Source organism: Telmatherina bonti (genome assembly GCF_933228915.1).
Source record: "Telmatherina bonti genome assembly, chromosome: 2".
Taxonomy (NCBI): Eukaryota; Metazoa; Chordata; class Actinopteri; order Atheriniformes; family Telmatherinidae; genus Telmatherina; species Telmatherina bonti.
Window position 1 is genome coordinate 22,401,253 of NC_136620.1, and position 72,089 is coordinate 22,473,341.

Here is a 72,089-nt window from a genome sequence, read left to right on the forward strand (position 1 = left end):
ACATTTTTCTCATCAGTATCCTGACTTCTCTAAGTGATCACCAGAGCAGCTATCTCCATGCATCCCCCATTGTGCCCACCATTATTGTTCATTGTACACTTGGTAGACTTTTTAATATCTACCTTTGCCAGTGTGGGAGAAGCTCGTAGTTAGTTATCTCAGGTTTCTCTACCTGACAAATTCTTACATTATATGCTTTGGACTTTTGTTTGCCAACTGATGTCTTCTGGGGAATGTAACCTAGATGTTGGATTTTCCTTATTTAAGTGCAATCTGTCTGACTGTGGAATCAACACTCCTAACTTTTCCAGCTTTAAAGGTAGAGTATGTAAGATTTGAAGGCAATTCTTTCCACCACCAGGTGTCAAACACCAGTTCGTGAGCAAAACCACAAAACTGCTACCTCCACAAACGACCACAGGTTGGCAGTAATGAGCAAAACTCACCCATCACCCCTCCTCCTTGCCAGCTCCAGTGAGGGCAGGAATCGTTTGTGAGCTGTAGCTCAGAGCCGCTCTGCAATAAACGGGCTTATACTCACCCTACTGGTGGAAAAAAGTACTTTTTTTTTACTGGTCAGAAAACATTCAACAAGGGTCTTTGTCATTAATTAAACTTGTAATTTAATAATGCATCAAATATGGACAGACTGGAACCTACATGTTTAAAAAATTATCTAATTATGATTGTAGTTATTTTTTTAGTTAATTTATTTTGAAAATATTGAAAATCTTACATACTCTACCTTTAAGTGTTTCTCTGAGATCATAAATAATTTTTCTCTGCACTCTTTGAGTTAGCCTTTGAATAACAACATCAGACTCTAGTTTCCCCTGCAGGTTAACAACTATCTGTGTAGTTTTATATATCTGATATACATCTAATAACCTTCCTCAGATAATGACAGGAATAATCTTTTTTTCTTCTCTTTAATAAGGTTCTCATATACAACTTTTACGCTTGTCTGTGTGAATTTATTTTTCATATTAATCAAATATACTTAAGTATAATAATACAAATACACTAAAAGATTTCTTCCTCGCTCCATAGATAAAGAAGCATTTCTCCTAAATTTTGATAATACTCTATATATAATTGTAACTCACAAAATGCCTTCGTTATAACATAATATACAGAAAATACAGTGAAGACCTAAAGTTCATATCTGTTCATTTACAGGCGGTGTGGAGCTGAGGAGAAAATGAGATTAGGCCTTTTGTAGCGTGCAATCACTCAAAGGATCGACATGGATTTGGCTGGCAACAATTTGCTAAAGCCATAGTGGTAGCTATCAAGTGATTGAAATCTCTCTCTCCTTTGGAATAGTATGGTGCTCATGAAGAATGGGTGGGGGGGGGCGACACCCCAAAATGGCTTGAAAAAGTGATTACTTTACCCATGTACACTACTCCCAATAGCATCCCTCCCACCCTCGTTCCCGTCTGAAAAACAAAGGGATGGGATTTGATTCAGGTTCAGATTAGATTTTTGTGTGTGTATGTGTGTGTGTGTGTGTGTGTGTGTCTATTTGTGTGTTCATATGTTAACATGTTTGTTCGGACTTTCATGTGTGTTTCTGTGCCATACAGAGTCCGAGGGGTGGCAACATCTTTTACAAGGAGCTCTCGTGTCAGGAAGCAATTGTCTGTTGGCCAAGATGACAGGCGGGAAGCCGAGGCAATAGATGATGCCCCGTAGTTGAAGAAAATAAATAAAAATGGACCCATTGTTCCACAGGCCATGAGCAGAATATCTGTAGGAGTCTGAGGCCAAAGTGTGGCTTGTAATAACCTGTCTATAGGGAAACACATTTATCACATTTGTCTCATTGGCAAAATGAAAACCCAAATGACTCTTTCTGCAGAATGAAAAACATCTGCAGCGGTCAACCAGTAAGTATATCAATGCTTTATAGAGCAGCTAACATCATGCTGATACCACAAATTAATTTGCCCCCCCCTTTGAATCAAAAATTGAAGTAAGTGGTTGTAGACAATAGATAGATAGATGGACTGTTGATTTAACTGTTTCATTAAAACAATAAGTATCAGGTAACAATGGGAGACACAATGCTATACATATAAATATATATAAATATAAATATAAATATATATATATATATATATATATATATATATATATATATATATATATATATATATACAGAGAGAGAGAGAGAGAGAGAGGGAGAGAGAGAGAGAGAGAAATTAATTGTGCATGAACAAAAAAAACAAAATACATTTAAATTGAAGTAATGATGGTAAACAATCACCTTTCAAACTAAAAAAATTGATATACACATGCAATGTACGTCTGACAAGTCTTATTTTTTCGATTCCGCTGACGAAACACTTTTAAAAAAAGGTGGAATAAGGTATAATCTATAAAAAAAAACAAATTCAATTAGGCAAATAAAGGCTTTGATAAATAAAAATGGAGAAGATTTTCTCCCAAATGACTCTTTCTGCAGAATGAAAAACATCTGCAGCGGTCAACCAGTAAGTATATCAATGCTTTATAGAGCAGCTAACATCATGCTGATACCACAAATTAATTTGCCCCCCCTTTGAATCAAAAATGGAAGTAAGTGGTTGTAGACAATAGATAGATAGATGGACTGTTGATTTAACTGTTTCATTAAAACAATAAGTATCAGGTAACAATGGGAGACACAATGCTATACATATAAATATATATATATACAGGGAGAGAGAGAGAGAGAGAGAAAGAGAGAGAGAAATGAATTGTGCATGAAAAAAAAACAAAACAATACATTTAAATTGAAGTAATGATGGTAACAATCACCTTTCAAACTAAAAAAATTGATATACACATGCAATGTACGTCTGACAAGTCTTATTTTTTCGATTCCGCTGACGAAACACTTTTAAAAAAAGGTGGAATAAAGTATAATCTATAAAAAAAAATTCAATTAGGCAAATAAAGGCTTTGATAAATAAAAATGGAGAAGATTTTCTCTGGAAGACAGTTAGACAAATGAATAAAGCTTCTTCTTATTCGCTTTAGAGAAAAATGGGAATTTCATAAAGTTGATGCATAGAGTATAAAAGTTTTAGGGAACAGAAATCTCTACATGAAACAACCCTCAAGGCCCAACTTAATGTTGGGATCTTAGGCATCAAAAACTGAAATAATTTTGTTACGAACTCACTGAATCCTTTCTAACAGAACTTCTTGTTTATTTCAGAAACCCAATGCTAAACCACCTTCTCTTCACAGCTCCATGCACGCATGTTGCTGATAAACTGGTGTGTCTGCGGTGGAATCATTTAGTGGGAAATGGTTCTGCACTGTTCAGCAGCTGAAATATTGATATTGATAAAGTATCTAGAAACGATTATTCATCTTTTATTAAAGAGTTAAATCAAGCCCTCCTTCAGCTTTATGTAAACATAAAACCATTTGATATTTCAAGTGCCTCAAATTGGCTAAATCACACTTTAAATACACACTTACTTTACACATCCAATGTAAAATACAAACATATACTTGTGACAGTGAAGACAAGATGAAAGCAAACAATCAAAAAATACGTCTCTATTGCTGTTTTTACCAAGTCGTTTTTGTTTATGTAGAATAAACAAATACTAATCCTGCCTGTTTATGAAACTGAAAAACGGCATCATTGTCCCCAAAAGAGAAAACTTATGATTAGAACTGTGCAAGAAATCAGGGATAATGTAGACTGCAGAAAGGCAACTTCTAGAGGATTATTCAGTCTCATTTGGGTCGTGGTGATAGATTAAGCCCTTCCATTGAGAGACATTGTGTTTTCTTCAAGGGTGGAAGTGACTTTGCCAAGACATTGTGAGATAAGAAGCTAACTGTTATTAGTTAAATGGGAATGATGGTCTGCCTAAAGCAGTGTGTGTGAGTGGCATGGGAGCATCATTTTTCTTTGCAGTCTTACTTGCACAGCGTTGAGGTTGAGAAGAAGTGAGGGAGCAGCTGACCAAAGTGTTTTGTGAGAACTATTAGCTTCTGAAAACAAAATATTGCTGTTATAATCACAAGGCTCTGCCAAATTTGTTGCATTTGGTATAAATAAGTCCTTCTTATCTTTTTGAAACTGAGGTTAGAGTTTTAGTGATGTTGCTTGGGCAGCAAGTCCACTAAAGTGTTTATTCTTCATAATAAATGCCATAAACCATGATGGATATCATTTTGAGGATGTAATGATCCCACTGCAGTACTACGTTCAGTTAGTAACCAATAACCCGCAGTGGTTAGCAGTCTTTTGTACCGTTTGCTTTTCCCAGTAGGACACCACTGTTTGAACTGCATTAAAGATCATTTCAACAAAAGAAATAAATGGAATTGACTTGAAAAAGTTTGAGGATTGTTGATAAGAATTACAATGAATAACTGTAAAGGCATTAAAGACAAGACATTCCTTTCAGCATTTAAGTAAGGCTGATGTATTATTTAGTAAATGTGTTTGACCAACTTAGAGCACACTCACATCAGGCTTTTTGATTTAAAACCGTTTCCGTTTGCTCGGAAACGTCCGCTTTGTTTGGGGAAATGTTAATGCGCCAAACGAATTCTGATTCGGACCAAAGAAGCGGACTCGGCCCGCCTACCAATGCAGGTCTCGACCCGCTTCAAACAGACCAAATACAGAAAGTGGACTACAAAAAAAAAAGTCACTTCCTGCATTTGCCGTAATGTTGCATTGTGGGTAAACATGTAGCGATCGCATTAAGAGTCCTCTGCCTTGTCTGTTGTTCATACTGCGCCCATTGTTGCAGTGTATTTCTGCGGTATACAAAATAAAAAAATCCAAAACAGTAATAGTTTTGTCTCCATGTTTAGTTTGCAGGAGGAGGAAACAGAGTTTTCTTCTTCACGTGGGTCTTGTCCTCTCTTTTGTTAAATACTCATACCACCTTTGGTGAGAATGGGAATATATTATTGTACTGGATTGGCTCTTTTGACTAAAGCGCACGGTAAACATGAACTTGGTCTGCATGGATACACCGCCCTAACACTGAGCCTAGTCCCCGATCAGACCGAGTCTACCGGACTATCCTGATGTGAATGCACCTTTAGACAACAAAGCTTAGCCTGTCTGAGTCCTTTCAGTTAAAGTATGTTTCAGTCATGCTTTAGGCTTGTATTTTGCTATCAGGAGAAACTGTAGTTAATAAAATGCCTGTAAATTCTGGTAAATTCGAATTACTTCAAGCAAGTAGCTATTTTTTTATTTTCCATACCACTTAATCCAATTAAGCGTTATGGGGGGGAAATTAACAGACAAATGGTAGGGTTGCAATTTTAACCTAATCAAACATCTGCTAGGCTCCAAAGAGAATGGTGTGCATGGCAACAAACAGTAGAAACATTAGATCCAAAAGCCTTTTGAAGGAAAAATTATTTAAACAATTGTCAACTGGCTGTTAAAAGCATATTGAACCTGGAATAGTTTCTAAAGCTGAAGTCAAATTTTGGTAACTTTTGGTTAATTGATCTCAAAGCGATGTTACATCGTGAGATGAGGTTATCATTGTACATGTCTGTTGGATGTTGAGCCTCTGTTGGTGTAGATGGTTTATTACTGTGTAAAGTGTAAACACCAGATGTCAGTTATGCCAAATCCAATTTCTTGCACATTTAGTTGCAGCCTGCAAACGTGTATTACAATACTTATTCAAGACCTTGGCAATTCAAAGCCAATTGAGGGCATTTCCTCCAACAACCTTGCCAAATCCACAGCTTTCCATTTTCACAGCACCAGCCATTTCACATAGAAGCACAATAATACCAGCCAGGGCAAATGAGTGCCTGTGAGGGTGACAGTGAGTGACAATAAGTGAGTCAGTGTATGTGTGTAATTTCATGTGTGCAACAGTGACAGACTTGAAGTGTGGGTCTATTTGTGAGGAACAGGGCACATAGCTCCTCACAGCTTGTTCACTGCCTTCATACTATGTATGTGTATATATATAGATAGATAGATAGATAGATATAGATATATATAGATATATATGTAAATATATATCTATATTTTTTTTTTTTAATAGTGTGTGTATACTGTATATGTTCACTCTCAATAATATTCAAACTCCCTGTCCATATAGAAAAATTCACGAAAATAAATATGATGGCTAAAGTTGCACACTTTTATCATAATGGCAGACGAAGCAAAGTGGATATGCCCCCTGTGGAATTGTTGCCGATATTGTTTCTAAAGTGAAACTATTTATCCTGATTGACTTCCTTGAAGCATTTGCTTTCCAGAAGTTGTTTAGCAGATGTGATTCAGACAAAAGGGAAAATTAACACATACAGTGAAATGTTTATGCATTTGTGTGCCTACTTATGCTCATACTGATGTAGCCAGAAGAAAGTTCAATACATGAAATAACCTGCTGTAACACTGAAAAACATTCCATTTAAAGGTCAGAAAGATAGGCGTGTGGCAGGATTACTGGCTTTTAGCATTTCAGTGTTTGGAAGGTCACAGGCTGCAGACTGGATGCTCTTTCTGCAGCAATGCAGGGGAGTCTTTTGAAAATTTTATTGAACCAATCTTACCATCAAATATGCCTAACATGTTAATGTTTTGGTCAACTTGTTAGTAATTCTAATGATTGTCTGTCATGAAAATACGTTAAAAGAGAACAATGATCATCACCAACGGTTTAGGTAAGTCCACTTATTGTGTTGTATGAGTATGTATTTTACTTTTTGCCTTTATTGTTATGCTTGACATTTTCATTTTGTTTCATGTCTACTGAAAGCACACGCATACAGCATGCTTTGCGGTCATGAAACGTGGGCACACAGCCTAGTGTCATTTGATAACCCGTAATAGCTTAATTTGTCAACATGTCAGAAATCTATTAATGAAACAATAAATGTGCTGAAGTTGTTTGCAGCTGATGTTTAAAACTGCATTTTGTTTTGCATGCTGTAATGTTGAGCGGACATGATGGCATTTTCTTACTTAAGCTTATATATATGAAAATCACTAAACATATGGGAGGTTTTTTAAGCTTTAACTTTACAAACCACAGCAGAGAAAGTCATAAAAATTTGGGTTTAATTGGGCCAAATGGTGCTTAAACTTTGTGGCATGGCAACATTCTAACACAACTTTTACTCTCTCCTGTTTCTTTATATGCTAATTTAAACATGTTACCTCTGTGCAATATGACTTTAGTTTATTTTGTGCAATGTAAATAAGTTACTGGTGCAAAATCCTCTTGACTATATCATTACTAAGCAGTTTTTGTAACACCACTACATTTTACAAAGTGGTCCAACATATCTGTTTCCCTATTTGGACTGAGATTTAATCCATATTCAACAATCAGACAACCAAACAAATCTGCAAGCTGCGTTTCAGGAATGCATCATATGCACACAACCAACAATCAATAAAGATTTGATTTTTTAAAATTAATCAGTTATTTGTATACATTTAGAGCCAAAAATTCAAACAAATTTAACACATAAAATCTGAGTTTTCAAAGTTTGAAAATAGTAGAGAATGAAGTTCAGGACTTAACTGGTCCTTAGCATTTCATCCACAACAACTTCCATGTTGAAACTTTAATTTCATTAGCACATCATAAGCAATAGTGCACAATTTATAATAGTACACAATGTATTTATTTATTTATTTGTTTTGTTTTGGTTTTTTTTTTATTATATTTTTCCATATGCATAAATTCAGTTTTGGTACAGTTTGCAATAACTGCAGGGTTAGCAGCTTTCTTCTGTTGGTGCATTGCAGGCATCTTTAAGTATACCATAAAGGATGTAACATCCCACTATACATTTGAGCAGCACTGCACAATCATGAACACATCACACTGTGTTCTCCTTACTGAGCGGTGAGTGATTTCAGAAAGCCTTTGTTGCACACCCATCTGCCTCAGTCTGCAGGTCCATGATGCTGAAAATAATAGAAAGAGGGTCTAATATTGTGTTTCTTTGCTTGGAGTCGAAGGGTCTACCTCTATAACTAACTTTTTCCATGCTCAAGATAGGGAAATAAATATATGATATCTGTGTTAAAACCCGTTGGTAGCTGGTTTCCTTTTGTGTAATCTATGTTTTTGTTTAGTACACTAGGCTTCTCCCAAGTGCTTTTGCTTCCTCCCACAACCTGAAGACATGTGTCTTATCTTAAATGCTGACTCTAAATTGGCTGTAACTGTGAGTAGTTGTTTTGTGCTGGACAAGTAAACCCATGCTGAGAGTACTTCCCCCTCTTACCTAATGTCAGCTAACACAGCAGGCTGTAGAAAGTCTGCGCAAAGTCTCCTCTGATTAAAGACCACACATTCAGCTCCATATACGGACTTGCATGAGAAATAATTCTGTCTCCGTCCCAAAAGCTATGCCTTTAATGCTTCTAATTAATACAGGTAACATTTTCATTACAATTATTACTCCTAAGTTTGTCTACCTTTATGCATATATCTAACCTGACAGCAATCCAACATGACAAATGCTGCTAAAGAGCAGGGACAATAATTCAGTCATAACAAGCTGCTATTTTGTTGTCTAATCACAGAGCTATTTATCTCTCACAGCCATGAGTGTCCATGTGACAAAAACCCATCACGCCCGATATCACAAAAGATTAAGGACAAGCATGCGTGCCACTGTTGAGAAGCACAACAGAAAATATTAATTATTGATGGGATGCTCTCAAAGCCCATGGCGTCATAGGTATCCATTGTTACCTCTGATGTTGTTTGCAGCTCTTAGTGGGGCAGAGAGCATAGATAAGGACCCTGAACTTATCCTCTCCCCTGTCTCCCATGAAGAGCTTCCTGCCAAAGCTCATTTTCTCCCTTTTTTTGGTCTCATTTGAACAGGGTGCTGATGTCGCTAACAATCCAGGCAAACATATAGATGATGGTTGGTTTGTTTATCCATAAAGGATTATGGAACAGCTGCCTGGGGACATTGATGCTCAGCTGTAACATGTTGTCAAACATCATAAATAAAAAACTTATTTCCACTGTTTATTCTTCAAAGTTGTACACAGAGGGAGAACATAATGTCAGCCGTCTTTAAGCCTAAGGAAGCTGTCCAAGTGGGGGGTTTTTTTGTTTTTTTTTTTCAGCTGAGTTTAGATATGGTCAGTTCTAGTGTGCTGGTCTGGAAAGAAAATGCCTCCCTCCTTCCCTCCCTCAAGGAATGGTTTCACAGCCAGGGGTGCAAGGGTGCAAGGGTGCCCTGGCCATGCGTGAACTGATGCTGATGACATTCACATGTAGCTGGGATGCCTGAATAGCTTAGGTTGCCCCCAAGGGTCTGTACAGAGAGGCTTTAGGATGCAAGAAGGACACAAACTCTGTTTAAACCTGTCGGACAAATATTTTAATAGCATTTTCTGTGTTCTGGGCTCTGAGTGGAAATTTAACTAAAAATCTGTGAGTGATAATCTCCCAACAACATACCAGTTTCAATGCCATCTTGATTTAAAAGCAAGGAATTTTGTTTTCAATTTACCAAGGAAGCCAAAAAAAAAGAAAAAGAGAAAGGCAATATAATGTCTCCTGCAGGTATGTACAAAAATAAACACATTAAAACCTGCACAATGACAGCAGTGGCTCAAAAAAACATTGAAAAACACATTAAATATTTATGGTCCTTGGGTTTCTTTTGTTGTTGTTTTTATTATGTTACACTGTCTTTATTTAGTTGTATAACTGGAGATTAAATAACTTGGATTATTTGATCTGTTTCATAAAATGTTCATACCATGTCAAATCTCTGATGACACTATATGCAGTTTTTTTAACTGTAATGTTTGTACTAGTGGTTAAAAGTTAAACACAGGTTTTTTTAGAAGTTAATTTAGCTGCAAACAAAACTTTGTTAGTGCAGAATGACATTCCAGTGTTGTTTCAAGAGAGCTGGAGATGCTTACAGATGTATATAGTGTTGAGTAATTTGTAGTTTTTTTCTGAAGCTATGTTGCTCTTTTTACTTTTCATGTGCATTTAAAACTGTGTTTGTGAATGTTGTAACGTAGCTGCACCAGCAAGACAATTCTCCATGGAACAATAAAGTTTGTATTGTCTTGTCTTAAAATCCCAGCGAGCTGAAGTCACTTTGGGCAATTCTAAGTATGGCGAACATGCTTACGTTTTGTGTACATGCACACAATTGAATCACATTCTTTACATTGCAATGCCTCAACCTGCAGCAGAGTCGATGCAAAACAAAATGGCTGAAGGTAAAAAGAAGAAATGCTTTTGAGGCAAGAGAGAAACCAAAGGCAATATCAGCATTTAAAGGGATATGAAAACAGCAAGTAGGTCATGACTGCACAAGTCGATTGGATGTGAATGCAATATTCCATTTGTTTATGTTCACTGGAAAAAAGGTCAAAATATTAAATGTAAATGAAAACATGTTGTGGGAGTCAGTCTGGCGATATGGGCATAGATCCGAGTTCCAGACATAAGGTCCACATTAAGCAAACTGCCAGGTTTTTGTGAGCCTAAAAAGCAAGCAACAAAGAGAAGGATGAGTTTTAAGTAAACTGTCTTATGTTTTCTCTCTCTCTCTCTCTCTCTCTCTCTCTCTCTCTCTCTCTCTCTCTCTCTCTATATATATATATATATATATATATATATATATATATATATATATATATATATGCGTGTGTGTGTGTACAAAATACTCAGAAGGCACTTCTGAAAGAATAAAATTGTTCAGTGATTTTGTGCAAATAAGTCAATTATAAGTAAAGAGAAAGAAGTTGAGAGATGTAGTCAGAGTGATCCTCTCCCTGCTGAGGATTGTGTGAACAGATATCTACAAGGAATCTACTGAATGTCTTTCTTCCCACTACACTGCAAAACATTTCAGCTAATGATGGTTCTGCCACACATTTCATATAGCATTTCATTCAGCATCATCTGCTGATAAATAACATGTCACAGCCGTCAGATGATGCTTCTGGGGAAGACTACTTGTCACTTAAAAGACGGGAAAGTAACAAAAACAAACATCTTCTTCCATAACCTTTGTCTGAAAGAAGAAAACCATTGTTGTATAAAGAAAGAAGACGAAAAGAATATTTTTCAGCTATGAAAGATGGAAAATGCTGTTTGTTAACATAGATACAGCAATGTTGGTTTTTTTGTACTGTTATTTGTTATTGTTTTTTTTTTTGTTTGTTTGTTTTTTTTGCACAGTAGGAAATGTGATTCTGAATTACAACTTCCCCCTGCTGAGGCTTTGTGTTTACTGTTATCTACAAGGAATTCCATAAAATGTCTTTCTTCCCTCTATGAGCATTACGATTTTTTTCTGTAGATATCAAACATTTAGTTTATGTTTCTTTATTATTACCAATAGATACTAGATAGATAATTCAATTCAACTTTATTTGTACAGCGCCATTTCACAACAATGTTGTCACAGGGCACTTTACATACACGAATCATCATACACATCATTTCGAACCAATTCATACATGTCCTATAATAGAAACCAACTGATTGCATCGAGTCATGACTTCGATCCAATCCTCCATCCTGAGCATGCACGCGGCGACAGTGGGAAGGAAAAAATCTCCCCTTTAACGGGAAGAAAACCTCCGGCAGAACCCGGCTCAGGGAGGGCAGCCATCTGCCTCGACTGGTTGGGGTGGAGAGGACAGGAAAGACGGATCAACATGTACAATTGCACTTATTCAGGAAGACCTGCGGAAAAAAGGAGAAATAAGTTAGAGATGGCAATACTGGCATATATTTATATATTAATATATTAGAGAAATAGAGCGAGGTACATCTCAGATACAGTTTTCCCCCTCATAGGAATATATGATTTAAATACAGATTAATATAAAATCATGCATATTTATTTAATGATAAAAACATATAATGTGAAACAGTAGTATGTTGAAAATATTTTAAAGAAGACATGATGTACAGTTACCTGCATTAAACCAGTAAAACATTAAAACAAACAAATCACTTCTTTATTTTATCACTTTATTTTATCACACTTATACTTTATCACTTCTTTTTTCTTTACCTTCAAATCACAATTATGGCATCATTACATCTGACAGGCTACCATAACCATGTGACATAGAAAGAAAACACTGTGGTGCTGGTTTTTTTTTTTCTCTCCAGAGTATTGATAAGCCTATCTCCTCTTCCATCCATCTTAATCAAGGTGCCTCGTGAGTACTTATGCCGCTCCCACCACAAGGAGGCAAAACCTTGTTTAAAAAGCTTTCAAAACTTAGCAAATCTATTTCTTACACATCTCAAAAGGACCAGTGACATTGAACGTCCCCTATTATGACATATTAAAGAGCAATAATCTGATCTTGTGGGAGCACGCTGGAGACAGTTGGACAAGAAGAGAAGAATAATTAAGCGTTTACCACTGTGAAATATTTACTTTCTGTGCTTTAAAAACCCTTCTAGACGTACTGATAGCGCCTGACACCCCTTTTTAAAATCGCAGGGGACAGATGAAGGATCAGATATGAGTTAGACAACATTCTGCGGGCCGCCTCTTGGAAGAAGCTGTCTGAATGTCTGTCTCTATATGTATGTGTGCGCGCGCCTTATCTGAGGCCCACAGTGCCATCAGGCCCTCAAAAGAGGAACTGCTCCTTTCTCACCGAACCCCCGCCCTCTCACCCCCTTCCTTCAATTCAATCTCACAGACTTCCATCTGATTCTATCCTTCATTTAAATCTGCGTTTCAGCGTCTCGTGTCTGACAGATTTGCACGTTGCAAAAGTAACGGAAGCAACTGCAGCGCGCGGTTCTGCGCACCCACCCACACACACACACGCACACCGGTACGCACACACGCACTTCAGCAGGGCTCTGGGAAGAGTGCGTTCCGGTGATCATCTCCGTCCCTCCTTCCAGCAGGCGGATTGCTTCTGCCTCTGACGACAAGCAGTCCCACAGAGCTGCTGAGCGCGCGAGGCTGAGGAGACCAAGCTGCACCAAGGAGCTGCGCACTGGCAGCGCGAGGCGCGCGTGGGAGTTGTTCACCGTCTCTACCTGCCATCTGCATTCCTCCTCTTTTCTCCACACTCATCGGACGCAGTTTGGGCGCGCGGGGAGAGTCCCGTTACCGAGAGAGGATCGCGCGCGCTCACGCGTGTGCGGGTTTGGTTGTTGTCGTCTCAGGACCGCGGTGTTGTCGCTGTGGAGAAATTCGTTGGAAATCAGCGATAAACTGGCTTTTTTTTTTTTTTTTTTTGGTGTGTGGCTCTCCCAGCCGTTCCTCGCTGTTTTTTCCTGTTTATTTGATGAAAGCTGTCTTTCAAGGCGGTGGACTTGAGGCAGCGCGTGTCCATCTGAGTGTTGGTGTCTGGGAGTTGCCGTCGCGGAGAAATGCGAAAGCATGCTTGGAAGCAGTGAAGGCTACAGCAGGTGAGTGTCAGGATCCAGAAAATTAAGAAAAGATGCTCTTTCTCATGTCAGCGTTTGTTTCAGTGTGGTTTAACGTGGCATGGTGGTGGTGGGGGGGTACAGGCTATACTCGTAGGGGGTACAAACAGACATAGTGCTCGCTTTCTCTCATGTAATGCCTATGGGGAATTAAATGCAGATGTACATATGAAAAAGGAAAGGCAGGGAAGCAAAAAGGGGGGGGGAGAAAGTCTTCTAAACTCAATGCAGTGACAGATGGGTAAAAAAAAAAAAAGAAACAGGCTACCTTTAAGTCTGGACAGGGAAAGGGAGATGTGATGAAGGCTGGTGGTGAAGCTTAGGCGCGTCCTCTGCAGGTATGAACACATTAAATCGCTGCTACTTCAAATGATTTGATAGATTTGTCATCATTGCGCATTTTGCCAGTCCTGTTTTCTCCCCTCTAATCATTTCGATGTGTAGCCTACTTGTTTTTTTTTTTTCTTCTTTCTGAAGGATTAAGGCATTAACAAAATTTAATTGTCCCGCGAATGTGAGTGTATGTGCGCGTGAGAGACAGGCAGAATCTGGAGTGTAGGTCTGTTTTTTTTATTTTTTTTTTATTTATCTATATGTGTGTGTGAGAGAGAGAGAAAGAGAAAAAGAGAAAGAAAATGAGTGGGGGTGAATACAGAAAATGTTATCATTATTTAGCCTTTATTTGAGCACATATTTGCTCTGCTGAGATAACATTTCTCATTGTGTGCGAAGCAGTCGTGATCCTCTCCCCGCATGCCATTTTATTCATCTGCAAAAAAGATGGCTATCTGTTAAATGGGCAGCAAAGAGAAGAAAAAAAAAAGCAGACAGGATTCTGCAGCAGCAGTCATGCAGCTTTATAGAAGAAATAACAACCTCCCAAAGCGACTTGAGACTCTTTGTTTTCAACAAGACGACAGTCATGGGCTCTATATATAGCCTCAACTGCGACAATATGGGACACAGGATGAAACTTGTGTATTTGTGCTGCCACTCTCCCTCTGCTGTCTGTTATTCAAGGCAACGTTGGCAGGAAATATATATGAGTGGCCCCTGAATTCTCCTTCCTTAATGTGAGACGCTGCCTTTTAAATATAATATTGTACATAATGTCTAGAAAACAAAAGATAAAACAAAATAAAAAACTACTGTGATGAGTATTGGTGTGTGTGTGTGTGTGTGAGGCTGTGCCTGCGGACATTCATAAAGTGCTGTAGCTCTATTGGTCATAAATAACTGGAGGGAGCTGACAGGCAGATAGAGCAGCAGCTTCCTGTCGCTTTGAGCAGCAGCAGAAGCACAACAGCCTCTCCGGCTTTATCTGGACTCACTATGATAGATAGATGATACACTTAGAGATATCACACTCAGGCAGGGGCAAGGGTGTGGCACGCTGGGCTTCATGGCTGCCTATGATGTTTTTCTTTTGTTTGTTTGTTTTGTTTACCATCTATAGGGTCTCTTTTTTATTAAAAGCCATCATTTTACGCTTCTCTGACTTTCCTGGACTCTTAACTGTGACTTTCAAGCGACCCCATCACACTAAGTGTTTTGCTGTTGCTGCTATAATGTCCATCTCGCCTTTTAAATCCCATTTTCAGGTTTTCGTGTCAATTTTCTTTAGTGATTGGGACTCTGCCGACTCAATCATAGCTGCTTTGCAACAGCTGAGAGGCTGCTCAAGTGGTTGATCCGCTTTGTCCCTTCACCCCTGGCTACCTTCATTAAATAAATGTGCCGCAGCTGACCTTGGCTATCTACAGTCATCAATAGGATTCACCTTTCTGCCCTGCAGTAGGCTACAGCATATTGCAAGTGCCCCTCTCAGTCCACGGCACTACGCTGCTCTTGACGTGCTGTATTGAATTACTGTCCGTTGATCAATGCTCGCAATAACCCAAACCTCTACATAGTGGCCAATTTAATGCAGAGCATCAGATATCACAGGGAAATTGTACTCCTCATAACTGCATTACATTTCAGGGAGGTATGCTTATATCTTAGTGTTTTTGTAATGGAATTACATGGAGACGGAATGGAGAGGAAGGACAGTAAGAACAGCCTCAGAGTGTGTGCTGCATTAATGATTCATGAAGAAATCGGCTTCACCGTAGCTCTGACAGCAGTCGAGACAGAGTGGGCGGCCATGGTGCGGACGACGATGATGCACGCCGACTGATCACAAGCTTGCCTTCTCACAGTGCACTAAATGGCCAGCACCGGCATTAAAGAGTGGGCTAATGCTGGCTTATGACGTGTTCTCATGTCTCCTGGAGACGCTCTCATCCTGGGTGTAAAGCTGACACCTACTGCATCGACAAGGTGTTTATTAGCTCCCAGTTGTGAGGCCACGGTGCCTACATAATGTTAGGGTGACATAGTGCTGGGAGTTTTCACACGGGACACCAATTATGTTGTTTTCACAAGACCCTGCTGCCATTCTACTTAATGCCACTGTCTTGATTCAGTGATGCCTGAGGCTGGGTGACATGCACGTTAAATGAAAGGCCTGTTTTGTGGTCGCACTGGCTGTTTGATGAGAGTTAGCGGAAGGATTTTGTTCGCTATAGGGTGGGAATTTGTCTGTAAGAAATGAGGAAGATGAACGGTTACGTATATGAACAAAATGCATCTGTATGTTTGACAAGACGACAGTGGGAGAGACCACTTGGAGAGGTGCAAAGAACAGCTAAAAAATATTTGTTTGTCCTATTAACCCAATTCTACCTAGAATAAAGCAAATTATTATGGTTTCATATAGAGCTAACTGCTCTGTGGTGGGTCTCTACAAATACAGTTACAGTATATAAAGACAAAAAAAAAAAAACAGTTTGTACAATCCTAATAAATTGAATGTCAGGACTTGGTATGGTAACATTTATACTTCAACCTGGCCTTTTTTTTTAAAGAATAGTTCTCGAGGCTTCTTGAGGACTTTCCAAGGCTTTTCTTTGGATGTTGGCTGCCTTTCTTCCTGTTCTCTTTCAAGATGATCCCGCACGGCAGCAGTTATGTTGAGACCGGGCTCTGGAGGATTCATCAGCTCATGTGAGCTGTTGTTACTGATTCTTCACTGCAGTTCTCATGTCACTTGGCCAACCTCAGTTTTTCTGCAGTTTCCCTTCTTTAAGAATGAAATCTGCAATGGCACTGCTTTAAGGAGACCGTTTCTGATGAGGTTTTAGTGAACAGTAGCAGGAGCCTCCGAAAGGTCAGATGCATGTGTGAGGTTTTGTAATCATGTTAAATGTTGCACTGCAGATGTAGATCTGTGAAGTTTTCAGCTAAAAACTTTATTGAGAATCATCTTGTTGATGCAAAAATGCTATTTTATGCCTGTCAAACTGTGTAATCTTTGACATTTTTCAGAGATCCAACTAAATTAATGGGAATGAAATCTGCATATTTGCCACAGGCGGTTAAAGTGTATAAAAATACTATTTAAGATTGCTTCTTTGCTAAATCATCTGTTGTGCTCTAAAGTAAAACTGTTTAATCCTAATTTAGGTGCTTTTTTCATACTTGATGAATCATAGGTTAATGTTAAAGAGCTTGACAGACACATACACACACTCACATTATTTGCAGTAAGAAAATGAGTGAGAAGCAGTGTCCAAAGGAAACTTTGAGAAGCCTTCAGGAATCCTGGAGAATCATAACTCAAGATTACTTTTTAAAAGATTACACGAAAGTGGAAGCCAATGACGAAGATGAGGGGTGGCAAAAGACTTATGCAAAAATCCATGATCTTGCTGTATGTTTATCAAAGTATGGTTTTGTCTGTTGCAAAGTGGTGCACATGCTTGGGATCACATTCGTTTACTGGCCTTCCTTTTAATGATAAATACATTTCAGTGGCCAAGAATGGAGACGTTCATGCTCTAGGCTCCAACAAAGCTCTTTAAATATATATTCGTGTTGACACGTCCTTCTACAAATACTGACTTGTAATGGTGCAAGTTTATGCAGCCCGTGTTCTGCCCTTCACTTGGCCTTTGTCATTATGGTGTTTGCCTTCACTGTGTCATCTACAAAAAAGAAGAAAGAAAATCAAACATGTAATTAGAATTGCAGTGCCCTTAATCCTATAATGTCGGACACATCAACATAATTATTGGGCGCACTAATCCAGGCTACAGCTGCAACGTTTATGCAGAACAGTATAAGAGTGGTCTCTGGTTAAGCCTTGCTAAATGAAGCAGAGCTAAAGAAAATTTCCACATTTCATACGTGTCTTTATTGTTGTATGGCAGTCCCTTCTGGCTAATTCTAATTACAAGCAGCAATGCATACAGAAAACCTGTGAAGATAAACAAAAAAAACAGTCAATTATTGTAAGTATATGAGTGTTTGAGTACATGCACGGCAGTGTGGAGTCTCGTTGGAGGCAGGTCAGAAAATACCAGGGATTCAGATTAGCCTGCTCTGCTAACATGTACAGGATTCACATGAGAAACTCCCTCCTACAAGTGCAGCTAATCCTGATCTACTCCAGTTTGTGTCAACATGTGTGAGGAATCAGAGTGATCACTAGGGGTGCTACAGCACGTCTGTTAACAGAGATTGAGGGAAATTGTCTTTTTTTTTTTTTTTTTTTTTTTTCCCTCTCCCTTCTCAAGCGTCTGGAGTGGAAACTCCATTTTAAGTGTCACGCACAATATTTTGCCAGTGCCAGTGAGTAAGCATATGGCATGATTAGGTGAACTACATTAGCTAACCTCATATACCATAACTGCAGATGGAAATGAAAAAAGCTGGAAGACCTTCAACTGACATCTAGAGCCATCGTTTCCCTGCTTGTTGCTGCAAAAAGGGATCGAGAAGTGGGTCAGACTAAAAAAACCATGTGAAAACAGTCACAACATTCTAAGTCACTAACTACAGTGTCACACAAATGTGTTGAATAGTGTGGGATAGAAACAGACTGAAAAACACTGGTGCTGTACCATCCTCTTTGTGACACATTTTGACCAAAGCAAAACCCAATGCCAATGTCGAAGACATGCTTATCGCTAAGGCCTGAAGTATCCTCTGAACACAATGTTGGCTCAAATCTTAAAGGTTTAAGCAAACAATGCCAAAGGAAGCCCCCCCCACCACAATGCGCCTGTATGAATGCGTTTTAGCCAGTCTTATGCCTGTGCAAAGAAAAGCTAGCAGAGCATCTTCCTACAACTGATGGATGAACTTCCAGGCCCAGAGAACAAAAATGACACCATGCCAGTATTTAGTATCAGGGCACTGATGCTTCCTTACACTTGTCCAACTCCATCTTTTAACCAAATCATACTCTAAACTGTTCACATTAAATCACTCCAGCGTTCCAGTTCATGCTTGGCGTAAAGTAGCATCCTGTCTTGGATCATTGGGAGGCTCCTTAAGGGAGGCATCATTAAATAGGAGAATGATGGCGGACAGGGTGATGGGTCGGGTTGGTGAGATGTTATTGTGCTTACAGAGGCTTTTCACTTACCCTCTGGAGAGAACATTTGTATTCACTGCACAGGGACTGATGAGTGCCTATGCTGACACTTCTGTTGCCAGGAAGACTTGCTCATCCAAGTTTTGGATGACTGAGTTAATGTCACTCTGCAGTTGCTGGAAGGCTGTAAATCATACTGACTGAGGCTGTTGATGGCCTCTGACTGGCAGCTTTGGATGGAAAGCTTCAGCAATGCAGTTAAGTGGAAGTTACTCAAGTCAGACCATTGAGAAGCATTTTCTGTCATTTTAAAGTCTGACATCTGGTAGCCTTACCCTGTATATATGGTAGAGCATGTGGCTATACTGAAAACTACCAAGTTTAAGGGCAAAACTAGTGCTGATTTTTATACCATTTGTATATACGTGACAGTCAGCATAAGCTCATTCATGCCATGGCGAATGTTACTTGCAGTACTTTCTTTATTTGCCTACTTTAATCAAAGTATTTTTTGTTCTGTTTGCATTTTGCTGATACGTTTCAGGATGTCTTTAGCCATTCAACTTTTTTTTTTTTTTTTTATATCTTACCCCAAACAGTCCAATATTTTCGCAGCCTACTTTTTCGGTGCTGAGCAATAGCTCTTCATGATTTCTTCACAATTCTTTTTTCTGTCAAGAAAACCGAACAAATGGCAGCCAACATCCAAAGAATAGATTTTCAAAGTCCTTCAACAAGCCTGTTGAGCTGTTCCTGAAGACTACTTCAAGAAATTGTGAGAAATGTTGTCTAAGATGGTTCAGGTTGTGCTGAGGAATTAAACGTGCCATACCAAATATTAGCTTTCCGATTCTGTGTTTCCCTTATATTCTGTATTTCCTTATAATTTGCTGCACATTTTCCCCACTTTCCAGGCAATGCATAAAGAAAAGATGCGATGCACCAAGACTCTTGCACAGCACTGTGTAACCACAGTCTAAATTAACTGTTTTACTGTGAGTTACGATTGTGTGGCAAAATTATAGTATACTGCATCTTTTCTACTGAAAGCATCTTGTCAAGCACGTCTATTCAGTGGTGTTTGAGAACACAGTTGTGGGACAACATCAGCTCCACTTACACAGCCGCACTTGAATTAATCGTATGATATTTTTCATAAGTGGGAAGAAGATTTATGTTTGTGCACCACCCCCCTGATGTAATGGGTGTTAAAATACCCTATTGAGATTCAGAGTTTACAGAGTTCAGCGTTTGGGTGCAGCACGAGTGCTCTCAACTCTTTCCTCTGTCTAGCAGGCTGCATGAGGACCTACGTAGAAGTGGATTTTCACTTACACCATACGCGCAGCAATTCACTTTAATTTGAGTAGGTGAGAACATGAATTTGTTCTGTTTAAGTTTATTAATTATGTGTGTTATGATAAAATGTGCCAATTTAAGGTTGTTATAAATAATGCACAAATTGTGCGAATTAGTGTTGGAGTAAGGTCCAAGCATGTCTCTGAACTTCTTGTTGCTGTTGCTTTTCATGGTCCTTTAAAAGTTCCATTAAAAGCCACTAATCCCATTACAATTCATTAAGAAAGTGGACAACCCTGTTCAAACACTTCCAAAATATAGAGAGGCTATCCACTACGATACTCGGATTAAAGTGTTCTCTGATAATTCACATGTTTTAATGTGCTATTATCCCTTCTTTTTGTAAGATCAGTGCAGTCACTTTTTATCCATTGACAGTTAGTTTCCATTCATCATGTGATTCGAGACAACAGGGGCCTTGCTTTGAGGTGGCAAAGGCTTTTAGTTCCCTAAAAGCTCTCTTTCCCCACCTCTCTCTCTCTTTTCCTTTCTGGGTTTAGCTTCCATAAAAGCCCTTGCTGTCTGGTCTGTCTGCCTTTCTCCCATCCTCACCCCAGCTTTCTTTCTTTCACCCACTCGCTGTCAACTCAGAGTAAGAGCGAGAGGAAAAGGAATGACAGAACGCTGTAACAAAGAACTGCTAATACTGTTGATGGAGGAGAGCGAAAGTGCCGGGAGGAAACAAGAGGTCGGATTTCAGGTTATCGACCGGACCGGGTGGCATGAAGAGACGTTAGTTTGCTAGACACGAAGAAGCAGCAGTCATCGTAGCAAACATCAGACAGGAAGCAGAGCTTTCGCACAACTTGTTGAATGTTGACATTTAGCTGCGGTAACTTTTTTCTGAAGACATTTTTAACATATACTTGCATGTACAAACGTATAGTTATATTTCTTAGTTGATCACTTTTAATCTGTAAAATAGGGTTTTCATTTTTACAGTCTTAACAAAGGTGAGTCGAAGGCTAATTTCTCAATTTGTTTTTCTCACACTGAGCCAAAAATCTCTATTTCCTTTGCACATACATCAAACTTCCCCTCTTGGTTTGTGTATAATTCACATCCTGATTTATAGCGTACGGACCGTATTTCAAAAGCTATGCCAATTTTTTTTGTTTTTGGTCTTTTTTTTTTTTCTTTAATTTTGTTTTCTGGTTGTCAGTGTTTTCTGATTTTTTTAGAGTGGTAAATAGAGATTGAAATCCCTGCTGTAAAAATCTTTGACTTTAAAATGTTAACAAGATGAAACAAGATGTTTACACATTTTTTTCCAATCTCCAGTTTTTTTGTTATATAGTTTATGGAAATCATGACATAATTATTGAGATAATAGGAAAATGTATCATTATGTATATGACACATTCTCTTTAACATTAATTGCTTTGATTTGTTGCTATCATATATTTTAAACAGGAAACAGTTGACTTTTACAAACCTAATTAATGCAGAATGTGATATTTAAACCTCTTGTATGGTTTAATTTCTGTTTCAGCTTCAATTTAACATTTTTCACCAGTTTGTCACATTCTTTCATATTTAGAGAAAGCCAAGGCTGCAATAAATAATTCATTTTTTCCTTAATTACATAATTCATTCTGCAAGATTTTCAAAAATAGTTACAAATCTCTAACAAGCCAACAACAGCCAAAGTGAAAGTATCAACATGACTTATTTAGTCTGAATTGCAGCCAACATCCTGAAGTGTTTTATAGGGACATGAAAAGAAAACAAGACAAGCTTGGGATGACTTGTGAATTGATTCCCAGCTTGCAAAATACTAAAGATGAAGGACTAAATTTAAATAAGATTGTTATTAGAACTTAAATGTGCAAACGATGTGCTAAAAAACTGAAAATTAACCGACAAATTTCAAAGTAGATATTTATTACCTAAATGGTTCATGTATTTTAGGACAGTAAAGTCCATATTTCACGTCAATATGATTACATTATTAAAGTAAACAAAGACATTTGTAATGACATTTTGACTGAAAATAGGAAAAGCACAGTTGCTTTAATTTAATTAATAAGTTTTGCTTTAGCGTTTTCCAACTGGTGGAATACTGCTATCTTTAACATCTAATATGATCAGTGTATGTGCAGATATTTACTGTATTGTCGTCTCTTGCTCACACTGTTCAACACTCTCACACAAAATGAAAAGGCTCATTCAGTCATAGTTTCATGTTCCATTCAGGAAGAAAACAAGAGAAATGATTCATAGAAAGGCGAGGGGAAGCAGATTACCGCTGTGAGAATCTGATATTTAGCTGCGCCACACCCAAGCAGACGCTGTAGTCTATGTTCTTTTATTTATGTTCGAAAAGCAAAGCATACGGTAGTCGTCACATCAGGGTTTGTGCAATAATTCTTCACTCTGTTCTAAAACTGGCGCGCTCAGGCTGGATTAAAGTAGCTGAAGGAGGGGGTGAGGTGGGGTCGATGAAAGAGCCAGGCACCCATCAAAGATGAGAAAATGAAATGGCATTTGACCTTGTAGGATGCCAGCATATGTCGTGCTTCCACAGAAGTGCAAAGTAGTTTGCGAACCTGTGGGAATCGGGAGGGAAGAGAGATCAGGTGTGATGTGGGGTGAGATTAAAGTTCATGCAATTTAACCCCTTGAAACTGATTTAGCACGGGACGGAGAGGTGTATAGGTGGGCAACAGTTACTATGATCGCACATTGAGTCGGCGCAAGACAAGAAAAAAAAAGTTTTTGCAAATGGTATAACTCTCGCTGTACATTAAGTCTTGCTTATGACATTAAAAAATGGGCTCGATAACTTGGCAGGGCTGGTTTTATGGCCTAAAATGAAACCTCAGGAGTAATCTCCCCTCATAATACTATCCCTGCTCACACTGCTCCTGAACCTGTGGTAGATATGCAAATGTCAAATAAATAATTCAGCCCATATCCTTGTGCTCGCTTTTGCCATGTTGGCAATAATGAGTAAAACAGGGATGAGAAAAAAAATGTCTTTTTTTTTTTTTCCATTTGCTGCGGCTGGTCCATCAGCCTGAAACCAAGCTTATAGGGCAAATAATAAGCTGAGCCTTCTCAGTCTGCAGCTGTTACTGCTTTTTGATTGGCAGTAGAGAAGTAATGCAACTATAGCAAAACCTAGCAGTTTTTCTATTTGATAAAAATGATAAATAAAAAAGCAAGTCGCGCAGCCATCAGTGGCCTGATGTCACCGGTTCTGTTCAGTTCGAAACTTTCTCAATCAGTTATTTAAAAGCAATAAAAGCCAAATTACAGTATTATCCGCACGATGTTTGATATGTTTGCCCAATAAATACCTGCATGAAATGAACTCATTAGGCAACTAATGAAAGCTACCAATGTGCATTTGAAACTAATCGCTTCAGTTTCAAATGCAACATGAAATTACTGATTAATTAGCAATGCAAATTCAATGCCATAGCTCGCAGGTAGGAGGGAGCTTGTTTGTTAATCCACCACTCTGTTACCTCATCCTTAGGCCAACTTTGTAAATAGCAGTGTTAAATAATCCAGACTGAACAAGTGTATGTTTTAAACTGGTGAAACAACTTTTTTTTCCCAGCAGTTCTTTGCATTTCCCCTCTCCCCCTCTAAATCTCATCGGTATATGTCATATGAGCTTCAACATGACGTGTCAGAAGATCAGCGCCTGGATTTTAAAAAGTGTGTCCATACGGCTAATACCAGCAAAAGCAGCTATCTTATCATGGAGACAGGAGACAAAAACAGTTATTGTGTTTAATTTAAGGTGTGAATGATGACATGGATCTTAGTTGAGCTATTTAGCTTGAGGCCTGATGTGCTTTAAAATAAGCAGCATAATTGGGTGATTGATTTTCTTTTCTATTCTTTTAGGTGTTAAGATATTCACACTCGGTCTTGGCAGCATTTTAGTATTTTTATGGTTTATATTGGTATTTCTTTTAAACAAAATGCAGCATAAAATGTGGCGTTACAGTTTATACCAGTGATATAATGTAATATCAGTTTTGTTACTCGTGGCTCAGCTCCCTCTCTCCTTGTCCTTTGTATAAATTTGTCCAGCGACAAGGTGAGCTAAAGCATTGCTGGAAATTTTTCCTCCCTGTTGGCGGCATTCTAAATGTATCTATAAAAAGCAAATGTGAGCACTCACTTTTCCTCCACCATCTCTCTCTCTCTCTCTCTCTCTCTCTCTCTCTCCCTCCCTCTGACCAGCAGAACTGCAGTCCGACTGTCATTTTCTATGAACTGCAGGGTTTAAAAGATGTAAATCACAAGCTTGATCATGGTACAAAATCATAGCAATGCATTGAATTGTGATTTGATGCATGTATCACAAACTCGCAGGTGTGTCTTGTCTGATTTCTGTTTTTATTTTGGGTCAGTTGTGTTGACTGATCACTGAATTGATGCATTGATTAAGATTAAATATATCATTACACCCCTAATCACGTCGGTTAATTCAGAGACTGTGGTTTAACATGTTTCATTGTAAATAGTGCAATGCTTCAGTTCCATTTCTAACTGATAAAAAAATAATAAAAATGGCTGAAGGGGCTCACATCTATTTATAAACGGTAAAAAAAAAAAAAAAAAACAGTTGGAAACAGATGTTAACTGGTTGGCTGATATGAACACTGGAAGTATGTTCTATGGTACTGTTAACATCATTGTTCGCTTTTAATTATTTGTCCATGATACACTGCATTGCAGTTTTCAGCATTTCGAGCCAATTCCAGCCATTTCCTTTCAGGACACATACGCAGTAAAGGTTGTGCCCATATTCCTGGAACTTTTTCCGAGAGGTGTACAAGTGTTGACAAGGGATTTGTGGTATTTCTGCCAGCCCTAAAGCCATCTGCCATTACTCTACAGGGTCACCTTGTCATTGATCCGCATGCAGCCTGTGAAATACCTCGACCGTCTTTCGAAACATGCATGATTCTGCTCCTTCTCAGTGCTGCTCAGAACCATAGAGTTGTGATTTTGCTCTTTTTACCATCTTTGTGACCTCCTTTCCTACTACACACAACCAAAGAAGGGAAATGGGAGGATGCAAGGACAGCTTAGACAAGTAATTTTGTCTTTAATTGCTTGAACCTCCCATGAGTGCTTTTGCTGAAGTACTTAAAAACTGTTGTTGTTTTCCTGCTTATAATCTTTGATTATATGAAGGTCAGCATTTTTCTCTAAGCTTCTTATGAGAGAATTTGGAGCAGGTGGATTGTTCAGATAGATGAGCTAATGCTCCCCTGCTGGAGTTTCAAGTGAGAGTGAACTGCCCCTTTCTCCATCCACCGCACTTCTCTTCGAATGTCTTCAGCCATCTTGCTCCTCTTTTAAACGATAGTCTTCGAGTTTTTTTTCCTCTCTTTTGTTTCTGCTTAGACCTCATTTCACTGTCTATATCAATACCGTCATTATGTGGGGTTTTATCTGGCTAATTAAGGCTTCATCTTTCTGGGCAATCTCTCAGAGGACATGGATTAAGCTTCCCTATCTCTACACTGGAGCCACAGTGGGGTCAGCCAGGCCTGATAGACTCCCTGTGGATTTTGGATTCCAAAACGAAAAAAAAAAAGTTAAAAAAAAACACAAAACAAACAAACAAAAAAAAACAAAAAAAACTGATATGTCATAGTTTAGTCTGCTGAACAAAATCTAAAAGATGGCTGGAGGTTCTGAAAACATTGATAGCTCTGAGGATTTGGCAAATATATTCCACACCCTTAAGATGGATTGTTTCATTTTTGATGGTTTCTTGCTTTCTCTGCGACTTCAGCAAAAATGTGCACAAGCTGCTGTTTATAACAAGTCCTGCTAAACTATAAATACCAGAAATTATTTTCAATGATAAGGTTCGGGGCTATTTGATCAGGAAGGCGCCATCTGAATTGAGCAGGCACAGCAGGCCCTAGCCTTCGGGCAATCAATTTACAATCTGTTAGCTTGAATCTGCTTTTGTTGTTGTTTTTGTTTTTCTTTTGTGTGTGTGTGTGTGTGTGTGTGTGTTTCCATGTTTTGTTTGTGTTTTTTGTGCATTTTTTTTATCAACACTTTATTTATTTTTTATGTGCATTTTTTTTTTTCGTTCTATCTTGATCAGAACTCCCTGGAAGAAAAGATCTTGAAATTTTGACCATCGTGATAGAATAAAATAATTTGACATTTACTTTCTTTTTCACATTAACCAAACATCAGGTAAAAGAAAATGTATTTGATGATGTCAAAGGCGGTTTGATAGTCTTGATTAGAACACAATGGAGGTGTGGATAGAATGTGACATGACGGCATCATTAGAACAAAGTCAGCAGCTGAGGTCTGAGCTAGCCTCTCAGAGATGGAGACTCCTAGACTGTCAGTCTGTTATGAGCGTTGCACATTATGGAGCCCTTTCAGATCCAAGAACACACAAAGACAGAATTCATGGAGTTGTGCTGAATAATGTTCATGTCAGTGTGACATGAACAGTGTCAGTTTGTCTGCTCTAAGAGAAAAGTCAGAAGTGGAATAGTCAGAGTCCGTGGGTAACCCGGACACTTATGATGACAGAATGGGGACAGGGGCTCATTAAAATGATGACAAAATCATTCAGTTAAGTGTCTCATTCAAGATTTGTCTTTGAAAAATTGTGTTTATTTTCTTTGAACATTAAAATAGAATATCCATCCAAGTCCTGCAGAACAACCGATAATCTTCATTATATTTCCTTTTTTATATTGAGAAATGGGAATGATTCATATGGTGTGAGGTTGAGGTTAATTAATAGAACAGATTCAAAACAATAAAATATTTTGATCTGTTGCTAACATGTGTAGATGATACACAGCTTTTGGTCTGTTTTAAAGTACTTGTAAAAGTGTGTTTTTGTGTGAACCTTGGTGATCAACGACCTTAACTTGGAAGTGAATTTGAACAAGGTTTGTTTGCTTTTATGTTTGAGAATAACAAATGATAATACCACGTGGGCGAAGTGTAATGTATGTAAAAAATGTATTTAGTTTTTCCAGAAGGAGATTTTTTTCTTGAAACTTTTCTCATCTTGCTGGAGATATGCTCAAATTACCGTCTCATAATAGAGCCCTGAAATACCATCCTGTCTCTCTCAAGGTTCAACTTAATGGGTGTAATAAAAAAAAAAAAAAAAAAGCATTTGAAAGAAGTATGCCATTTCAGAAATGGAAAAAAATGTTGAAGCTTGACCAAGGCTGAGGCCAGGAAGTTTGCTTTTACTTTTATGCTTTCTTTGGCTCATGTTTACAGTGTAATAATGACAGGATGTGAGCTGGTGTAAGTAGACGTGGGAGAAGAGCCTTGAGAGACTAAAGCTGTGACTGTTGGTTTAAAATGTTCAAAACGGTACGATTCTTTCTCGAATAGAAAAGGTGGGTTCAGTTCCAATTGGGGTTTTAAGCTGCACTTCCACTTAATGTTCAAGCTCTTTCAGTCATAAAGTAAATTGGTAGCTAAAGCCCATATTGAGTTGAAAATAAATTAATAAGAGAATAATGTGCTTCTTTCAAATAGTGGTGAATCAAAATTTATACTAAACTAAATACTGCGGCAGAAGTGATAGAGCATACTTTTAGTGGTACACTGATCAGGATGGAAAAGATCACCAGCATAATATTGTGTGAGTTCTTTTTTGTGCTGCTAAACGAGTTGTAACTAATCAAGTTTCGCTTGAGGTGTTTCAAAGCTTCAGCGGGACATCGGCAATAGGAAGAGATTCACCGGAGCGAAGCTGGGGTCCAAGTCAGATGTCTGGGATGCGACTGCACCAGTTGCTTTAGCGGACATTGGCTTCAGGTGTTGACTAAATGTGAAATGTATCTTTCGTAGCACGTCTCAGTAAAAAACAGTTTAATTTGTCTGCACCAGTGTTTGCAAGGCATTTTCATCAGTGCTATCTTTTGGCATTTGGTTATTTATTAAAGCGGGAACAAGGTGGCGCAGCTGCAGTTAGTAAACAGCAAACATGGAAGAGGCGAGACAACAGAAGAAGAGGAGATATTTTTGTTAAACTTATTTTGTTACATAAATCTCAATGATTTCTGCTCTCGCGTCTCAGTTAGCAGGGGGATGGGCATTGCACTATAATGAAGTTATCGGCCTAATTCATTTTTGATGCTGCGAAATGCTTCATAGTTAATTTTTAAAAAGCGTATTGAAAACCTTGTAAAATTACAGTAAATGTCCGGAGAAAAGAACTCTGAGTGGTCCATGTCAGTAGAAAATGAGATGGAAAACAGATATAATGAAAAAATTTTTTTTGTTTTTGTTTTACATATTTGGTGTTTAATAGGAATAAATCAAACATCTGTATGGATCATTCTGAATCTTTTTAAGGTGGACTTATTGGTTTGTTAACAGAAAACAGTCAAAGGTCACATACATCCTTCTAAGGTAAAGACCAAGGACAACATAGCTGTGATGTTATTTAGAAACCAGGTGTGGGGCATCACAAATTGTATCAAAACAAATCACACTGAATGAAGTCAAATGAATCACATCATGAACAGAGTTGAGTTGTGTCACATCTTATCAACAGGGGGCGTCACCATATCGTTAATGTGTCGTAGCACTAGTTTGTTAAGATGCTCATCTAATTGGTGGGGATTCAGATTCCCTAAATGACAGTGGACCTTTGAAACTACAGGGGGTTGAGGAGTTGGGCGTTCATTTGATCAGGCTTGTTCAGGTTTATCGGACAATCTTAAAGGTTGAGTTCTGGGTTTGCTGGAAGCCAGACCATCTTCTGCTCTCGGTTGTGCCGCTTGGGACCACTCTGAGCAGCGCCTGTTGTTTTTGTCATTCTTACTGACGCAACTGCAATCAGCAGTGCTGTTGTCATGTTTTCGTGGTTAAAATTGGCCAATAGTGGTTCAGGCAGATTTAAAGAATGTTATACCTTTTCCACATATATGTATGTAGTTTTTCCATTAAAATTTGTAATTGTGTCAACCCAGCTAATTGAAACTTGCTATCCGGAACCAGTAAGCAACCTAACTGCACCTTACTTTGGATGGCAACATCTTTACTCTGTGTTTTTCTTTACTGTGAGAAGTCTATTTTACTCTGACAAGTGTTAATTGGTAATTATTTGCTGTGAAAAAATCCTGACATGCAATAATGAATGTTGCAAAAAAAAAAAAAAAAAAAAAAAAAAGGAAAAACCAACCCAGCATTGTTGGGGCTCCCTTTGCAAGCATGTTGTCCCCAATCTATTCTCCACTACAGCATGCAACAGCAGTATCCTTCTGTGTCTGATCTCAGTGAACTGGTCTGGCATTTTCTGTATTAGGGTTGACTTTTTATCAGCTAATTACACCTCATTTCCCTCTAAAAAGGCCTTGCTGTGAACTGCAGTCCAAGCTAAGCAAAGGGGACATTTTCTTCACCACACTGCGAGGAAAACCCACAAATGCCACTTACAATTAGAGTCAATGTGGCCTTGAGCCTATCCACACTGTGCCCATCACACATTCAAGCAGTTGATAGAATATAATTATTCATGATGTAATAAAGGCATAATTCCATGTTAACTCCTCTAATTAGGGGCTATTGGTTCTGAACCCTATAGACACATATGAATGACTTACTATAGTTGTTTGTTTCAAGACAACACACGAGCCCGTTCAGACCGAAATAATAGCGCTTGTGTGCACGTATGTGAAAGCTGACATTTCCACTCTAACTGTAACAGAAAATGTTACAGTATGAAGATAAAGGGAGGGGTTTTATGTTGAATCTCGTGGAACAAGAACTGCATTCGAGTGTGTGTGGCTGTGTGTGTGTGTGTGATTAATAAATGCATTCAGTGCATTAACCACAATTCACGAGTCTAAAACATCTGTCCCAATCAGATGCTTGCAGATTTGCAAAAAAAAAAACAAAAAAAAAAACACTAAATCTCATAAATGGCTGATTTAAATTGATAAATAAAACCGATGTATTGGTCATTTGTAGTTCACTTGCAGCCTGTTTTACAATTAGTTTTCTCCAAGCACCATAGTCAGAGTTTATTGGAGAGAATTTTAGGTACTTTGTGTCAAGAAGTTGTAAAACTCATGTCAGAATATTGTCTGCAACTTGATTCACAGCCACATAAGATTCCTTTATATAGCCCATCATAAGTGATGATGATTATGTGGCTTTGTAAACAGCATAAAGTAACTGCCCTCTGGATCATTTCATAACAAAGCAGCATGGACGATATTTACTCTATAAAACCAGTTCATCAGTTAATTTTGACTGTATTAAACTTGCAGTCTGGATCATGTGAATGAAATGAATGATTTGTTAAATGGTTAATATTCAAATGATATACATTAAGGGTATGTATCCCATTTACAGCTTCTTTTACACCAGGCTAAACTAAAGTTGTGATCTGAAAATTTTATAAAGCACTGCGACAAGAGGAGCTGATGGGGGAGAAAAAAAATGCAACCTCTCTGGCCCATTGCTTGAAACAGTCTCTAAAAGCACCTCCTGGGATCTTATTAGCGCTGGCGTGTCAGTCTCCCAAACTCAACAAAGCTTACTTTCTAAAATACTCATCGGTATCCGGTATGAAACCAGAAGCCTGATGACCTTTATTCATTATTGTTTCTTCTACATTTATTGCCATGGCTTTGTTGATGCACTTTCAGCTTTGCATCTGGAGCTCTGAGGATCTGCGACTCCTGCAGTGTCGGGAGGAATGTAGGAGCCTCACCCTCCTTGCATAACTGTCTGAGAAGCTCTGTCAGCAAGTTGTCCCCAGCCCTCAAGATCAGGGCTCATGGTGGGGGTCCAAAGCATCAGAGGACAAAAGAATATACGGACAAGCAGAAATTTAATTTAATCTGTGTGTGCGTGTGCCTGTTCATGCGGACGAATGAGCCAACAATGCATTTTTTTCGTAGTAGTTAGAAAAGAGTATTTCTCTGCGGGAGAGCTCACACATCTCGCCACCTAGCTGTTCTGCATTCATGATCGTTTTCTTCTTCTGAACACTCCGAATCTGTGGCAGCTGTTAGAATATATAAATCACATATCTACTCCCTCAGTAACACATTCAAGGCTACAGCTGTTACAACAATACATTTGTCTTTTTGATTTGTTGGCTGGGCTCATTTATAAAATGCACAATAAAACGTTTTAAATGTACTATTTCTAGTTTGCCTTCAGGATTTCTTCCATGTGCAGGGATTTCGCTCTCAATGAGGATCCTTTAACTGCTCCTCTCAGATCGGTCTTGTAATTTAAAGTTGTTGAGAGAAATATTTGCATGTTTTAAAACTTGAAACATGACAAAGTGGAAGTGGTAGTTTTGCTACTCTAAACAATAAATCAAACAATAAAATTTGATAAACATATATCAATATAGTATTGAAATAATAGCTGTACTAGTTGGACTGACGCCTTGTCCAGAGTGTACCCAGTCTCTCAGCCAGTGATTGCTGGGATTGGCTCCAGCCTCTTTGCAACCTTTAATGGGACGGAGCAGTTAAGAAATTGTATGGATGGATGGATGCTGTACTTGTTTAGTTGATTTAATTTTATTAAACCATTTGTAACTAAATGCACCATAATCACGATATCCTTAACAGAAATCAGTGTCACTTCTGAAAAATGCATTGATGGCTTTTAAAATAATGAGATAATTTGGGTTCTGTATGAGATAACAGATAACATATTTTATTTTCTTGGCCGCACAAGATGCATTTAGATGATATGAGATGATTAGTTATTAAAGAAAAGGAATGGTGATTATTTTTTATACAGTTTAGTGAAAATAGTGAAATATTACAGTGCTGGAAAAGAACACTGTATAAACATTACAGAGATGCAGTATTTTAAATGAGCTATTTTCTTCTTAAAATGTTATATATGTTTTTTTCTTGGATATGCATCCAGTTTATATTTTAATGACATGGCTTCTTTAATAAAAATTTTATGGAATAAAACAATGTAAAGTAAGAGAAAAATTCAGGTCTCCTAAACAAGAGTTTAATTTGTGACATTTTTATTTGCAATAAAATCCAATTATAAATTTAAAATAACTTGGATCATATCATTCTGCAACCTCAGATATTTTATGTTTCCATCTCGTCATCTTGCACAATAATGTATCTAAAGACCTAAAAATGAGGAACTCTTGTCAAGCTACGGTGCAGAGACCCTGAGCATAAAGTGCTTAGATGAGCCGGGGAAGTAAATGTGGGTTACATATGTTAGAGTTTTAAGAGACAACATATTGTATTAGTCTTTTAGAGATTGTTGGAAATAAGGATCAATACCCTTATTCTGATTTCAACTGACAGTTCCTTCCACCATTCCCAAATAAGAGCTGGGAAGCAAAAGTATATATAATTAAGTTTAGATAGCTGGGTGCAGACCCCAAAGTATCCATGTATGAAAACCAGTCAGGAAGTCTGGATGCAAGCCATAGTGTCTACTGTAGAAGCTTGGATGCTCATGAGCCACCTCCACCACCCTAAACCTGTCTAAGAATGAGGTTGTACCTGGTGGGAGATAGAGAATATTTAAATCCCAACATTTTATAATTGTACTTTGGTGTTACCAAACCAAAAATAAAAGCTATTTATAATAGCTTATAAAAACACATTTCAGTCTATATGGTAGAATAAGACATCAGTGGTCAAAGCACCTCCTACGAAAAAGAAAAAAAAAAGTAAATAAAATGACCCTATGAGGAGGTGAAGTTCAGGAGGGACATGTCGACAGGTTTCCCAGCACAGTTTTGACAGGACAGCATCTGGTCACTGTTATGATTCTGCACCTTACTGCACCAGCCAGTTTCTGTGCCTGGATTAGACCCATGCTGTCCATCTGTTGGCCATCGACTTACATTTAAGCCCTGCCATTTCACAGGTCCCAATCCAGCCAGCAATCCCAGCAGGCAGCTTAGCGTCTCAATGACAGAAGGGTATTCTTTCTTTGGTAATTCAGTTTGGCCACATTACAGTTGTGTGAGAGTGATCTTACATTGGGATTTAAAGGTGAGAAACTGCTGATTAAGATGGATTTAGTTATTAAAGTATGGTTATTAAAAGAAATCTTCTGTGTGACAGCAGAAGGTTGCTACCCACTCCAGAAAATCTGAACCTGTAATCAGAGGAGCAGTTTGGCTGATAATCAATTCATGATTTGAGTAACGGGGCCCAGTTTTTTTGCCCTTATATTGACAGATTAATTAAGATTTTTGTCTAATTTTCTTTGTAAATCGCAAAATAGCAATTTTTTTATTTTTTTTTTATTTTTTTTTTTTATGTTTTCTTAGAAAGTAGATAGAGGATCAGGATGCACATTCATGGCTTATTGTTCAAGGAATGACCATCAAAGCCATGCATACAGCCGAGTACATAAAAATCCACTGCTGCATTTGGCCAATGAGGATTAGCCTGGCAGCTGACTAAGCAGTTCGCCAAGGAATGGGCTTTAAAGGCTTTTAACACTTTGTGCTGCAGATAACGTCAGCATCATCTCATGGATTTTCCCAGAAGCTTACCGGTATTTAACAATGGTCTTTAACAAGGCTCATGAGTGATGTCTCGTGACAGGTAAGCTGAAGCTTGGTGCAGCGGATCAGTCTTCTTCATGCTTACGCTTTCTTGTGCTTATTGTGATTAATTTAATCGTGACGGCTGAAAACAGAGCATCTCATCAACATACAAGTGGAGTAAACCGTCGTCACATAGCTTAACACATTTTTTAATGGCATTGTCCCAATAAAACATTGTTAACCTATGTCTGCAGACTTGCTGATTGCAGATATTTTATAGAAACAAGAACAAATGACAGAAAACAAAAGTTTTTTAACGACACTAAGAGCTGTCTGCTAATATATTTGTCTTCTTCTATTTTCTTAGATTTTTCTTCAGGTGCATAAGGGAACACTGGACCAAACAAAAGCAAAAAAAAAAAAGCAAAACATTGTATTTTAGATTTTAAAAAGGCCATGAAAGCAGGGAAAATCATTTCACTAGGATTTCATTTCATCTTTTTAAATTAGGTTGGGTTTTCTGAGATGTGTTACCTTGTTAGTTTGTCTGAAATGTTTAGTTTTTTTATTGAAATGTACTGACATATGACATGGGGATGTTCATTTAAAACAGCTAAGAGGGGCTGCATGGTGGCGTAGTGGTTAGCACTGTGGCCTCACAGCAAGAAGGTCCCTCGGCTGGGGCCAGACTTGGACAGAGGCCTTTCTGTGTGGAGTTCGCATGTTCTCCCTGTTTATGCGTGGGTTCTCTCTGGGTACTCCTCCCACTGTCCAAAGACATGCATGTTAGGTTACGTGTCTGTTACTCTAAATTGCCCATAGGAGTGAGTGTGAGCGTGAGTGGTTGTTTGTCTCTGTCTGGCCCTCTTAATGGACAGGCGAGCTGTCCAGGGTGTACCCTGCCTTTTGCCCAAAGACAGCTGGAATAGGCTCCAGCTTCCCTGCGACTCTTCATTGAATTAAGCGGTTAGGTTGATGAATGAATGAATGAATAATTTATCTGTACCTGTTAAAAGCACAACTCTGTAGTTTTAGGTGACTTTCTCTTTAAGAGCTATGAAACTGCAGCACCAAATAGTTTTCATGAAATAAGGAAGCAATCCAGTTTGGTTGAACAATGACGTTGTCAAATGCCAAAGCTCCAAGTTTTTGTAGTGGACACAACAGCAGTCAAGCCTAAACTAAACCTTTGAGGGTGGTGTACAGTTTTTTAGGTAGGGCGTTTAGGGAAATGTTTTTTTTAAAAAAAGACAGTTTCCAAAAGACAACAAAAATTCAAATTCTCAGCCACAGAAGTTGCCAAGTTATCCAGTCTGACAAATTTAAACCCACTCTCTGTAAGCCAGCATGCGCAAGGGACAAAACTGAAGTTGGCTTTCTTTTCAGTACTTAGGAGCTATTTTTCAGCTTCACTTGAGAAGTCAACTTACAGTAGTTTTATCTTATGTAACATCTAGCCTTGTAAAAGATTAAAAGACATTAACACATTAAGATCTTCTGAAGGTTTGTGTGTACTAAAACATGTGCAAACTCACTGCGCACACAGCAAAAAGTACAATTCGATTTACTAGTACCGTGCACTGAGGGTTGCAGCTTTCAAAGGTGAAAAATAGCATATCAGCATCCAGCTGCATTAGTACATCTATGTGAATGAATGTGTATTATAGGGTGTTCACATGCTATTGGGGGGAGAAAATGTCAATAAAATATATTAATTTAGAACCCACAATGTGATATGTCAAACCTGAAAGCAAGTTTGCTCATAGAAACTGCACCTATACTTAATAATTTTCACAAGGACATCTAAACAGTCTGTGTGTGTAACTGCACACATGACTGTCATTGTCACAGGAAGGAGACACACAAAGCAAGGAGATGTAGTAAATGCATTGTTCACCCTTCTGTGAATTTTTTGGGTATGAATGAAGAAGTAATCATTGAAACATATAGCTTATCCAGCATTTTGAAGTTGTTGGAAGAAGCCGGGATGCATTTGGAGAGGAGTCATGCAATACCTGCAAAAGACAGATATTGCGTGTCACAGCTAGAATCCCCCAGCCGTTTTTAAGATGTGCTGTCCAAGTTCTAAATGCCATGTGTCGCTGGATGGTCACGGTTATTAAGTTTCCATGCACTCAGCAGTTTTTACCTGACACCAAACAAGTTCCAGTAGACATGCTCCTATGTCAATGCTATAAGGTATATAATATATGTTCACATATATGATAGTGTGGATTACTTAAATCAACAAATATCAGAGCTAAGGAATACTCTGTGACTGAGACACTGATCAATCAAACATTATTGTGATTATAGTTGTTAGATTATGATGTAACACAACTTTCTAGATGTTATTTTTTGCAAACCTGCAGTAAAAGTCTTACTAAGCCCATGATGTGGCTATGTTTATACCACTCCAGTGTAATGGAAGCATGGGGCTCCATCTATTGCCAAAATGAAGCAACATCCTCAAGATCCCAGTGGAATCTACCTTAAAAGTATTACTCCTACCATTCAGTGATCCATTTATTATTGGTCTTCGACCAGTGGGTATTCATTTATTGAGCACTGTTGTTTTATTTCTCCAACATATTCATTCTTTTGAATAGCACGCCCCATCTCTTTTCACCTCAATTAATGTAATTCTCTTGGAGCTCGCTGGATGGCTGATTGGAATGTAAAACTGCATTCAGACTACATGCCTGTGAGGGAATGATAACAGCAGATCATTAACAAAACAGTGCTGCTAATGTTTACCCATGGATGTCATTCTTCGTCTTAATATATCCCTGTCTGACCACGTCTCCCTGCATGTCTGCTGCAGAAGCCACATGCCAGAAATTTTCATGGTACTCTCTTCTATAAAATAAACACAAAGGAGGAAAATAAAGAAAGCATTACATATTTTGACTTGATTTTAAAACCTTAGTAAATCGAATACATTGTGAATCCAGTGCTATTTTATGAGTACGTATACCGTGTTTATAAACATTAGAAGACTCATTCAGATACTATCTGTGGTTCATAACAGGCTGAATTTGCTGCCATGGAGCTTTTACCAAGAAAGGATTATAATTGGATAATTTTCCTGATAGCGTTTTAGAGTCAGTGGTAATACGGTTGGACATAAGAGCATCTAATTGACTGATATCCACTTTATAATAGTCACATGATAGAGCTGGACAGATTAAGGTGAGGCTATGGCCACTTCTTCTGAGGTGTCTTAGCATGCCATATAACACCCACACATACAGCTCTTTATCTCCCTGCACTCAGCACTGATTCGATCAATGGAGTTAAGGAAAAACAAGGATCACATATGGCTGGGGGCAGAATGGAGCACAGCAGGCTCTGCTGCAGGTCTCTGATCTAAGGCAAACCCTCTCAGCCTGGTCTGACATCACTTGATTACAGATGGTATCATCAAATCCTCAATCTGAACTTTGACCTCAGACTGAACAAAATGAAATTGATCAAAATAAATCTAATTCATAAACCCCTCCTCTTTTGGTGAGTCTGATGTCCAGATTTATATTGATGCACTGAGTGAAAAAAAAGTTGAGTGAAGGCTGTTATGGTGGGAGCATGTTACCCCATAATTAACTGTCAACCACAATATAAATTTTTCATATTTTGTCCGCCTACTCTCTCAGTCTGTTAAGTGTAATATGATCTGCTAAATCTGCAGAGGCACAAAAACTCTAAAATGTCCTTCTGGGAAAGAAATGCCCGATGACGATGATGATGTTTTCTATAAAATTAAAAAGACAAGGGATAAAACTACATGTGACTTAACACTGCATTGTACAATCCCCAATATATGCACAGTAGATCCACACAGACATGAAATATAAATTACTTTATTTTTTCTCCCCTGAACATGTTATTTTGCCACTGAAGTACATTTGTTTACTGCTCTGCTTGAGTATCTTAAATATAATGTAAACTGCTGTGCTCTTTATTTCCATTGTGTTCCCATCATGCCATGATGTTTGACTTCCATGTAGTATAAACAAATGAAAATATTGAAAAAGTGAATTCTGCTTTGGTAAAACCAACTAATTTCATGATTCGTGGAAGAGAAGTAAATCACACTATCCAGTAATATTGAAATTAAATATGCTTCCTTGTTTGTCGTTTTGCTTTTGAACCCTATATTTATCTCTTCGTAGCCAATTCCCCGGTGGTGTATGGCCTATATTTTATCCTAAAAGATTGCGTGATCAGGGTGTCAACCGCAGCCTATTCATCACACTTGCCACCATCCATCTTTGATTGCATCCTTTTGCAGCTGCTGCTTCACCTCCTACTGTTTTAAGTGGCACAGTAACTTTAGGCCTGGAGCAAGAAGAAAAGAATGTGGGATGAAGAAAGATTTTACAGAACCAAAATAAATCACAGATGTGCTCAGCATATTTGTCTGTGACACAGCTTGACATGGATTCCCAAAAATGCTGTTAATTCCACTTGAAACTGTGCCTTGTCACTTTATATCTCAGTGATAGAAGTGACTGATAGAGTTTCTGTTAGGTGAGCACTACAAAACAATGTTCAGCATTCCACAGCAGACACAATGGGGGTGTAGAACAAGATTATCAGACTGATTTAGTGTTTGAATATATCAGTTCTTCCTTTTCCAGTAGGTCCTTTGAAAGGCTGTTCATTGAAGAGCAGTTACTTGCATTTAAAATATATTTAAGGTTTTGTTGACAAAACCAGTGACACAGAATTCATAACCGTCAGCATTTTCAATTATACAAGCACTCAACTTTTTTCTTGTCACATCCATATATTTTATGTCTGCTCATGAATTTTGCAGTTGATGTCATACTATCTGCCCTGTTTTCAGCTTTTGTGTCACATGAGAATGGCATTAATTTAGTGCCTATGATCAGTGGACATACTAACTGCCTGAAAATCAACACAAAGACCAAAAGAAATGTGTTTAAAATGCTAATTCAAACCATACTGTATAAACACACAAATTGTTTTTTAGCTCATGTATCTTTAATGGTTGACAATCTGCTGCAAGTGTGCGCAAAGTTAGGATTCTATTAGGATTCTTACAAAGACATGTTTAAGTCAAAAGTGTCTTGATGAACTAACAAGATGTTTGTTGTATTTCTGCTGCTCCTCAGGTAACCGATAAGATGGCGGCCAGGGAAGCGACTGGGCACAGCTACCTGGTGGCTTGCTGGCAGCCCATTCTGATCCTGATGCTGGGCACTGTGCTATCTAGCTCCACCACAGGTTGCCCATCTCGCTGTGAGTGCAACTTTCAAGAGCGCTCTGTGATGTGTCACCGCAAAAAGCTCTTGACAGTTCCTGAGGGCATTCCCGCAGAAACAAGACTGCTCGACCTCGGCAAGAACCGCATCAAAACCATTAACCCAGATGAGTTTGCCACCTTTCCGAACCTTGAACATCTTGAGCTCAGTGAAAACACGATCTCCACCATTGAACCTGGAGCGTTCAATAACCTCTATGGTTTGCGGACATTGGGCTTGCGAAGCAACAAGTTGAAGCTGATCCAGCTGGGTGTCTTCACAGGCCTGAGCAATCTCACTGAGCTGGACATAAGTGAGAACAAAATTGTCATCCTGTTGGACTACATGTTCCAGGATTTGTACAACCTTCGATCTTTAGAGGTAGGCGATAACGACCTGGTTTTCATCTCTCATCGGGCTTTTCATGGCCTTAATAGTCTTGAACACCTGAGTCTGGAGAAGTGCAACTTGTCCTCTGTTCCAACAGAGGCATTTACCCACCTCCACAGTTTGATCACTCTCCGGCTGCGCCACCTCAATATCAATGTCATAAGGGATTACTCTTTTAAACGACTGTATAGGCTGAAGGTCCTGGAAATTGCCAATTGGCCATACTTGGATACGATGACCCCAAATTGCTTGTATGGATTAAATCTCACTTCTCTGACCATCGCCAATGCCAATCTGACAACAATTCCTTACGTGGCCCTGCGGCACTTGGTTTATTTGCGCTTTCTTAATCTTTCATACAATCCTATCCATACCATTGAAGGGAATAAGCTCCATGATCTTTTGCGTCTGCAGGAATTTCACCTGGTTGGCGGCAGACTGGCAATGATTGAGCCTTACTCTTTCCGTGGTCTAAACTACCTTAAAATTCTAAACGTGTCTGGGAACTCTCTTAGCACTTTAGAGGAGTCTGCTTTCCACTCAGTTGGCAACCTGGAAACCCTTGCATTGTATGATAATCCATTGGCCTGTGACTGCCGACTCTTATGGGTTTTCCGACGGCGCTGGAGGCTGAACTTCAACAAACAGCAGCCCACCTGTGCATCCCCCGAGTTTGTCCAAGGCAAAGAGTTCAAGGACTTCCCAGATGTCTTGCAGACAAACTACTTCACATGTCGCAAGTCCAGGATTAGGGATCGCAAACCCCAGCAAATGTATGTTGATGAGGGAGCCATTGTTCATTTTTCTTGTCAAGCAGATGGAGATCCTGCTCCAGTGATAATGTGGCTGTCTCCACAGAAAAAGTTTATCACTACCAAAACAATTGGAAGGATCTCTGTGTTGCCAGAGGGTACCCTTGAGGTCCGCTATGCCCAGATTCAAGATAATGGCACTTATGTGTGTATAGCTAGCAACGCAGGCGGAAATGACACCTCTCTTGCTCACCTCCACATTCATAGCTACTCACCTGATTGGCCACACCAATCCAACAAGACATTAGCCTTCATATCCAACCAGCCCACAGAGACTGGTGCTAATGGTACAAGAGCCAATGTCCCTTTCCCATTTGATATAAAGACATTGATTATCGCAACCACAATGGGGTTCATCTCTTTTCTGGGTGTTGTCCTCTTTTGCCTGGTACTGTTGTTCCTTTGGAGCAGAGGTAAAGGCAACACCAAGCACAATATTGAGATTGAATATGTGCCACGAAAATCGGATGCTGGGATGAGCAGCACCACCGTGGATGCTCCTCGTAAGTTTAACATGAAAATGATTTAGTGGAGCTGTGGTATCTATTCATTCTGAACTCAAAAATATAACAAACAGGAAAAGAAGACATTTTCTTTCCTCTTTTGCGAACCTGTGGATCATGGTCTGTTAACATAGAGTAATGTTTTTTTTTTCATTTCTTTCTGGACTGGTGGACTTGACAAGAGGGCAGTTCTTGACTTAAAAGTGGAAGGGAATGTAACCTGACCCAGTGTTACAGTTTATCTGAGGTTTCTATGAGGTGGGGGCATTAACTGAAAGTCAGATTTGCCATAACAAGTTCATATTCCTATGGATATTTAGTGGGATAAATATATCTTTAAAAAAAAAAATCCTAAACAGCCAGAATACAAGGGGCAAATCATATTTGTATCATTGCTGTTCTTATTATGTAGTTTTTAATTATAATTTTTTCTTTTTTTTTTTTTTTTTGTTGGTGTTTTTTCTTCTTTTTTTCCAGGGTTAGATGTACTGTTATAAGTGTGATTTGTATGGGTTGATGAGCACATTCATAAAAACTGATGCATTTCATATACATGTAGATGCAGAAACAATTTCAAACAATGAAATGTGCTTCATATAGCCCTTTCTTGCTTTGCCACAATCACATTTGTCCTGTGATCCATTCAGTGTATTTGCATCACAACACCTGAGAATGCTTTGTTTGAAAGTATACAATAACATTACCAAAATTACATTAAATGCAAAATATAAAATCCCACCAATAATGTAAAAGGTATGTAAAAGAAATTATTTGAATGTGATGGCAGCTAATCTGTAATAAAATTAGAGCAATGAACAACACTGTGAATACACTGTTTAAATACTTAAACGATGGAAAAGGGAAAAGATTGTATTTTGAAAATTCATAATAGTCGAATAAGGACATATTCTACAGGTAACAGTTGTAGAAGACAGTTAAAAATCCAAATGATAATAGAAATAATTGTACTTTGAAAGTCATTTAATCTATGATATGCCCATATTTTACAAATAATGCCAAGCCTTTTTGCTACCCTTAGAAAGTTTGCTTAAAACAATATTTAGATAATAATTTAGAAAATTAGCATAAAAAGTTTTGTTGTATCTCTATGAACATAGGGATATTATATTTGAATTAGAACCTTTGTCAGTCCTTTGAATCCAGTATTTTTTAGGATCAGTTTGTTTCACATGCACAGGAATTGATTGCAGGATTCTCATGTTTCTAACACGGTTCTGTATGCTTACAATGAATACAAAAAAAACTGACGTGCACCTTGTCATAGTGTGCTGACTGACCTATAAACACTTGATGGAAAAGTTTGACTCTTGGGTTTAAGAGCATAAGGCTTTACTATATTTGTGATATTTTGGGTGTGGAGAGTTAATAATTTATAGAAATGGTGTGTTCAGTATAACTTGGTCCATAGTCACTTACTCCACATTACAGAATGGGAGGCTACAGATTTAAAAAATGAAAATCTGTAAATCATTAGTATTTTGATACAATGAGCACTAATTTTCGAACTTTTAAACTGCATTTCTACATTTCTGATTAAGTAGTGGTATTATTTTTGTGCTCAACAGGATTTTAAGTTGTAAAAGATGTAATGCTCAACTTTTTAAATGCAATTTGCTCCTAAATTTGGCTAATTCTCTTTTCTTGTTGTTTTTTTTTTTTTTGTTTTGTTTTTATTTTATTTTTTATTTTTCAAAAAATACTCTGTTCATGACAGTGCCCCTCATCCCCCAGTTATCCCATTAAAGCCATGGGAATGTTAAGCTTCTGGATCATTTACAGGTTAACTTCTCCCACAGAAAAAGGCATTGTTTGTCAGGTGGGGGGAAAGAACTGCTGCATTTTTCGCTCCTGATCGGTCCTGCATACAAAATCTGAGGTTACAGCCTTAACTTTCAAAGTACACACTGTGGACAGCTGGGCTTTGCAACCGTGTGTGAGGATCAAGATTTTCTGATGGATGATATTACAGATAAAGACACAGTAATGGCTGGAAAGTATGGACAGAATATACAGATGGCTGGAGTGACACAGATGGTTTCACCCATGGAGCAATCTGAAGCAGCTTTGGTGTAATCCATTTTGCATAAAGGAAAAAAAAAAAAAGACACCAATGGATATGGCTCACGGTTCTCCCTCTTGCTGATTATGAATGCTCTTTGTTCAAAGTGTGGCTAATGTATCTAGCCTTTTTTGGTCCCGACAGATCCGGGAATTCAGTTTTCGGTTTCTGTTATTCCTTCCTGTTCATTTTGACCCCGGACTATATTGACCATGTATAGTCCAAGCCAACTTTTTACAGAAAAAAGATACAAAAATGAAAAAAAGAAATCTATGGAAAATACATTCAAATTGTTCTGTGCAATAAAGGTAATATGCAGATTCTTTTTTTTTTTTTAATTAACAAAATTTTGTTGATGTTGAATTGTTGAGAATATGGTATGTTGTATTAAACAATCTATGGATTTTTAAAAATGGGGTTGTTGTATTTTAATTTGAAAAAGATTACTCCAATATAACAACTGTGAACTGGTGAGTTTGTTTTAATGACATGGAAAACTTTCACAAATTCATTCATTATTTATTGTACAAGCCAGTGGCTATTACTCATAAACTCATAGTCTCTCTTTACACTTTATGCATAGCTTCCTATCAATATGTTTAAACCAAGCAAAATCTAAAGTTTAATCAGTCAGGTGAAGATTTGTGTATCAGTGTCTAAATAAGAAAGTTAATGTTTGATATATGATTGAATACCTCATTAAATGATAATGCAGACTGCAAGGTAATTTAACATCATATGTTTTAGAACTAATTACTTGTTTACAGGAAAAAATGGCACTACACTTGCTTAGCCTCTTAACATTAATTAACCACCATTAGTAATGGATCAAAGGTTTTTGGATCTGTATGGGGAATATTGTCCATTTACTATTTGCATTTGTTTGTTTCTATAGATAAACTTAATAATTAGAAAAAAAAGTAAACTTTTACATTGAAGAGGAGTTTTATTCTGAGGTGATGCTTTGCTTAGCATGTTTAAATGAGATCACCAGTTGAAGGTTATGGAAAATGACTGTGGATACTTGTAGGAGGGCCCAGCCTCATAAAACATGGTGCTGCATTGCACCATGTTTTATGAGAGTTCCAGTCTCTGTCCCATTCAATGCTGATAAGGTGAGGACTCTATGGGAATTTTTAAAAGTGCCCCACCCCCCACTTTTTTCTTCTGAAACACTATCAAAGCACACTTTGAAAACAGACAGGCAGAATAAAGGAGAAAAGAAGACATTGTTGGGGACTAATAGCCCACAGAGGTTATAGAGGTGTCTATGGTTTTCTTTCATCAGGTTTTACATCTGTGATTCAAATTCTAGGTCATGAACAGGCTAATGGGTACATGCCAAAAATCGCCCCTCCTCCGTTGAGCCTAATAGTACAGGCGCAGCTCTGCATGTTCCTATTCTCACCTAAATCCTCATGCTTCACAACATCTGGAAGGCAGTACATCCAAACAAACAACATTTTGAATTTGCTGTCAGCTTCTGTCACACATCAGAAGCTCAGAAAGCCTGAACTATAATGTAAGTCATCCACAGGGTAGTTTTAGCTTAGCAGGCAGAGTATCTACCCCATGTACAGAGGCTGCAGGGCCTTAGTGTAGTTTGCCCAAGTTTGAATCCAAACCTGGGGCCACTTACTGCATGTCACCCCATCACCTGTTTTCCACCCAGCCATTGTTCAATGAAGGGAACAGCCATAAAATCCTATTTTTAAAAAAAAGTGATTTAACATTTACTTTTTTTATGTGTGCAAATAAACTCATAAAAGATTGTTTGCTGGTCATATTCATTGTTAAAAGGGTCTGTTTAAATCCTTAAATAGTTGTATGTGACATGATGCTACCTAGGTCATTATAAGTCAATGCTAAATAATCTTGTCACCAATCAAACAGGCATAAACAAAAGGAACATTAAGGATGTGTTACATTTTCATTTAAATGCACTATAACTGATTGAAAGGCTTTACACGTTAATCTCGCTCAATCAGAAAAAGCTCTGAGCAGAATATTGCATATCTATGGTAGGATTAACTCTTCACCATTGTATGATCAACAAAGATTATCTGGTCTTTAATGAGCAACACAGCAAAATTTATGTTTTCAAACGACTGTATGTTCGGAAGATCTCCAGTGGCAACATATTTTGTGGCCTCATGCTCATGTGATGTAAAAGATGTTTACTCTTATAATAAAGTTATATTCAATTAAATTAGTTTCTATACTTTAGTCTGCATTAAAACTCCGAGCTACACACAACTAATTGCTTGTTAATGCGATAAAGCCTGCTTAAGACAAGAAGATTTTAGTATTGTCACTGCATTGTGTAGTTCCTACTAACTAAGCTGAAAGCAATGCAAAATCACATTATGGTCTGTTAATTAGGTTGTGTCGTATACACGCAAATATGACTATATTGACATGACTGGAATGAATTATTTAACTAATTTACTGTTTTTATTTATTTATTTTGCCACAGCGGCAAAGTAAAGTGACAATTGAAATAATAGAGTTTTAAAGAACAACATAAGAAGCAATTATTTGCCATAAAACTAAGCAAAAACTGAATTGCTCTCCAAATAATTCATCTTCTGAGTGTGACAAATAATTTTTTTTTTAGCTCTGCTATACTCAACCAAATGAGATAATAATCAGATCTACAAATGCTTAAAAAATTAGTATAAGCTTTATTAGTTTCTCATGACTTTACCTGTTATTACTAACTTTTTTTTTTAGGAAAACCCTGGTAGAGCTTGTCTTAATAATAAGGGGAAAGAGGTCTGTGGCCAGGCAGACTTGGACAAAATGTAAAATTAGTGCAGGCTTTAAGAGGTATAAATACTAGAGTGCAATCCACCAGCCAGCAGAAAGCTTTTTACCCCAGCAGCTTCAGTTGCATTGGGGGGGATTGGAAACTAACCAGTGTGGCTGCTTGTATTCAAGCATGAACAAATTATTGCAACAATGAGTCTTCATAGTTGCTTTAATGGCAAAACACAATTTGATTTTTTTTTTTTTTTTTTTTTTTTTTTTTTTTTGGGAGGAGTCAACTTTTCTAAACAATGCATTGAATCTGATCTCATTCCAGGATAATAATAACATGTCACATCTACAATCTTTGGAATAAGCAATAACATGCTGGGTTGCTCTTTTCACCTGGATTGTGCCAGTTTTGCCTTATAGCTTGCTAGCATCATCTCAGTGATTTTTCATAGCAGATGCAGATTGCCTGTAAACCCCACTGAGCAGGCTGTCTCTCAAGCACTCTTAAAACACGGCTAGCGCCTGATTTGTGCCTGACATGTTGCGCAACCAGAGTCTTCTTTCTGAGACTGCCTGTGAAAATGTCAGAACAGAACTCTTCTCCAACAGTAAATTTTCCTTCATGATGCGTTTCAAGAAAAAACTTCCTTCATAAACATGATAACAAGGTTAAAAACCTAACTTTTGACAGGCAACTTTCACTTTGATGGAAAAGATAACTTTTTATCACATACTCGTTTAAATATAGATTTCATTTCAAAGGTCTATTATAATAATGACATAGGCACTGTGACAATATGACAGGATAATATCAGTTTAAATGGATAAAGCCTATCCTTCTCAGTTTAAGGGTGTTGTGGTTAAGAGTTTATTTTTCTATATCTGCTGCGCAAATCAGAGGTTATTTTCATGCATTATTAAAGCAGATCAGAATAAAGATGCAAGCTACAATCCTTACTAAAATATGATCTTTATTACAACAGATTGTAAAAGCAATAATTACCCAAGTCAGACTTTTGTTTTGCTTTTCGATGTGGGTGACTTATAGTCTTACTTCGTCCTCAGTAGAGAAACTAAGCGCTGAAGTGTATTAAAAATGGCCATTTGCAAGTTCTTCTTATTAAATTTGTCTTTGCAAATCTATTGATACACTGCAAGCTATCCAATATATTTTTAAATTATAGCATATTTAGGCTATACTAGTTTTATATACGTGTTTTGTTTAGTAATTTTGTATGAAGTTTGTTGGGAAAGATGGGGAGGGAGAGGAGGATAGTGTTACCAGTCTGAAACATGTCAGATGTTCTCAGACTGAATGTCGAGTGGCTCTGATTACACCGAGTGCACAATTACAAGAAATAAGATGATTCAAATTACTGTTTGAAAGACATAATATCAACCAAGCAGTTCACTAATAAGGTACTTATATTTTTTTTTTATTAAATCCACTGTTTAGATTTTATCTAAAGGTTCAGTTCTCTTTTATAATATTGGATGTTATCAGATTGAAAATCCTTTTACTGTCACCCACATATCCATCCCACAGCACACAATCAACACAGCTTGTTTAAGCATTTCCAGCTGTTTCAAGAAAAAAGTGACACAATTTTTTTTTTAATTTTTTTTTTTTGTTTCAGTGATTCAGAATCAAAGTAACAATGTCCTTTTGTTCAGGAGAAATCAGGAATGTGGCGGTTTATCGGGTGCTGTTGAGTTAGTTCTTTGTCCCTTTATTGTTTGCTAAACTGGACATGTCAGTTTACTTTCCATTAAACACCCGCTGGCTGAATGATCAGCTACCATGCAATCCAGGCAGCGGTGATCCTGATGTCTGCTGCGACATGGAGCGGTGGGACAACACCTGTCTGATAAAGATCCTTCTTCAATATCAACCTGTCGTGCACATCCTTTATTAAGGATCATCTTTAGGTGAAACAGACTTTGTTTACTACAGGATCCTTGCTGGCAGCCTGGAAGCGAAGATTGCACTCTGTTAGAGTCAGTAGTTTCTGAAATAAATGTTCATGCACCTTCCATAAAATCTATACCCACACAGTCTCCAATTCTCAGAGCAATTACTTCTGATCTGAACAAAACTATTTTGATGGTGCTGTGCTATCTATTTATATTTGAAGTATAATTATGAAAATATCCATATTAATTTAGATAGTTTTTAAGTTGAATTTCTGGTTATACTTTGATCCTGATGGGTTCAGGGGTTTATGTCTGGCTCCCATGGTGAGACTTAGCTGTTGCTTTGATGTAGTTCAGAACTCTGCATTGCCAAAAAAAAAAACCTTCCTGAACCCTGTTGCTAAGGCAGGGTTCAGGAAGGTGGGTTTATCAAAAAAAATCTTCCTACTTATATTTGTTTGCTCTACCATTGTTTCACTGTCTTGGCCAACTTGTGGCTATAAAGCATAAACAAAGACAGTATCCAGGAAGATGATCTGTTGAGGCCCATTTTGGCCTGAAACATATGCCACAACCCACATGTCTGCAAGTGACTCAATCCACCCTGCTTATTTATTTACCAACCGCATGAAAGAGTCATGAGATCACCATTTAAAAACAGCTCCAACAACCAAAACAACTTTCTGCCATTAAAACCATCTTTTTGGCAGCCTGCTAAAATGAACATTCAGCCGCTAAATGTCTGCAATGAACAGATCATTTATGCTCTTTATGGGACAGTGGATTGTTTGTAGGCAGAGGCATTACCAAGGTGATCTGAGCAATTATTATCCACTTTAAATAGGCAAAGAGTCATTTCATGTGATAATGCTGCTCTGTTTCCTATTCTCCAGCTCCAAACTCTGAATATGCCACTGAGAAATAATTAAGAGCTCTTTGCTATTTCACCTTGAAGTAACCATCTCGCAAATAATTTGGCTCCTGTCTACAAGCCTCAAGGACAGCAGGATGCTGAAATTTGATGGGGTAGCTGAGGCAGGTGCCGCTGAGAGATAGACGATGCGATCAGATGAAAACAGTACAGCCGTGCTGCTGCTCTCATTTGTCAGCATTGTTCCAAGATATCTGCAGGTGAGTGTGGGTTTCATTTTTCATTATTTTCTCCATCTGCCTTCTGATATTGTGTTTTCGTCTGTGTGGGTAGCTTTTCAGATGGCCTGCTATCATGTTATCTAGCTGATGTTAAAGGGTCATTATGTCCATGTATGCTACATGAAAAGAAAGGGTTTGTTTTTCAGAGCAAAATAAGCATTGTTGACATCTTTGATATCATTTATATTTTCATTAATAATAAAGCAATCTGTCCTGAAATTTAGCTTTTTAGCACTGTATTTTGTGCATGTTTCATAGTAACTTTTTATCATCTGCATCAAACAGCTCTTTCTTTCTGTGACAAATAAATTTATATCACTTATCTTTAAAATGTCCATTTCATTTGAAATTTCAGTAGTAAAAGCAAATAACTCAATCTGGCTATGAAACACCCCGTGAATTTTCAGTATTACTAATATGTGGAATACAGCTAAAGCGTTGGAATTTCCTTGTGCAACCTTATGAACTTTAAATAAGCCTCTTATCTTATGGCAGTTCCCAAAGCTGCTTCCCAAGTTCTCAACATAATTAGGTTAGTGTCTTAAGCAGCTAACTGATCAGGTGGAGATACCGATTGGCTTGGAACAAGTGTTCCTGAGTGAAATGCAGTCCTATAAGGTGTCCATGTCCCTAATCTCTGACCTATACTCAAAACTACCGCATTTAAAGCCAACCATATGTTGTGTACTTGGCTTTTCATGCCTACAGGAATCCAGGATGTTTAGCTTTAACTGCACTCTCAATCAGCACACTCAGCCATAGTTAAATGTCAGTACATTTAACGATGGAAAGAACAAAGTATTTCATAAAAATATTTAATTCATTCAGATCTACAATGTGTTACTTTAGTGTTCCCTTTATGTTTTTTGAGCAGTGTATACTTCTTATTGTTCATAATTACAAAATTTACAGACTACTGTCAGGACGAGGAACCACTTCAGAAGAAAAAATGTCTCTGAGCAAGATTATGTACCCCAGCTTTAAAAGCCTGCATGACCCAGTCCAGTGAGCGGCTGCAGGTGAGGGTGAGGTTGAATGCCACAGGAAGGGAGGTTGCCAGAGGATGCATTGTTGGCAAAATAGGTTGAAGCTGTGCCAGAGGTGAGAGAGCATGCATTACTGTTTGAAGGTTTAATATTTACTTTGACATTTTAGGTTTGAAACAAGCTGGGTTTTTTTGTCCGTTACAGCAGGATTGATGGATTGTTATCAGATATTGTTTCTTCAGTTTTTATCAGGAAGGTGGGTTCACACAGCTTTACTTCTAATTTGTGTCCCTTTAAATCCTGAAATAATTATCCTTTTTGACATAAACACCTGATTTTATTAGATCAAAATTGAGCTTTGATACCAATACTGTGTAAAATGAATACTGCTATTAAAAACAGTTTATTTGTAAAACAAATATTACTTTTTTTTTTTTCATGTAACACTTTAAAAAGAAAAGCAATTATCTGCTTTTACAATGTGATTAAAAATTTAATACTTAGAAAATCTATTGTTTTGTGTTTTTAAGTATGTGATTCCCTTCATTTTGGATTTAATCATTTTTTCACTGAGCTTTGATGTAATGTTATTTAGAAAAATGAACCCAAACTTGAAAGGTTTTTCTGTATTTTCTTGGTACACAACTACTTTCAATTCAGTTAGAGGATTTCTTTTTGGATCTCTTATCTAATCTAATTTAATGTGGTGTGATTTGAAACTCCAGTTGACAGGGAACTTGATAAGTTGCTCTATCTCAAGTTTCATTCTTTGCCACATTTGATATCATTCACACACAGCACATGGTAAGTGACTGGATGCTACATGCACAGTTCACTCACATAATATAATAGGTAAGACATTAATGATCCAAGTAAAAATCTGCAACCAAGAGTAATTTCCAAAACATGCTTTTAGTGAGGTATAGGCCAAAAAGAATCAAAACATCATTAAAGAATTGTTGCTTTCCTGTCTTTGTCCAGGGCAAATTCTTTATTTAAAACTGTCTGTTAGAGATTTACACAAAATTACATAAAAAAAAATTCAAACTCTTATGTCTGTTTTTTTTTTTTTGTATTTATATAAAGTTATCTCCGCCACATCACATTCATTGTAGCTTTATTTTAAAACATCTGAAAACTTGTTTCCCTGGGTGTGCATGGCCATTATAGAGGTTGAATACAATTAATTATTTGTCTCACTGGATCCTTTTATGTACAGTGTAATCAAAAACAAAAACACCACAGCAAACTTAATTTCTGCAATTCTAAAAACCACACAAGGCATTTACTTTCCTAAAGCACCAGCTTCTGCTGAGACCCAGCAGTATAATGAATTTATGAGGGACGGACCTTGTTTCCCACCAGATATGCAGAACCTGACTTCACCATTAAAGATAATTAAACCTGCTCAAAGAAATGAGTTAGGGGAGCTACCGAGAAACGCCTGATTGCCTAGACTTTATCTTATAGAAGTTTAATTTGAAAAGTCATCTGTGCAAGGTAAATGCATTTGCTCTTAACTTGTGGCCAAATAATAAATTAGCATTCTGCCATCAACCACGCTTGGCCACCCAAAAGCTTCCTTTGATAAGATATTGGAGAAGCAAACCAAATTAATAACAAATAAAAAGTTTTTATTCAAAGAAATTACTAACTATTGGGGACACCGTGGTATTTGAACAACTCATTTTCTGGGACTGAAATGGGAAAATATGCTATGTGTGAAATGCACATCTTTTATCAATTTATATGACAGTTCTGGTATTTCATGTATAAAACATTTGACATTTATCCACCGCATACATAACAGCAGCATTTGCATTTGCAAATGTAATACTCCAAAATCAAAAAAAAAAAAAAAAAAAAAAAAGTCCCCACTCACATGCATGCATACAGTAGCTGCACACATTTATAATCCATGCAGAAAGACCACACGTGATTAACCTTGATGTGTCCTAGAATAAATATTATCGCTCAAGCACATTTTATTTTCCACACTGCATCATTTGATTAGTGGCTAAAATTTAAATTTAAAGGAAATCCATCGACTTTGTGTCAATGAACCTGCTGAGGAGAGTGCGTGGGTGGCTGTACACATAAAATATGTGTGCAGTGAGGATGGATGAGCCTTCAAGCTTGTATTGTGGGCTGCAGGACCGAGCGAATGGGTTTAGATCAGGAAATAGGAAATGGGCAACAACTTGTTTACTTACTCTGCTCTATGCAGGGATCTTCATCAGAACCAGACATATCTGTTGGAGGTATTATCTTTTTATGAATGCATCCTCAAATTAACCAAATCCAATCTATAAAACTTGTCTAGAACAAAGAAAGACTCGTGGAGCATCACAAAAATGATCTCTTTCATCTCCATGATTTTAGTCATTTAAAAGTCTCTTTAAGTCTTTCCTTATCTAACCTTTCCACTTTTCACAGCTACAGATAAAATGGATTTATACATCCATAATTTGTCTGATTCTTTTCAAGTGTTAGTTATGCAATCAAGAGAAATGCATCTTTTCATCAACTTAATCAAATAGATCGCTGCTTCTTCTTCTCTGTCCAGGAAAAGGGATGGGAAGCTGTTATTGATATTGATGCTGTTAAAAATTGAGTCTACTGAGCGGGTTCTTTATTGATTCCCTTGTTAATTCCTGACCCAATTATCTATGCGGAAACAAGAATATAACACTGATTTAGTTTATCAAAAAAAAGAAAAAAAGTATGACTATTTAGGATCTAAAAGGGTTCATTTTGACTTTAAAATCTTTGTCAACTCCACATAAAAAATGTAAAGAAAATTATTCAGATTGGCAATATCTTTAAATTTATATGGATGGCAAAAATCATAAATTTGATTTGAAAAGGGAACATCACAGATCACTCAACACAAAAACGATACATGTTTACATTAAAATTAACCAAGTTAGCTGTGAAATGAAGACTGATTTCTATTTTGTTATTTTTATTAATGCAACATCACCAACAATTTCACCACACGAATAAATATGCACACAGAAGCACATCAATATCCCCACAGTTGTTTCAACACTTTGCTCTCAGAATGGATTTTAACAGTGTGTCTGCATAGCCTACTAAAGTTTACATGTAACTCGTGCTTGTATCTGCAGGTGAGCTCATTTCTAAACAACCTGCTCATAGCCTGCAGACAGACACATATAGCAGGAATATTTCCACTTGCAGGATTAAACTTGCAGTTTAATCTTCATCATGAACTTTCCAGCATCCAGAGAAAGAATAAGTTTTTCCATTAATTTGACTACTGGATTGAATAGAAAGAAAAAACAGAAAATTGTGCAGCTATATGTTTAAGAAAGCACTCTTCGTTTTAAACCAGGAGAAATTGGTAAAGCACTTTGCTGGCACTGCTTCAAAATTGTGAATCAGTTCAGACATTTCTTCAAGCACTGATGTAGGCTTTTTCTAAAAGAGCCCCTTTGGCCAAATCTATATTACATCAATCTGTTTTAGTCCTGACATGAGCTAATTTAAATTAAAACAATCAGAATCACATTCTAAAGATTTCAGATTGTCACATAACCCTAATTCTAACAAAGTTGGGATGATGGATAAAGTGTAAACAACAACAGAATGCACTGATTTGCATATCCTCAATGCCTTGGAAAGGTGTCTGTGTTTCTGGATGTTGTTGACATGTGGCTTTAGTTTTGCATCGTAGAGTTTTAACTTGCGCTTGCAGATTTAGAAATGAACTGTGTTAACTGACTGTGGTTGAAGTAGTTAATTAACACAGTGTTGTTAACTGAAGTGTTCCTTGGTAATTTCTTTTCAGGTCGCAGCCTTCAATGCTGGCTGTCGACCTTGCCACTCATGTGCAGTGGTTTCCCTAGACTTTCTGAAACTTTTGATGATATTATGGACTGTAAATGATGTAATCCCTAAATTACTTGCAACTACATTGTTTTTTTAACTGTTGGACTATTGCTCATGCAATTGTTCACAAAGTGAACCTTGCAACATCCTTGCTTGTGAACAACTGAGGGATGCTCCTTTTATATCACATTATGATGCTCACCTGCTCCAATTCATCTTTTCATTGGAATATTCCAAATAAATGTTCTATGAGCATTTCTCAACTTTCCCAGTCTTTTGTTACTCCTGTTCCAGATTTTGAGGAACCTATTATAGGCGTCAAATTCTGAGTGACTATTTGCAAAAAAAAAAAAATAAATAAATAAATTAAAAGGTTTTTGAGAACATTATAAATGTTGTAGTCTATTCAGTTAAATGTAGGTTACAATGGATTTGCATATCATTATTTTTGTTTTTATTTACATTTTACTCAACATGCCAACATAATTGGAGTTGAGGTTGTATATCTTTTTTTCTCAAATTGTAAAAGTCATAACTGATGAGGTCACAGTCGTAAAACTGCTGACAGCATAAGACAGCCACAACAACATGTAGCTCCGGTAGCTCCGTGAAGCAAGTTTTTATTTTTTTTATTTTATTTTTTTTTACTCTAGTTTGTGAATTTTATGAGTTATGCTGCGCAGACTGAATTAAACTCTATACATGCAGGAAAAGGGTCGAAAATTTGTCACTGCTTCATGTGAATCATGTATGCATAGGCGTAAGTATCGATCTTAAACCACCATGTTTCACAGTATAACCTTGGATATTAATATATTAAGACTTAAACTTTTGCCTCCGACAGTGTTCCTTAATTTCTCCTATACACAAATTAACGACAAACTCGGTGTTCACACCATATGTGTGAGATGGAGAGGTTTGTCTAACTTCCTCTACAGGATATGAACTGCAGAGCTTACGATCTTTGGCTGTAACTGCAGATGGGACAGAGTGCCCATGCTGACCCCTGTCTGCTGCTGAAAGTGCCCATGATGAGCTTAAAAGTGTTACCACTGCTCCCTGGAGCAATACGAGAAGGTGGCCAGGTCAATTGAATCATATTCTTTTTTACATTACATTGCTTGCCATGTGTGTTGCAGGATAGTACCGCTATAGCAGCAGGATAGATTTAGGAAAAAAAAGGCAAAATGCAGAAAAAGCAGTGACATGTTAGTTGTTGTTCTGCTGAAAAACTTTAGGGATGAATGTCATGTCAATGCTACACATACAAACTTGTGAGCTTATAATATGAGATATACTAAAACCCTTCTTTTGTGCCTTGATAGTGGTGAATGATAATACTGTCCACTGAACAAAAACAGCAAGAAACTTCTGGAATGGTGTGAGGTACATGGCAGCGGACTCAAGGACATTTCAACGTCCAATACCACAAAGTCATTTTTAAAGTCCTTTTGGGGCCCTGGTATGTGGGAAAGAGGGGATCCCATTCCAAACTAATTAAATATGCATACAGGCTATGTAGTGGTGGAGGCCAATGCGGCGGTGCACTACTTAGTGCTGTTGCCTGACAGCATGAGCCTTCCTGATTTCAAGCTTTAACCTTGCTGTGTGAAGTAGTCCGACTGCTTGTGTGGCTTTTCTTTAGATACAGAGATGTCTGCTTTAGTCTTTCCACATAGTGTTTGTTTTTACCCAAAAACATGCTGCTGTGCAGCAGGGAAAACAAAGGGAATACACTAAAGTGCTTTAGTCACAGCTCAGCGGTGTATCAGAGCAGGGGATACAGTCAAGTACGATGAACCAGAGAAGACATGACGCTAAGGATAGAGTTTTTGTCTGTTTTTCACAAATGTGTGAAAAAAGCCAGAGGGAGGTGTCACGCTGAGGTGGTGCTGTGGACCCAAATCCAGGACGGGAGCCAGGAATGCAGAATGAAGATTAATTTTAATATCCAAAATACTCAAAACGCAAACACATGATGCCAACAAAAGCCCAAGCACAAAGCAATGGACCAGCACTGGGTACAGAAACCAAGGTGTCGAAATGCACATGAACAAAATGAGACACAGATAAAGTGAATGAACTAAATGAGACCAGGTGAATCTAATGAACAGGAAAGCAAAACAGGAAACCAGACATGAGGGAACTAAACAGGTAAAAACTACAAAATCAAGCAGGGAACCAGGAACTACAGAGAACACGAACTCTCATATCATGACAGGAGGAGCAAAACAGCCACAGAGATAAAGTGGAACATGTAAATACAGATGCATAACAACATTAACTATGTGCTAATGCTGTCAAGCGGAAGGGTCTTATCTCAACACATGGCTAATGTGATGGAAATTCTAATATAAGATGATTTGCCCTTTCTCTTAGCAAGCCGTTCAAGTTGACATGATTGTTCTGATATTGATGTACCACACTTTTCAGTCAGAAATCCACAGAGTGGTCCCTCCCACAACCACCAGACTCCTCACTAATCACTAATACTGATGTACTGATTTTTCATCATCACACCTTCTCCTGTTGGATAGCTTACTATTATACTTTGAATATATGGTTCATCTAAATGAAATAATGAGAATCTTGATTAGTCTTCCATCTGAGGAGTTAAATTCAGGAGAGAAATTTGTTTAGAAATGAGACTCATCCAGCTTTACTTTTGAAATGTGAAGCACTACTTCTGCTTTGTTTGTTTCCACCATCAGTATTTTTAAAAGCTACATGCAATGACTTGGTGTTACATCAGGATCTTTGATGAATACAGTCCTCTAAAGGTCAGACATAGTCTCATTTTATCAATTCACTCATGATGTGCATTCCACCAAATAATGCAATACCCTATGGAACTTGTCTGTAGAGTTGCACTGCGATGCGAGAAATGTTGACGTGTTAGGCTCATGGATCAAACATGCACTTCTTAAAGGACATGAAATTTACATTTCGTGATGAAAATTTTGATTCAAATCATAAGAAGGTCAAAAGATTACTATCTTTCCTACAAAATTTGTGTTGAATGTTCCAAATGCTAAAAATAGGTTTTGAATGACACACACATATATTATGATCTTGAAAAATTTCTTTAGTCAGTTTTATGAAACTTCCTCAGACTAAGTGTGCATATAAAGTAGTTGTGCTACTTGTTTGGCATAAATTTGTTGGCTCCTCGTGGCCTGTCAACAACCTCAACAAGAAAATTTTATATCATGACTCCTCCTATGTGTACTTGGAGGCTTTAAAAAGAACAATAAAGCAGCAAAAAAAGTCATTTGGCCAGTCTAACAAAGTCTCATGTCCCTGCTTTTTGCCAAATAACTTTTCCTTGTTTTCTGTAGATCTTTAATGGGTAAGTGAGTTAAACAAATATTTACTTTCTGTTAAAAAGCCCTCTCTCACTTGATAGCCTAATGCCAAAATGTTGATTTTTCAGAATAAAATGCAGTAGCACGTCTGGTCTTATGAAATTGACCAGATCCAATTTGCTTTCATCGACTTACTCCCTGAACAATCTAAACTGCTCTGGACTGAGGTGGTATCAAAATGGCAAGCAGCAAAAAGTGGAGAGTGACAACGGTTGTGGGACGCTTCAGAAGTGCACCATAGCAAACCTGGTGAAGTTTCCTCGGTCGAATGCCACCAAATGAATATAATCTGTGGGCAAAATTATTAATACAAAAGAAAATCAAGTCAAAGAAATTATTGAAACCTAAGAAAGCCAAACTTCATAGTTTATACATGCATTAATGAAAACAGGCATAGGTCCAGCCATACACTTGCTTAGGGTGAGTGAATGGTAAGAAAAGTCAGTCAGCTACCAACCCCCAGTCTAGAACAGTGGGGAGTGATGTAAAAGGGATCTAAATCCAAACAGTATTGTGATTTCCATTCAATAAAACTCACCAAAATATAAGCTGCACCTGAATGTAAGCCACTTCACTCAGCATGCAGCAGCTCTATTTCCTTCTTCAACAGCCACTTCCATCACCTTTGTCTTGAAGGCTGCATCATATGCATTTGTTTTCCATGATGAGGGTATGTGCATGAAGTACAAAATGACTTGCCTGCCAGTGAAATGTATACATTGGTAGCATCATTGTTTAAGATGCAGGATTCAAATGTGGAGAAAAGTCAAAGCAAAAGTAGCCCAATCCAAGCAAAACTAAATAACAGAGACCTCCATGCACCAGAGCGCAATGCGTTGTGGCACACAGCCAAGTCATGTGTTTTAAAAAGCACACGTAAGGTCATCCTAATTCTTCATTTGGGTTATTTTGCATTCATTCTGAAAGGACATTCAGCTTACCAGTAAGAGCAGACTCTCCCACAGGGAGGAGAGAAGGAGCAACGGGCCAGAAACAGACACTGCTAAAGGATTATGAAAGAGGTGAGCATAGCTGGCTGTTCTCACCGTTTCCACTTCATGCCTTTTAGACATTGCAGTACATCTACAGGTTGACTGTGGTGAAGCTGCAAATCGCAAGATATTCAGACTTTTTGTTGTACTCTAGTTGAATAGAAGAGAAACAGCCAGAAACCTAAAAAAAAAAAAAAAAATTGAAAGGTTTATACTGTAAATTTATATCTGAAGAGGGTATATGAGGGGGAGGAGAAATTATAAAAATTCCCATCACAGTTTGCTATTTGGATCTTTTGCAGGATGAGGAAAGCATGCACGAATTTCAATCTTATTGGAGACATATATGTTCTCCACTGATGGTGTATTATTCCATGGAAATATGCTGGAACGATGGCTGATTAATTTATTATTTTTTTGTTTATTAAACTAGGGGAAAAGATAAACTGATGGAGTTTGTTATGACTGATTCCGAGGCATTTCCAAAGTGACCTGAGGAATATGCAAGCTAGTTTGCAAGTAACTTAGCATCTTTGGTAGTTGACATAAAGTTTTCAAATGATCTTTTGTCCTTGTAAGATAGTGTTTGTGGCAGCCTACTCTGTGACACTGCCCTAGCAGGTAAAATGTTCATTATTGCCAACTGTGTCCTGGTAAAAGTATGAAAATCATTATGTATATTGATCAATAACACTTCCTATCATGCATCAAATACTTCTCACCATATTGACAGGTGCAAGCTTGAGTGGCTTGTTTGAGTGAAAAGGAAAGGCAACCACCGAATCAAAATCTGAAAAACAGTTTTACAAGAGTGCTATCAGGACACTTACTCTATATGCTACTACAACGTACCACAGCTCAAGTCAGTAGATGTATTTGTCCTCTTTCGAAAGGATGCATCTATCAAGTTTTTAATGTTATTTCACAAATTGCTCTTGTGGGATAGCCAAAGCTACAATGCAGTTGTTGAAACACAAGCTGTGTAAACTTTGCATTTTTCCAAAAGTATTTTACACTTCATGGGCTTTCAAGGTGTCAGTGGTATTTTTTCACCAAGTAATTATGCCCAAGGGAATTCTTTTAAATGTGATGAGAAAGGTGTGTTTCTCAGTTCATTTTTAGGGATGGTGTTTCATGCTGGTGATGTGGTGAGCGTCTATTAGGAACGTTGCACACAGATACTTATATTTTTCTATTGACATTGCAGTAAGACTGCAATGGAATGGCGACCTGTCCAGGGTGTACCCTGCCTCTCACCCAATAATTGCTGAAATAGTCTTAATTGGAGTAAGCAGTTAAAAAAAAAAAAATGGATGGATCTTGGATGTATGATTTTAGGAGCAATACATTGATTTGTTGATATTGCTTCGGTGTATGGGGGTTGCCACAATGGCACATGATTTGCACAATTTTTCACATTGTTTTTAACTGTGATTTATGAAAGTTGTCCATCTGTAGGAATGTTTTGTTTATTTATTTAAAAGTTTCTGGACAGTCAGTATCACTCTTCCTGCTGCCCTATATTTGGGTTTGGTTCATTGTTTTGTTTGTACTTGTTAGTGTGCCTAGTCTGTGGAAAAGATCTGAGGCCTTTTCTACAAAGCATGGATAACACACCCCGGGTATATCTCTAGGTTGACATCATACAAAATAATTCAGACTATATAAATGGACAACAACTGCTGATTTCATTTTACTTTTGTAGCGGAAATATGCCTCTATTGATTATTTATTAATAATCTAATCTCATTTTCAAATTTCGCTAGCTCCCTATCAGGAGATCATTATCTACCCCAGCGTTAATGCTCAGGAACCCGTAAGTATGGTTTGTGTTGGAATTTTGTCTCTTCATCATGACAGCACAAGTAGTTCCGTGATGTATTCCATAAATCCATGGATCTGCAGTTCTGCCACATGTGACAATTGATATTAACATCATCATTTTTTAAAACACTACTCCAGTGGCGCTAAATGGACTGGGAACAAGTCAAAAACAATACTTAAAAGTGGCCATTGATACAGCTTTATTTCTTCATCAAAAAGATGCAGAAACACTCTGTCAAGCACTCCTCTCATGATCCAACACTGACAGAATAGGCAGGCCTTTTTTCAAGAGAGCTGATTGGTTATATGACAGGTCTGGGTTGATCTGATAAGGAGTCTTTCTAAATCTGTGCTGATAAAACTTTGCTATGCTTATGTATTGGCAGTTTTTATTTATCTGCAAAATTAGCATACATTTTCATAAACCAAATACATTTCATACCTAAACCCAATTAAAAACTGAGAAGAAAATGCATGAAAAAATTTCCAACAGGACACAAACACAGTAATATAGTAATGCATGAAGTTGGGCAGATTTAAATCGACTGATACACAGTCTTTGTGAAAGCACAAACTGTTTAGAAAGTCAGCTTTTTTAAGAGCTGAAATTGTCAAAAAAAAAAAAAAAAAAAAAGTGAAAAAAACAGTTTTGGAAATGTCTAGAAGAATGTTGAGAGTGGATATTTAATAAGACAATATTTGATTTTTTTTTTCTAGATTTACTTCTTCTTCAGGACTAAAACTCAAGCTTATAAAATGACCCCTGGCAATTTCAAAAGGATTAAACTAACATTATTAGCTAACGCAAAATGTCTGTATTTTAATACATTCTGGTATTTATGTGTCAAGTATATTCCCCAGTAACTGTTTTCATAGAGTACTATTCACACAGCTTTGCGACTGTATTTACAACCATTACTCATAGCATAGCTATGACACAGAAGAATTTGCATGATTTTTTTGGTAGTGTTCAGATTGGCTGGAGGTGGCCTACAGGCCATGCCTTCAGCCAATAAAGCATGAGGTTATGAATAATGCAAATCTTATGGAAATGCTTCAAAGACAGAATCCTTGAGGACAGATATCTGTGTTGAACAGAAAGATGGGTCTTTGGAAATTTTAGAATTTAGAAATGATCAGTATTGTTGTTTTATAACCTGTCACATTTAATAAAAAATAAACTTTTTTTTCAATCAATATGTCAGAGAGGGCAATAATAAGAGTATCAATGCTATTTGAAAAAAAAGGCTTATATGAGTTAATGCCCACAAAACTATATGAGGACTTTAGAAATGAATCATCAGTTTGTTTGTTTTTTGTTGGTGTATTTATTTCTTTGCTGATTGTTTTTGTATTGGTTTTTTTTTTTGTTTTGTTTTGTTTTGTTTTTTTTCATATTTTATGGCCTTATCACCAGGACTTGTTTTTGGATTCCGTGTTATGGAAGAAAATCTGACATTATTCTTTACATATGTAATCACACTGTATGAAGCGTCAAACCTAAATGTAACACATCGCTACACAAATGAAATATTTGTCAGGTCAGCTTGTGCACATTTTAAACGTCTTAAAGTCTCAGTATAGAGATGCATTAGAGTCCCACAATGCCACTAGGTAATCAAAAAATTGGAGACTAAGAGTGACTTCACATCAGGATAAGTCATTGTAAAAAATGGACCTTTGTAAAAAAAAAACAAAACATGTCACTCTCTACCACAGGCCCAAAATTATGGACCTGCAAACCTTTTACCAAATTCTTTCACGTCTGTCTGTGAGCTATTTCTCCCACCCAGAGCTGCCCACTGGCCCACACACACATATGCGTTTCCCCACAATGCTCTGCACTAAACCCATGACACACTTTGTTTTATAGTTTGCTTCCTGTATTTATTCCACATGGAACGGACCGAGACCTGCATTTGTAGGCAGCCAGAGCCCACTAATTTATTGCAGATCTGAATTCTATTGCACATTCACATGACACCAAACGAAGAAGACTTTCAGAGCAAACCCACTAAGATTTGAATCAAAAAGACAGGCATCAATGTGCTCTTAGAGCTTCTCCAAACAGATAACTGATAAAGCTCTGCACAAGTATGGAATGGAGTTCCTAAAGAAATTTTTTTGAATAAGCAATCTATGCTATTAAATCCATCATTTCAAAACGGATAATGGCACCACTGACTTGCAAAAAGTTAGCAAACTTCACATAGAGAATGGCAAAGGCAGCCGGATGGTGTTCCACAGAAGAGAATGAAGTCATTTTAAGATGTGGATGAGTAGCCATTGCTTAGAGACATAAAAGGAGAAGATAACTATTGAAAATATTGGAGCCTGTCAATGAGTTAATGAAGACCAAAGACTAGAAAAACAGAAAATTTGGATCATCAAGGCAGACACTGCATGCTTTGCTAACCCTGCCTAGGATACTTAACAGTATAGCGATGGCAGCTGTATTCTATGGGGATTGGTTGTTTATTTATTTACTTATTTGTTTAATATCTATCTATCTATATATCTATATAAAGTCTTGGAATGGCCTGGACAAAGCCCTGACCTCAATCAAACTAAGAATCTGTAAATGACTTAAAAATAGCTGTACTCCAGCAGAACCCATGTGACGAGAAGCATATTGAGATTTTAAGCACAGGTAAAAATCCCAGCAGCCATATGCCGATCCTTTGTCTCTGCCTCTCATGCCTTACTTTTTGTTTTTCTTTTTCCACAACTGAAAATGTTTTAGACCTATTAGATGATAGGTATGCAAGGCAGATTTATTGATCAAATGGTACAAAACACTCAAATCGGTTTTATTGTCAGGTGGTACGTCCAAGGCTTGTTATGTCGAAAGTTAAAGTCCACATTCATAGTTCGATGTTCTCGAATGGAATGGTCTGGAGGGGCAAAACAGATCATGTTAATTGTGTTTGAAAGTCCTAAGTTGTGTCTTGAAAACATTTTGACAAAACTCTTGGTATTTTATCTTAAAAGAAATGTAAAGAGTCTCAAAGCTTTTGGATAAAAATGACTTGTATGTGGTGCGATTTGGTGCACTAGCTGATTTTGAAGATAGTGAGATAAAGCCCGAGGTATACATATTTCCCTTACCTCCCTTCTCCTGAGGTGAGGCATTCTGACAAAGTAAAAGGACAGTATGACATAAGAGGGTGGCAGGGGAAACGGCAGACATGTCTAGCCGGGTATAAGTGAGTAGTTGTTGACCCTAGAGACAAACTCAAATGTCCTCCAAAGCAACTCTCCAATTCCCCTTACTGATATTCTTAGACTATCCTCAGGCTTTAGCCTCTGTCTTTCCTCATCCACCATGTGACCTGAACAGAGTGCAACATTTAGTGATGGAAGTCATCTTGTTATAAAAAAAAAAAGAAGGAAGAAAGAAACATGAAATTTTACTTCCTCAATTTAGAAAGTAGGTAAACTAAAATGTTCTGCTGACGGCATGTTGTCTGAAATATTAATATGATGATGACGCTAGTGGTGGTGATGCAAGCGGAATGCGGTCGAGTAACTGTAGAATAGGTTATACTGCACTCTTCATCAGTATCAAGATGCCTTTGAGCAAGGCACTAGATGCCAAGCCATTCCAAGGTCAGTTCACTAAGCAGAGCGTATTTACATGCAAATCTTTCAACTCGTGTAGCACTTTCAGCATCCGAAATTGAGGATGACACACGGCCAAATGTTGGAGAGCAGGACAAGTAGTGCAGAAATGATTATTTTTCACTGGCCCAGACACAGAGGATCCTCTTAGTATACTGTTTACAAACACCCTCATACGTTGCCAGTGTGGCGTTGACTGGAGGAGAATGTACAGGGAACTGCCTGTGTCACCCTGTAGCAGCGTAGGAGGACTCGGAGCATCAGCTTATGCCAGAATGAGGATTACTACCTCCACTCCATACACACAAATTCACAGCTCAAAGGCTCTCTATTCGATTAAAAAAGCATTTTCTGTGTCATCATGAGCTTGATGTGCTCTTTTTCCATTTATTTATTATTTTTTTTGCTGACCAGATCCTCCTTGGATCAAAATTCATGGCAAATCTGCTTCCTGCTTCTGTGTGCACTCTGCTCAGTGTTATGAAAAATGACTCCAAGTCAACAGTGCATCAAAGATTGATAAGAGACTAAGAGATGTGAACTGAATCAAAATCATTTGAACCTCTACTGATGGATTATTTTGCACTTTGAAGAGATGACACTGATTCTGCATTCAACATTTATTTTTTTATCCACATTTCCACATATCTTGTGAATTTTAGAAGTTTTTTTCTTCCTTTTGGAGAAAGCCGTGAGTAGAATTTCAATTTTTAACTTAAAAATTTGTAAAACACAAAAGGTTATCCTTATTTACAGTCACAAAGCCCCCATAAGCAAATTTCAAACAGTAACTCTTTTTGTAATTCTGCTGTGTGGAACGAGGGATTTCTGATCTAAGCAGGAGTATCCAGGTAAGATTCACTCTGCTTATTGACTCATTCAGTAATGCAAACAGAGTGAATATAAACTGAACTAAGTTAGTGCAAGTGTTGCAAAACGCAGAGGAAAACTTGTCATGGTCACATGTATATGATGTCCGGAAAAACTTTGGGAAAGGTTTCTTACCTCTGAGGCCTGGTTTTAAGGTCTTTGATGGTTTGTTTATGATATAATTTTTTTTAGGTATTTTTTAAATAATTTAGCATTGATGGCTGCCTTGTTAGCTTAGCTATTGAGGAAAGAAAAAGTAAACTCTTCAGCAATTTTATGTTTATCGTGATATTTTGTCCATACAACCATTGGGAAAGGGAGCCCATCAGTCCTTGTTTTAAAAGGTTTTTACAGGTTTGTTGATGATATAATCGTTCTGATTGAAACAAATTTTGAACTGCTAAGCATTGGCAGCTTACTTTCAGCTTTGATTAAAAAAGAAAGGAAACTGAGCTGCGATTAAATATGTATAATGATATTTTGGAAGAGTAATATGGCTTAACAACATTTTGTTAGACCTTTGTTTTCACAATTATTCAGACTGCAGTATTTTTTTTTATTTCTGTGTGGGTAGGTTAGTTGCTGTTACCATGACTGTCTTAGATAGTGTATGTGCATGCACAAATGGAATGTGTCCAAAGCCATTTATCTCATGCAAAATTGCACTGTTTGTGACAACATCTGTCCAATCCAAACTATGTAATTTTTAAATTTGGTAGCACAACCTCTAACGAATAATGGGGAGGTTTGTATTGCAGGCATTGCAGGTGCCTGTTGAAATACAAAAGGGAAGAAAAAGAGAAGGAAAGACAGCGTTTTTTCCCCAAGAATGGAAGTACTTCACATGTAATGACATTATAAAGTGGGTGCATTCATAAACTCCATCTGAAATGGGCGAAGCTTCCTGCGGACTTGTCAGAAATTCAATCTCAGTTTAGTCAGAGCAGGGAGGATTATGTGACTCAGAGGCTGCAGGCAAATGCCATCTTGCTTTATCTTCAACTATTCTCTTATTGAAAATCAGTCTTGGCAGTGGTTAAAAACCTTTTTTGTTTTGCAGACTGTCAATACCACAATGGATATATATATTAGAACATGTTTTCATATTATTCAAAAGCTTTTATGTTGGTTGCCCTGCAGACATTGTTTTTTATAAATGCGGTCAAGAGCTTGCCAGTTGGTTATGTGTGCACAGCATTTTAACTACTAATTGAATTATTTAAACAAATCCCTTTTTTTTTATTCTTTAATGGAATAGAGTGTGTCTTAGATCCAAAACATGTCCATTTAAGTATGCAGATAGAGACTGATCTTGTTTCTCTTTCTCTCTCTCTCTCCATGCTGATGTGGCTAGTGCCCCAAATCCCTGATGAACTGAAAAGAAGAGATTGGGATGCAGAATACAGACAGCAAGAACAAAGAAAATTCTTATAGTTAAATTATTTTTTTGCTTCAGTCCATCACAGTGCCCATTTCATTGACATGTATATGAATATTAAAAGATGGTGAACCTACCAAGACACAGTGGAAATAATGGGAATGTGCTGCGATGTGTTTAGCTAGACATAGCTACAGGAGCACATTACACCCTAAGAAGGTCCTAGGTGTGATGTTGAGGGTTAGTAGGACCTCCATGTGGATGCGCATCTCTTCTATGTGGGTATGAGAATATATTTGGAGACCGGGTCTGGGATCTGTGTTGCTATGGCTCACCTGGACTTTCCTTTAAGAGGAGAGGTGAGGAAAGATTTTAATAATAGGGGTGGATGGACCGGAGGGGGATAAAGGGTTGGGTGATAAGGAAGGGTTTTGAGGTGAAAGGAGACTGGCAAAAAGGAGGCTTTGTCGGTGGGGATGGGCGACTGGCAGATGTGTCCTTTTCCCTCTATTCCTTGTAGTATTGGTATCAGGGCGGCGCTGATGGTTTTGTCTAGGTTTTTTTTGTTTTTTGTTTCTTTTTTCTCTTTGTTTCTCCTGGCAGGTTTGGCACCATTATTTATTCCGAAGCTGAAAAAAAAGAAAAAAGATTTAAATAAAATAATAAATAAAGTATCAAGGGCAGCCATGTGTACAAGATTGGTAGAGCAATCCTCCCTGGCACAGTTTGGCACACAGACTATCATTCTGGATGAAACGATGAAACGAGACTTTTCAATCAGTTCACAATTGCACCACAGATAATTTGTTGGACTTATTCCATGCAAACATTAGAAATGTATACAGCTTGTATGCCCTTCAGTTAGGACAAGTAGGTCTTCAGAACGGAGGTAAGTAACGAAGAAATTTAGCATGGCAAGATTCAGCAGAACAACTAGTAAGTTGTGTAGCTGAAGGTATTGAACATGAACAAAGCCGCAGGTTCGGATGGTGTCACCCTGAGGGTCATGGAAAGCCTGTGCATACGAGCTGTAAATTATTTTACAGCATCTTTTCAGCCTAAGCTTTTGCAAGTAGAAGGTTCCATTAATGTGGAAGATATAATGTCTTGTTCTGTTTCCAGTAGAAATCTCAGCCATCTGGCTCGACACTTCGAGTTGTAAAGGACCAGAGAGGCCATTATTGGCCCACTTTAGCATTCAAGTAAGTATTTCTATGCCTGTAAGAGCAAGATGTGGCATATCTTTTGAAAGTCCTAAGTTTGAAAAGTTTGAAAGTGGCCAAGTTCTTTCATTCAGGCTCTTCTTTCAAACCAGATGAGACAACAATCATACATACAGCTGGAAATGGGAGCTTCAGATTGTGCCCCTATGATGTTGTTGCCACAGGAAGTGATATACTCTTTCTACTGTCTCTGTCTCTATTTCATCACCTGAAAATCCAATGCTTAGCCTGCCACAGCACAATGTGTTGTGTAAAAGATATCTGGAGGTCACTGCCATGTCAACATGTCTACACTGACAATTGCTCTTTCATGTTTTGGGTTAAAACGTGGAACAACTAATTACTACATTACAACCTCCATTTTAAATTGTTTGTAATATATCAAACTGTCCTCAGATTTTTATTTCAAATCCAATAACCAAATGATATTGAACATGTGGTTGAAGGGCAAGGCTCTTTTATGTGTTTACTGAGTATTCAGTGACCTTGTAATCATGCATTGTTCGTGTGGACACTTGCAAACGGGCAAACCGGGTAAATGCTCAGGGGCCCTTGACCAGAAGAGGGTCTCTGAAGCCTAACCAACTTTGAATCAAGACAGAGCAGTGACAATGTAGAGTTAACAATGAAAGTGTCCGACCACTGCAGAACTTTTTAAAGGGGCCCAACTTCCGCCTCTTGGTCTTGTCGTGACTAGCGTTGCATCTTCAGTCGATTGCTTCATTCATATAGCAAATTTGAATTTTTTTTTTTCCAAAGCGCTGTACATAAAATTAATAGAGCACAATAAATTAAATAAAATCACATCATAAAATAAAAAAGGAAAAGATACAAAGGACCACACATCTCACAGTGTTAAAAGCCAAGGAATAGAAATCCATCTTAAGCGTAGACTGAATATAAAAAGAAAGACAGAGCTTCCATGATGCCACCCGGGCACCTGTCAATCAAAAGGACATGCCCCTAATTATCCAGAATTTTGAGATTAAATTAGTACTAAATGGAAGAGTTAAAAATAAAAAAAAATAAAAAAACATTACTGCCCACAGAGTTGTTATGCAGGTAATCCAGTGCAAGTACACAAGGATCGGGTTAACATGATCATGTTTTCTGGCCCCTCTCAAAGGTCACACAACAGCATTCTGGACTAACTGCAGCTACAGCAGAACTTTTTGACTGATAACATAAAGTGCATTGCAGAAGTCAAGACAACTTGAAATAGAAGCATACATTTGCTCTTTTATGTATTTTAACATAAAGAAACATGAGAGCAGGATGAAAAATAACTGAGTAGTTTTCTATCTAGTAGTGACAAAAGAAGAAAATTAAAAGCAGAAAAAATAGAGACCAAGTAAGTAGTGCAGCTAATCCAGAAGCTAATTTATCTCAGCTCAGTATGTCCACCTGATAACTATTCCTGGGTTATAAGAGGCTAAAATAAAACAAATAACTTAGATCATATTAAATTGAAGCTGTTTAGTTCCCCTTAAGTGTGAAGAATGTTAAAATATAGAAATCATCTGCAAGAAATTTGATAGTGTACTTTTCAAGTGCATGGATGAAAGTTATTGTGCACAATTTTATCAATACATTTTATTTCCCATGTCTACCGGGCTTTATTCTCCTGAAAACTATTAATGATGTGCTATTTTACCTGTACATGTAATCCTAATGGGTCATAATGCAGGTTTTAGCTCATATGCTGTTTTATATTGATAATATATTAACATTGCTCAATTACTGAAATGGAATTAGTAAAAGGTGAAGAAATGCAGTAGAAGTTAAAGCTGTCCAAGAATTTTTAAAAGTTGGAATTGAAGTATAAACACCTTGAATGCTAACATTATTTACACAATGGTACTGTTATAAATATCAGAAGTATATGATACTTTGTTGGAAGTTGAAAGCTGAGCAGACCATCTTACAACCCAAAAAGGCATCAGCGCAGTCTACAATCGTGATGTCACTCCAAGAAGAGACGACTGACCCGGGTCGGATATTTAACATAGATTTATTACAAATTGGTAAAAATACAAGCATGCATTCTGTTAAGAGGGAAAGCTGAGCAGAAAGTCTGTCTCTCGCCTTGAAGTGGGTGTATTTATACCACACACATTTCCAACATGCTTTCCCTTCCAAGTCCACATCTGTTTCCTATCAGTGTCAGGTCACTCTGTGCTCTTCTGTACTTTTCCGTCTGCCTGACACGACAAAACTTTGTTTACATAACTACAATACAATATCATAAAAAAAGAGGAATGAAAGCTGGTCAGAGGTACCCTCTATAAATTTATTCTTGGGGCCCCCAGGGACCTCAGATTCAGCTCTGAGTGTGGAAACATGTGCACCTGACTTGGATTCTTGCACTTTTTTTTATTTATTTTTTATCTGAACTGGCAGTGCATTGTGCATCTCAGAGCTATAGCAGTTTGAAATGCAACAAATAGCAGCTCCAGAAATATATGATAACTGCTCACAATACACACAGCAGTGTCAGTATACCCAGCAGCAAGGTAATAGACGATATCTTGGTTCACACATCTTACCCACTGTATTGCTTTGCTGGCCTTAGCAAGAGGTCATGATCACAACTGATGCTTTGAATGTGATCATGCTATATTTGGGAAAAACCTAAAATAAAGCTATTACCTAGTTATAAAACTTGGAGAGTATTTTTCATTGTACTTAAACACTTACTGCACAGCATGGCTGATATTTTGCTTGTCTTTTTTAACGTGTCTGTCAAGATCAATAAATAATTCAATACTCCTTTTCATTGAAAAGTTAGAATCTTTTCCTTCAGAGTTGAAGTGCACTCTTTGATGGAAAGGAGTGCACTTAAAGACATGAAAGTAAGCACAATGAAAATCTTCATAATTTACCATATTTATCATCATTATAAAGACTGTTCCCAGGTCTTAAGGGACAAGACACGAATTCATTTGTGAGGGCAGAACTTTTTAGCATCCCTGGCATGGAACACAAAGGAAATCTGTGAGTCTTCAATTATTTTCACATAATTTATTATTTTATTGTGATTTAGCTATTTGTGCTGTCTTTTATGTATTTTTACACCATTTGTAATGCTTATAATGTTTCATGTACATTAAAGGGGCTTCACAAATAAACTTGCCTTGCCTTGCCTAAACTGGGATGTGACTTCAGATGCTGGACTGGCAACATTTATCCAGGGCCTAGATTCTAAGTCAGAGCATCCTGTCATCTCCCCCCAGTGATTTTCTCCTCCCCTGCTCCTGGTTAATAATGCTACACATTATTTTCCATGCAGATAGAGCATGAAATCTTGTGTTAGAACAAACTGAACTGGAGAGAAATATCTGAATTTCAATATTTTCTCATTTAATCAAGCATACATGTGCTCTGTGATCTAATTAAACAGTGAGAAGGGAAGGTAGTTGTCAAGGTTATGGAAAGGCATTTTTGAACATTGTGGTCAAGTAATGGGAGAGCATGACTGAGTATTCATATGTATGTGCATATTATACATGTTTTATTTATATATACAGTGCTGCAATGTTGTGATTGTTTGTGGTTTCCCCACATGCTACCGAAGCCCCTGCTCCATAAATAAATGAATTGTTAAATTGTCAATATATTTTATTCATTCAGATTTTTATTATCCAATCCAATAAATTCCTCTAAAAACATACAATAGCAGATTAAGATGTTTGGCAGTGACAACTATCTTTCATGGTTGCTACTGACATACTTAAACATGAAACTAACTTAGCTTCCTATCGATATAAGATTTATTGCCAAGTTACAAAGAAATAATTGGCCAAACAAATCCCCTTACCTTTCTGTCTTACCAAGTGTACCAATAACATGTTCCATGTTTATTTTACACTTTGAATAAAATTTTAATTGTTTAATTAAAAAGAGCATGCAATTATATGTAAATCCTATAAAAATGTATTATATTCATAACAGAACAGAGAAAAATATAGTGCCAATGTTAAGACATTTTACCTTCTGGTGTATGTTTCTGTGTTTGTGTGTGTGTGTGTGTGTTTGTGTGTTTTCAGGGTGGATGTATGGGGTGATCTGCTTCGACTTCTATAAACATACGTGCTCAGAATATGAAGTCAAGTCATACAGCAGTGACAGGATGCTGCATTTAACTGGTTGCCATTAAAAACAACATCAACTGCACAATTTGGCATTTCTGTTAGCAGGCTGATAAGTTTGATGCTAAAAATGTTGAATCGCTAGCGAGAGAACCGTCGGGGCTTTAGGTTTGTTTCCATATTGGCCGTTTATTGTGGGAGTTGTGCAGAAAATTTGCATGGCGTGTGAAGAGGTGCTGGCTGAGGAACGAAGGCTGCTGAGATGCCTGGGAGACCATCCGTGCTGCTGCACCCAGTGGGAAGCTAATGACCACTGCACAGCGGCTTCTCAATGAGCATCTCTAACACAGCTCTCTCAGGCAGAAGGGATTTTCTCCAGTAATTGAAGTTGAAGGTGGGTGCACATACAATTTGGGAAAATATGGCTATAGTGAGATGCAGGAATTGGAAGCTTTTGCTGAGATGAATACATTTCCAGCGCATGTAATATTGTGGTAGATCTGCAGTATTTTGGCAAATATTCTGATTAATTAAGTAATGAGAAAACCCATTTCCAAATAAAATTATTAAAACAGAAACAATATTGTTAATAACTAACTCAAAACTTTCAAAATCTCCAGTTTATTTCAGGAAAAGCAAGAAATATGCAGCTCACAGCCAGAGAGCTGCTGTAGTGACACTTAATGGCATTTAACAATGGTTGTTTAAATACACTGCATTATCTTCTCATCAGATCGAATGCAGACCTCCGCTGCCCTCTGAAACTCATCTATTTCGATGGCTTACACCATGCAAAATGTTTTATTGTTGAGCCAAGTGCAGTGCAGCATGCTATCATTGCTGCATTTAAATGAATGCCTGCATAGTCAATAGACTTGACACATCCATCTAAACACAAAGAAAAAGGAAAGAAAAGTTAATATTGTCTGCATGTGTAAGTGTGAGTGTGTGTGTGAGTGTGCAAATTTCATTAAATGTATGACACACAATTGCAGCTGTATTGAGAGCTCAGGAGAAAAGTCGAGACTGTCAAACTGCTCTACACTGATCCGACAAAAACTGTCACTGTAGAAATGGAGAGCCTTCATGAACGTAATGCTTCCACACAGCTCTGTGGATCTCAAGAATCTGCAGCTTCTTTCTGCTGGCTTGCTTCTGTGGCGTACAGCAGCTCTTTCCTTCTCTTGGTGTCTAATAGTTGTACCAGCTCAAAGTTTTGAGAACTCCTAATTTTGGATTCAGTCTGTAAGACTTTAACAAAAAAAAACAAAAAAAAAAAGAGAGAAAAACAAAATCAATTGACAAC

General features: G+C 37.6%; 1 protein-coding gene across 2 annotated transcripts; it reads left to right on the forward strand.

Moving 5' to 3' along the window:
- Positions 1-13,326: 13,326 nt before the first annotated feature.
- lingo1a (leucine rich repeat and Ig domain containing 1a) lies at positions 13,327-40,701 on the forward strand (the record flags this gene model as incomplete). 2 transcript variants are annotated; one of them, XM_079250481.1, is made up of 2 exons in its annotated part: positions 13,327-13,406; positions 38,842-40,701. In XM_079250481.1, the coding sequence occupies exon 2, from the start codon at positions 38,854-38,856 to the stop codon at positions 40,699-40,701; it is 1,848 nt and encodes a 615-aa protein (XP_079106607.1). In that variant the 5' UTR covers positions 13,327-13,406; positions 38,842-38,853. The 2 variants fall into 2 exon arrangements, with proteins under 2 accessions (XP_079106607.1, XP_079106608.1); XM_079250482.1 differs by lacking the exon at positions 13,327-13,406 and adding an exon at positions 13,755-13,762.
- Positions 40,702-72,089: the final 31,388 nt, after the last annotated feature.